General features: G+C 49.2%; 1 protein-coding gene and 1 long non-coding RNA gene across 9 annotated transcripts in view; both read left to right on the forward strand.

The window, feature by feature from the left end:
* The window catches only part of ZMAT4 (zinc finger matrin-type 4), a 74,511-nt gene extending 54,936 nt beyond the window's left edge, over window positions 1-19,575 (forward strand). For all 5 annotated transcript variants that reach the window (XM_085316910.1, XM_085316908.1, XM_085316906.1 and 2 more), the window contains 3 exons: window positions 1,653-1,880; window positions 9,853-9,949; window positions 19,130-19,575. In XM_085316910.1, the coding sequence (XP_085173036.1) occupies window positions 1,653-1,880; window positions 9,853-9,949; window positions 19,130-19,145 (341 nt within the window). In that variant the 3' untranslated portion in view covers window positions 19,146-19,575. The remainder of the gene's footprint in view (window positions 1-1,652; window positions 1,881-9,852; window positions 9,950-19,129) is intronic.
* A 12,213-nt stretch (window positions 19,576-31,788) lies between these two features.
* On the forward strand, window positions 31,789-58,484 carry LOC146589065 (uncharacterized). 4 transcript variants are annotated; one of them, XR_014897293.1, is made up of 5 exons: window positions 31,789-31,967; window positions 35,154-35,274; window positions 47,436-47,526; window positions 50,234-50,414; window positions 58,173-58,484. It is a non-coding gene; the product is annotated as an uncharacterized LOC146589065 (long non-coding RNA). The 4 variants fall into 4 exon arrangements; XR_014897294.1 differs by lacking the exon at window positions 58,173-58,484 and adding an exon at window positions 56,625-56,662; XR_014897291.1 differs by lacking the exon at window positions 58,173-58,484 and adding an exon at window positions 51,924-52,586 and having other exon boundaries at window positions 31,793-31,967.
* The last annotated feature ends 6,378 nt before the right edge of the window (window positions 58,485-64,862 follow it).

Here is a 64,862-nt window from a genome sequence, read left to right on the forward strand (position 1 = left end):
CAAAGCGAGCAACCTTCAACTGGTGAAGGGAAGGAAAAAGTCTTATCTGTTGGCATTATACTTCATCTCCAGCCAGGCTAGTTATGTGGAGGCGAGGCAGGGACTCCTCCTGGGGAGGAAATAACCCCAAGGCGAACAACTGGATGGTTCATTAGGCAACAGAATGAGGAGAATAAGTATCTTCAGCAAAAATCAGTTCTGTAATCACTTTATTAACTAACATCCAGAAGAGCTCATTTTGTTAATGCTGCTGAGTGCAGGTCATGTCCACAGAAATGGGGAAACTGCTCAGAAAAGTCTTTTCCGGGCATTTGTCCACAGAAGGCTCAGGAAGGAAAGCGACGGTGTTTCAGAACCGGCAATAATTCAGACAATGAAAACCTGATACCTTGGCCGTTGTCATCAAAAACAATAGAAGCTTATAAAAGCCTGAAAATGGATAAGGTTGTAAGTAACATTATACGTAAGATACAATTTCCTCGAGGAAAGTTAATGGACGTCTGCTCCCGTGCGGGTCAACAGCAGATTTGCAACGATATTAGTTCCCTTGGGCCGCAGAGGCGGTTGTGGTGGGTCTGAGTCAGGACTGCGCACCCGAAGGGATCCCGAGCCTGCTCGCTGCCGCCGCCGGCGGGGCGGATGGCGARCTCGTCCCGTCGCTCAGGAGGGCCGAGGCGCTGGAAGAGCCGGGAGCCTCTTGATCAAACGAGGAGCGTTCAGGCTCCTTTCAGAACCGTGAAATTGGCCTATTCTTGTATCATGAGGTTTGTTAATTATTCAGGTAGCAGACATTTCATCTAAAAAAGGAAAGCCACATAAAAAGGAATATTTGAATGAGCTGTGGTAATTAAGTRCTAGTCAGTGTATTTTCTATATACCAATGTTATCTAAACTTTGTTTTATTTTAAACTATTTTTCTGTGGCTTTGTCATTTATATTGCACAAAATAGAAAAACTGTGGCAAACAAGATGCTGCTGCATTGTGTAAGGACTAATCACCCATTTTCTTCTGAAATTATTTAGATCAGGCTTGTGTTCTCAGAGAACCACGTAACAAATCTGGTGGGAAATGGAGCTAAAAGAAGGTCGTGTGTTGCTAGCACCTGTCATTTCATAATGTGAAGACATTTAAATGAAGAGACTGGCTACTGAGTATCTTTGGCATCTGTGACAATTTAAAATTATTGCAGCTTTCTCTATTCTTTCCRAGATCAAATAAATGGAAAAAGAAGAGTCCTCAGATGATTATAAATCTGTCTCCCTATCTCAAGAAGTAGATGGCTTTGCATTTTTTGTTTATTCTTCACTGGCAATTTTTTATGGAAGTAACAACTTAAGCAACAGAGCCTTTGCAGGTTTAGTCATAATAATGATAAGCCAGGTAACTGCAGAGAAATGCAAATAGCTGAGGAACAGCTTTGCGCTATCTTTTCATACTGCTTTTTATTGGAAATGGTAGATTTCCAGGCGGCACCATCCAGAAGACCCAGTGGGGCACTGTAACTGCACTGCAAACTGGACGTTTTATATTGCACTGTAACTGCTGCTAATTACTGCTTGTGTCGAACATGGTCTCTGCCTCAGGGGCTGGTGCTATTTGGATGGTGGWGTCAGCCTGGAAAAAGATAATTTCTGCCTGCTTCCTTTTGCAGAAACCGCTCTGAGCTCGCTCAAGCAGCCCCCCGCGGCCGGCTCCCCSGTGATGCCCTCGCCCCATCCCAGGAGGGACTCGGACCGGTACTGCCAGCTCTGCGCTGCCTGGTTCAATAACCCCATGATGGCTCAGCAGCACTATGACGGCAAAAAGCACAAGAAGAACGCGGCCCGGGCGGAGCTGCTGGAGCAGCTGGGCAAGACCCTGGACCTGGGCGAGCTGCGAGGTGAGAGCCGGCCGCCGGCCTCCAGCGGTACCCGGGGCCGTGGCACCGTYCCTCTTGCCCCTCGCTGTCGTCGCCCCTCTGCCCGGCTGCTGGATGGAAGCACGCGGGGCGGTTATTGCTTTGGGACACTCGTGCTGCCATAAGAAAACAGCTCTCCCTCCACGATGGCACTTTGCTGTTCTGGCAGCATCAGTTAGAAGCTGTTTTCTAGGTATTTCTTTTGCCTCTTTCTAAACTCGTCCCTTCCATTAGCACGTACTTTTGYCCTCGAGCAAACACGGGACTATCCCTGCAAGAGGAAAACGTGCTGGAGCGGTTAGCCCAGCAGGGAGGTCGGGCTGGGGGTGCCTGGTTGCTGCAGGCAGAGCTCTTGCTGCGTCTGCGCCGGTGCGGAGGGGCACCCACGTCCTTCATGGTTTAATCGGTGCTTGTAAAACGCTGCCACGGCCCCAGGTCAGCAGCACAAAAGCTGAGGATGGGCTGTGGGTGTGCTAAACAGCGGTTCCCCCCACTCTTCCCAGAGTGGATCCCTGCTGTGCTGAGGGGTGCAGAGCAGGGGCCCAGGTGTCCGGGCTCCCCACACCCGGGAGCACCCAAGGAGCTGTATTTCCATTAGCAAAAGGGGGCCCTGGAAGTGTCCCGCCTTGGAGACCGGGATGCCGCTTGTGTAGAAGCGAGACCCTAATTTGGGCCTCTGGGCTTTTCCCGRGACCTCGCTCATGGCGTGTGCTTTAGAGACGTGCTCAGCTCTGCCTGTTCCTGCAGGTTTGGAAATCTCCGATCCCTCTTTCACTGTCCTGCATGTAAGAACCACTTTGTGCTCAGAGAAGACTGGCTCCGATCCATTGCTGGCATAAAATTCCCTGTGTTTATAGAGATGTACTCATTATACCACCTGAGGATGTGGCTTAGTACTAAATTCTAAAAAGCCCTCCTTTTTAACATTGAGCTGCAATTACAGGAGAAGAGATAGTGCTCTCCTTTTGAGAGAGTTTTCTCTGTGGTCCCTGATAATAAACCTGTATGCACACAGTGTATTTAACTGAAATGGGCTGAGGAAAAAGCACAGGTTTGATTGTCAAAGCCACGCGGGAAAGGACGTCTGGTTTGCCAGCGAGACATCCCATTAACGTTTTAAGGGTTTTTTCATGCTAAATGCAATAATTTTCCTTAAAATACTAATGACTATGCAGTAGGTTGTGCATTTCTTGATCTCAGATAAACCTTGTAATGGTTATCCAGATCCTTCATGTGCTACCTAGGATGAGTCACAAGGCCATAAATGATTCATGTGGCTGAGTCACTATCTTCTGTTGAAAATATGCAGGGAAAAATAACCTGGGACAACAACATGGAAGTGCTTGGCACTCTGAACTATGCCAAGCTAAGAGTGGCTGAGGATGTCACTGACTGTCAATAAATCAGTTATGGAGTGTTTTATTCATTTAGTCTGTGCCTAGGAAAGTTGCAACTGGAGGACTTTATGTACTTATCCATCCATATTTGTTTTTAAATTTACTGTGGTCTTCAGCTGCCATCCACAGTTCGGATTTGCAGGTAGATCTTGCGTGGTTCTGCTGTGCGTTAAAGAGTGGTGGTCACTGGAGGCAGGGGCCCGCAGGACTGTGCCATGCCTCGGGCGCAGGAACAGCGAGCTCTAGCCCTCCAGCTGGGCACCTCCAAGCTGAGCTCCTGGAGGGGCAGCGTGCCTCGACCCCCGTCCGCGGCGCCGGAGGAGGGGGGCGGCTGGGTTCGGCGATCCGAGGAGCCGTCCTTGAGCAGGGCAGCCCGCTGGTGGGGCTCTGCCGCATGTGCCTCCGCCGTCAGGGCAGGTTTTAGGCTAGAAAACTGACTTTTCACAGGCCTTATTAAACAGCAGCTGTGCTATACCTTCCTGCATGCCTGTAGCAGTGAGGCCAAAGCAGGTGTCTAGGGGTGTAGAAAGCAGATCTCTAACAACTGACGTGGAATGAGATCTCCCTTATGTCTAAGGAAGTAGCTTTACCTTGGTGGATGGAAGGGTGTATATTACTTCAAGAAAAATAGTAACGGTGGTGGAAGAGGGATAGCYAGTGTTAGTCTGTCACGTTTTGGTCAGTGAAATCTTGTGTTTGASCATTGCTTTCGATGCCCCGCAGTTGTGGTGCTTGTGGGGATCCGGTTGGGATTGCAGCCGTGTGATCTCCGTGTTCTGCGCTTGTTTTGCTTCCTCGGTTTTCACAGGAATGCAAACTCATTCCCTTTCACGCTATTCCAGGTGGCTTATCCCATCACGAGTTAAATATTAATTCTGTTTTGACTGCTGCAGGAGCCTAAAATTTGATGCATTGTGTAAGCCTGGAATGAGCAGTGTCAGGTGAAGTACAACATTTCAGCAGCCTTTGATGTTCTGATAATGGCTATAATAAAATATTTATTGATAAATATGAATGTGTATTTGCAGAAATAAGAATAGGGTGTATTTTTGGACAACTGATATTGGTAGGAAACAAAAAGCATTGATTCTTCTTACCAAGTGCTCATCCTGCAACTTTGAAGTCTTATTTTCTTTTCAGAAATGAGAAAAGAAAAAAAGAGAGAAACGAAACAAAGCAGCAGCCCTTGGCTGGTCTGTATTAAGCTAAAACTGAGACAGCAGTGAGCGCGTGGTCGCACAGTCCAAAGGCTTGGGCTGAGCAGCGGGTTCTTCGGGTGCTGCTGTCTCTAGACAYCAGGTCTCCCGCTGCTCTTCTCCCACATCTATGCCATTACATCTAGTGGTTTTTGCCTGTCTTGCAGCTATTACGTAGGTTAAGTCAGGAAAAGAAACAGGCCTCAGCAAGACTCCTAGGGAACACAACTGGAAAAAGGAAGAAATTAAAAGTGTTTTTGTCCTGCAGTGCTGCCTCTTCTGGCTGCCACTGCACCCCAGGCAGCCCCTGAGCGGAGTCCTGAAAAGAGAAAAATTGGTGAATGCTGTAGCAAGCCATTAAGTTTGGCGGTGGAGACGCCGCCAGCAAACGCGCCGCCRCGGGCCGGAGCGGAACCGCGGAAGCCTCCGGCTCTCGCCTTTCCGCTGGCTCTCGGGCGCCCGCCGTCAGTCCCGGGTTTCACGGAGCGACGGGGGCAGACTTARGGACAGCTCGCGCGCCTGATGCGGGTCGGCTCGGTTCCTACGGTCCGCAGGCACGTGAGCTTTCTCCCCAGRGCGTTTTGGTTCCTGGGGAGCAAGGCAGGCACAGGGGGACAAGGTCCGAGGGGATTACGCTGTGAATCCCTAGGGAAAAAGAAAACCAGCCTCAGCAGTAAACCCACAGCAGACCGGCTGCACAGGGGTGTTGTCACCTGAAGCCTTGGTGTTCTCCATGGCAAGGCAAATTGTCATCGCTGCAGACACTGTCTTGAAAAGTCTGGCAAGAGCGGGGTTTAATGCCTTCTCTGCTCGCAATTTCCCTGTATGGCATRTAAATATTTTTTCATTCTGTGCTGTCACTTTTGCGTAGTAAAAAACAGTTTAACAAGTATTCCCCTGGAATGTTTTGTAACGCATTTTATGCAGAATGACATTAATGACTTTATTCTTCAATATTTTATTTAATGAATATAGGAGTGCATTCAGTTTTACATGAATGCGCGTYGTCATTCGGGGGGAGCACTCACGTGTCGTGAGGATGCGTCAGCGTAGGCAGAACACGCCGTTTCCCRACATAAACGCTGTGGGTTGAGCCCACCTTGGCGCTGCCGACCGCTTCCACGCGAATGCTCGATCTCGACTCGGGTTGCTGGGGCTTTGGCTGGGAGCGTTTGATGAAAKCAGGGTTTTGATGGAGGCGGGAGTCTTTGCACGCTTGGGCCAGATCAAGCGCTGTTAGCTGCGGCAGTTTCCGTGGCTCCCGCGGAGGGGAGGGCGAGCCGGGGGCACGGCCGCCGAGAGCCGCCGCGCTCGGGACCCCGGCGCGCGATGTCCCAGCCGCCCGCTTTCTGCCCTGGCGGAGACGGAGCCGCTCGCGCTTCCCTGAGTCCGGACGTGCCTGCGCGCGTTCCCGGCAGCTGCGGGGATGGGYCGGCCCGGCCGGCTGGAGCCTCCTTATTCACCCTTCTGAGCCGCTTYGACGCGCTGCCGGAAAAAAACCCGTGTCCCCGGTTAGGCACTATAATCGCTGGCAGTGTTTCCACCTACACAAGTAATTAAGATTCAATAAGGCTGTGCTTAATGTATGCTGTTAAATTAGCTGCTGAGCATTAGAACCTTATTACCTTAATTTAAAGCATTGCCAGCTTCCTACCGCCGCGGTCCTGCTCCCTGCCGGAGCCCCGGCTCGCTCCGCGCGCCCCGCACGACAGCTCCTTCCTTGGCTGGGCTGCACCTCCTCCGCGGCAGCGCTCCCGCGCCGGCGGCTGTCCCGGCCAGCCGACACAGCGGGCGGAGATTTAGCAACCTGCAGAAGCAAGCGGAAAATCACGATGGGAATTAAATGAACTCAAAATCCCCGCATTTTTCAAAATAAGTGATTTTATGAGAGTCTCTGGATATAGCTGGGAAGTGATAATTGTAGAGCCTATTCAGTTAATTATAGTAAGCATAAACTGGTCAAGTCTGAGAAAGCCATACATTACACATTCCAAATGAATTATTTAAACAATTTCTATGAAGAAATAATCCTGCGGAAAGTCAAAGAGACTATTACGTGGCACATTAAAACTGTTCTTAAAAGGCGCAACAATCCACGATAAGAATTCCACAGCACTGGTAATTTTAAATTGAGCCCTTCGATTAAGCTTGAAATGCTCTGTTCAGATCCTCATGGAAGGGAATCAGTGCAAAACAGAAACCCGACCACAGAGGCTCTCTAAAATTTGCATTTTTTTTGTTTTGAGAGTAGGACAAAAATTACCGTAGCAGCAATGATTTACTGTGGTGCCAGTGTGTTCGGTGTTGGAGACGATAATACAGCCTGTGATGCCAAGGGAATTATTAGGAGGTTAAAACACAAAAGAGAGGAAGAGAGAAGAAACCTCTGCGTTACATGCAGAGYATTAAGGGAGACAACAGGATCAGGGAATTGGAAACACTTAGACCTGCATTTATATGCTTAATCTATGTCAAGTTTTGCCCAGCATAATAGGAGTGAGGACCCTGAGACTGCCATTGCTATTTCAAGGATGTCCAAAAGGGAAACAGGTGTTTAATGTACGTTCAGCCCCACTCCGTTTTCGGTAAAAGCACGTTATCTGAGGCACAGCCATGTCTGTTGCTTTGAGAGCTCTGCTCTCATTTCCCAAGGTGAAAGTGTAATGGATCTAAACTGTGCGTACGCTGCAGCAAAGAAAGAGCCTCCGTGCTTTCCGGGGACGCTCGGCGCTTGCCGCGTTTGCCCATCTGTGCAAACCAGGAGCCGCTCCTGCCCCTCGTCCTGCAAAGCGCCGGGACCCTCCCCGCCAGGCTCGGCCTCGGTGAACGGCCCGGGACACAGACCGCTGCTGGCCCCGCGCCGGGGGCGATGCCACCTGGGCCTCCGGGCACACGAGCACCTCGCTCGGGGCAGGAATGGGTGGGATTTTTATTCCTTTATAGCGTATGGAAGTGAGCTAGTAGGTAAGCTGAAGGGGCTATTGTTATTGTTGACCTACTTCCTAAAAGAGACTTCTGAATTCTCCCCCAATAAAGCAAGTTTTGAACCAGCTAATGGCCTATCTCTTGGGCCAGGTCACTTAGTTATGGAAGGAGAAGGAAAGGAAAAAAAAAAAAAGAAACAAACTGAATCTGCTATGGCTAAAAGCTTTTGCAGCTCTGAGCGGACATCTCTWGCAGAATTACTTTCCTCTGTGACTGCAAAAGTCATGAAGAAATGAAGAAATGCTTTAGGTGAAAACCTGTCTAGAAAAGCAAAGTCAGAACATTATTAAGTAAATAATTACTTGATCTGTAATGTGCTAAGCAGGCTAATATCCTCTCCTGGGGAGCAACGAGTGCACCAGGACACCAAGRGTAAATACCTCAGATGAGGACCAAAAGTCACAGTTTTCCAGGAAATCTAAACTGACAGAAATCAGAAATAATATTGGCCATTTTGGCCAGCAGCTGGAGAGCAAACTGTCTTGGGAAAAAGCCTTTTCCCTTCTACCTCTGATTCTGATTGTCGCCTGTCTCCTAGGTTCCTATTTTTAGATTTTCAGCTTTTTGGAAAAGGCAAAGTCTTTATTTCCTTGTACTGCAAAGAACTGAGAATACTCTCAGCCTTAACTCATTAAATAATAATTCTGGGACACAAACTCTCAGATGAAGAAAAAAATAGTTTCATATTTATACAAAACTTTGAGAATAGTTTTTTTTGATATCTCTCTGGGCATCTTAGAGGAGTTTTTCTCCAGCTGCACTGTGCAGAGACTGAATTGCTCTGTTTCCTTAACTCTGAACTTCTCTGTTCCCTGAGATCCACTTAGGACAATTCACTTTATTCAAAGTTCTGAAATTCCATGGAGCAGAAAGGACGTTATCAGAAGAAAACCCATAAYAATTGTCCCATTCTGAATACCAGGCTCCAATACAAAACTGAATTTTCAGAGGCAACCAGAAGCTATTTCCGTTTCTAAATGAGCAATCTTTTTGTGCGTAACTTGGTCAGAAATGTCTCCAAAGAGTGTGACTCGTGTCTCGTTGCCATGCTCTCRTTTGCACTGTGACTGCCATCGTGATCCCACAGAGTCTCTGTTCTTCTTGCATGCACGCTCTCTAGGTGAGCAAAGATGTCTCRCTCTCGTCTGTAGCGGATGTCTCGGAGACTTTACATCCAAGCTGTAATTTGATCTTAGCTGAACAGATGAAGGACAGGCCAATTCTGTTCGATTTAGTTCTCCAGCTCAGAGGTTTTCCAGTGAACGTGTAGGGAGACTGTTTTTGTGACTTTGGTCAGAAATCGTTTTGAGATGTGCATAAATCTGCTTAATTGCTTTGGTTTTGCCCCACAATTTGTGCCCAGAGGCAGCTCTGTGAATTAGGAGAGAAATGCTGCTTAATCCAAGTACTTTTCTTGTACATAAGAAAATATGTTATGTGCAGAAAATCACGCGAGCACCTCTTGCAGGGGAGGTGAGYCTTCATGGGTCTGACGGCCCCTCCTGGGGATGCAGCTTTGCCTTTCGGTGGCCACGAGAGCAGGCCGGGCCGCAGTCACTGCTATTGTCATGCTGGGAGTTTTCACGAGGTTTGATTCAGTGCTTCTGACAGCGATCGTCTCCTTTTTGCTGCTGGTGGATGAAGTCTGCATGCATATGACCTGTGTACTTCGTAGCAACTGGCAAAGTCACCTGCACTGTCTGCCCCTGCATTTATTTATTGCTCAGCCAGCTGGACTGCTGCGCTTACAGATCATGTTCTCTGCCACTTGCATCACAACRGCATAAAATGTAGTATATTTACTTGGAAAATAATCTGTAGCTGTGGCAATCAAATAAACAATGGAAAGTAGCAGAGGCGGCAGAGAGATTTGCCGGAAGAAAAAAAAAAAAAGCCAACCCCTCAGTTCCTGATAACATTTTCACTGCAAGCCCACGGATATGTTATTTCTAGTTCAGTGGGACTYGGTGGGCCAGCAGCCAGAGCAACACCTTTATAAATAGCTGTTTGCTATTGTACCTGTGAAGGGCTGAAATTAGTAAAGCAGGCGCTGCTTTGCGGTCAGGAGCCGTGGACAGGTATCGTGGCCAACAGTAATCCGCAAGGCAAATTAGCTCCTGGCTTCCAGCTTGTGGCRCGCCAGCTGCTAACCTGCGCTGGGCTTCCAGCTTTCACCTTCGGACTCAGGCTGCCAAATAGCTGGGTTTTGGAGGAGGATAGCAGCTAATGTGTTCAGCAGATCTAGCCACTCATTCTGGGAGCTAAGTGAGAGTTGATCCCTTTAGAAGAAATGTTCCTAAGTGTTTTGGCTTCTAAATACAGTAACAAGGAATTGCTCTGATTTGTGTAATTAACAGCTCTGGGTTTTCTTTGCAGGCCTGAAGCGCAGTTACACTTGTAACATCTGCAACGTCACTCTGAACTCGATAGAGCAGTATCATGCTCATCTGAAGGGCTCCAAACATCAGACAAAGTGAGTACCTCTGCATTTTTCCTGATAGTCCTTGGTCTGTCTGTGTCTGTCTGAGTGAATATATATAATAACAACACTTTACACACCAATAAGCCTGTCATCCGAGGAGCTCCGAGTGTTTTATAAASATAGATATTGAAGGTACCTGCAGGGACAGAAATGCAGGGCTGAATCCAGATTGGTTTCTCCATGTCCCCAGAAGTGGAAAGTGCTGTTTGCTCTTTATTGCCTGTCAGTCATGGCATGCCCAAGTAGAAACCTGTTGTCAGCTCATCGTTGTGCCTTTCGGGAAGCCTACTGCATTTTGCTGTTGGTCATGCATGCTCCTGTCTCGGGTTTCTGCTCRCAGAAGCCAGGTTGTCCTGCAGGCTCCCCGAGGGCTGAGGAGTCGTGAACATGCAGATGTCCCAGGACAAGAGGTTCTTGTTTGGCTAGTTAAAATGAATAGATGTCCTGCTTTCCTGAACATCTTTCTTCTCTCCTGGAGACCTCTCCTCTAAGCACGCCTCCTCAGGATATCCTCATACCAGGATTTATATTTCTGAATGTCGTCTGGCTCTCTGCCCTTTCCTTATCTTCTCTTTCTTAGATTATAGGCTTTTGGGCAGGAGAGTTTCTTCCTTCTGCTCTCTGCAGTGCTGTATGCGTTTACAGCACAGCACCTCGTGACTTTGCACATCTCATGATCCAGCTGAGGACACTGCTGTTCCTCCCCCTGAAACACCCTTGCCTTGAGGCCTGTTGGAGGGTGATGAGGAACTTGCACATCTGCTCGTGCCCTCCTCACACTGAAAGGTGCATCCTGTTCTGGGACAGATAAAGAACAAACGGGCAATAGTGACCCAGCAAGCTGGCAAGCTAACATCCAGTCTTCATGCCACAAGCATTCATGCCTAATGATACTGACTTTGGAGTTTCTTTCATGCGTTAAACCTCAGGAGAGACACTTGGAGTATAATGGGATTAGAAGTTTCCAAGTGAAAATGTTTATGCTGTGATTTAAAGCAATTACCTGTTAGCCAACTTGCTGAGACTTGAAGGGAATCTGCTCTGTCAATTAGTACAAATTATTAAAAGGAAGTGATAAAGATACATGGTACCAAAGAGTAGATTAATAAACTAATCTCTATTAATACACTTAGATGTGAGCTTTGGGAACTGTTTCAGGCTAAAGCACTGAGGACTGCCCAGATTAGAAGGGTATAAAAGGTGTCATCAGTCACTGGAATACTTCAGGTAGTTTTAGGAGCAGTCTGGTAGATGAGGCAGGATGATCAAAACCAGCCATAAGCAGTAATGTCTAATTTTGCTTATGATACCAAAGAACAAGCCCAGTCTTTCCCCAGCTGATGTTAGACCTTCAAAGGTTCCCTGTATATATTAGCTCTAACCTATTTATCCACTGAGTGTTTGAGTGTCTCCCAGATATCATCCCCTCTGGACCTGAGCATGTCRTCACAGTTTGAATCTCAATTAAGAGAAGAAACTAATCTCTCATCAGGTTTCTTGAGGAGGTGGTGTTCTCCCTCCCCGCTTTTTGCCAAGGATGTGTGAAGACCTGTGGAAGGAAGGGCATTTGTTGAGTGACCGCTAACTGRTCTGGCACCATCTGCTCATCCTGGTGGTTTGTAGAGCAGAGGGCTGGGGTCAGGCAATAGGGATACTGTTTGGAGCTGTGCCACAGACTCTCGTATACCTTGAGTAAGTCACCCACCKCCTCTGAGCCTTTGTTCTCCTTTAGTGCATCCAAATGATAGCTCACCCCTGCTCCACCGGGTTCTGCATGGCCTGCGGGTACCACACTGGCAGGAGCAGTGTCGGTACAGAGCACAAATTCCCGCTGCTGGAGGACAGAGCTGACGGTTCTTCCTGTCGGAGACCTGAACAGGGAGCAGCTGCAATGTTCTGCCCGGACACAGAGCTGTAATTTATCCTTCCTGTGCCAGTCTTTCCGAGTTTGCATTATTATTACTGTTGCTGCTGCTGCTGTTATTGCAAAGGAAAGAGCAGTTCATTTCAAATCAGACCAGCCTCATGGATAGGAAAGAGRTATGTAGAAAAGATTCACTACTATTTTCAGTATCAGAAGGGGTGTCTGCCTTTGTGGCATGGTTAGACATGTTCCCTCACACTCTCTGTTTTATACCCCTACCTTCTACTTGTGTTTTTCAATCAACTGCAATTAGCGGTGTGTCTTCTCCTGCCCTTAGGCAATTCCTGCACAAAGATAATTCCTTCTGCCTCTGTTGCTTTCCCAAATGCTTTCTTCCAACTTTGACAAAAATTTCAAAGACTGAGGACCTTTCTGTTTCATCATTTTTCTTTAGCTGTTCCCTAACAGGGAGTGTATTCACTGCAGAGCTCTGTTTTTTTTCCCTTGGCTTGAGCTGAATATCTGGGTAAAAAATCAGCAAGCATTAAGATGATAATTCATGTTCCTCTATTGCTCTCCCCAGGAGGGAAGAAACTAAACTCTGCAGCTGAGAGCATTTGACAGGAGGTCAGACTGCAGCCCGGGGAGCTGGAGGACCCCCGCTCGGCGGCTGCAGCAATTGCTGTTATTTGACAGAAGTACCTCTCGTGGTCGGTGGAGCTCGTAAGAGCAGCTCTTCCAGGCCGGAAACACCAGGGATCCAGGCTATTGACTGGAAAGTCTCAGAATTCAAACATTGTACTGGAGATAAAAGGGCAGTGAGGAAAGAAACAGCACTCGGTACTGGGAGGACTGGGGCCAGTGTTTCCTCCTGTTACTTTAGTGGAGAAACCTGGCTAGGAGTTAGCAGTTTGGTTTATGGAGGCTCTGGCATCTCAACCGGTCTCATTCAGATGTCAGCAAGCCAAATGGCATTATGTTATTTTAGTGTCAAGGCTCAGTGGAATCCACAGATTTTTTCCAGACATTTCTGAGATGTGAAAAACACAAACTATTGAGAGGAAGGCTGATTTCTCTTTCATCTSAGTGAGGCCCAAGTCAGCCAGTTCAAGGAACAACAGAATGGCTCACAGGCCTGCGGGACTTCCGCATTTTTTTAAGGAACTTCTTCTTTTGCATATTAATATTCKTATCAGTCTTTCTAAATTTAGTTTCTTATCGTTTATTCATAATGATTTAAATCTGACCCCAAGAGATCTTCATGGGCATTCAGTACAAGAGGAAACAAAGTAATAAATTCTTAAGAAAGTATGTTACAAATGTAATAACGGAATGCCAATTAGAGACATTCGTCTGACCAATTTYTATGCGAAATTGCACTGATTATTCTATTTCCTCTATTCATTGTTCATTCTTGCACAATTTTCTTTGAGGCTAAGCATCTCGGTATATAAGCACAGATCTCTTCAGCTCCCATAGGAAAGTACAGCAGCATGAAGGACAATAGATTGGCAGCCTGGGCTTGTACAAAACAAAAGCTTTTCCCACCCAGTAATTAGTATGTAGCAGATTTTATTCTCCTAGTTTAAAAAAAAATTTGTGGCTTCATTGTCTTATGGAATGAGTTGCCCTCATCTCTTGTCCTGAATCAGCACAGACCCAGCTCCAGTTTAGGGGGTCTATAGTAGTCACCTGCACTATTAAATGTGGTTGGACCCAGAGATACAGCTTTGGGATAAGCCTGGAGTGTGTCTTCAAAGCATCTCTTAATTGTCACATACGCAGAGATGACCTTGTGCACGGTGTTTGTACAGAGCYGGGCTGCACAGGCGTATGCTTGTGATAATAGTAAGCCATAAAAGAATTCAGAAGGTAAAGCAGTACACACAACTCATGTTTCTGACTGTAGAAACCATTGCAGACTGAGAGGAAGAAATCGTCATTGCTACTGCTGTAGATGAATACCTTGTGAAAAGGTATTCTGAATGCTTTCTTGGACTGTGTGCCAGTGTCTAGGGATACATGCCTTCAGCTGACCCTTGCTTCCAGTAGGAGGAATACATGGAGAAGCAGAAACATGACAGACTATTTGACAGAGCTGCATCTAGGCTTTTGTAGCATGCTTTCTACAAATGATTTTCTCTTCTACACGTAGAAAGTTCATTTTGAAATCCAGAYGTGATGCTTCTGTGTGAGTTTCCACTGCCGTTTTGTTCCTAGGCCTGGAAGCATGAGGTTAGCAATGTTTAGTACTCAGAGCAAGGCTCGGTTTCCGCAGGAGCTTGGCTCTCCCAAGTGTGGGGTGAGGCAAATGTGCTCTGCATTAGTGTGCTAAGTGAGCAAACACGCCTCTTGCAGCCCTCCTGTATACCTTCACTGGTGTCTGGTCCATCACTTTGCAGCTCTCCTTTTTGCTGCTTAGTGTCAAGACTGTCCTCTTGCTAATAACTCAGTTTGAGGCTACTGGATTGCAGTTTCCAAGGCAACAAAACATTTTCGGTAGCTGTCATAGTTAATACAATAAAAAAAGAGATTTTTTTAAAGGAGAGGAATTTCCTTTTGGGACAGGTTAACGGGGAAAGGTGATCACAGGCTGGAAGCTGGTGGCACCCAGAAAATGCCTGGCAGATGCGTCTTCTGAAAAGCTACTTTAGCAGAGRAGAAATTATATGAGGAATGAGTCAAGTAGTAGATATTTATTATAGTTCTTGAGAGCTCTTCAGAGGGTAACGTACAGCCAAGCCGTGCCAGAGTGTACTTTAAATAACCCACTATCTAGCAGCCCTTGAGCTACTGCCTAGCAGACCACRTTATTTGGATCCTGCTTCACTTCTCAGCGGTGGTGCTGGTGGTGCTGGAGCTCTGTTAGCAAAGCTGGTGTTGACAGCTACAGCTGACCTTTTCTTCCTTCAGTAGTATCCGTAGGGGAGAACTTAGCTGTTTATTTACGGGAATTTCAAGGTCTTGTTTGAATGCTTCCTACTGAATTTGTTTGACCAAAAAGTGGGGAAAATGGGRAAAAAATAACTAGAAGTGCTTTGGCTGGTGCTTTGGTGTTGAATAAAAGATGTAGAGGGAGGTAGCTAGTATTGCACTAGTCTTTATCCCCCTGGACAATGAATATGCAAAGCAAGATAATATCTGCTAGCTCCCATTATTTTCTCCRGGGTGCAGATATTTTAAGCTGTATATTTGAAGATGAAGGGAAAAAATACATTTTTTATTATCTTTTAATAAACTCAGGAATTTGGGGTTAGAGTCAGATATGAATAATCCTTCTGATAAGGTATCACAAATCTGGCATCCAGCCTGTTTACATCAGGGTCAGGCAGCGTTCTGATGGCTCTCGTGGGAACCACGCATTCACACAGAGCAGCTAGGCAAGAGCTGCTTTTGAAATGTCTTACAAAAGTAGAGCTCCAGTCAGGCCAACAGGCGAGCCTGGCGAATGCCTGCGCACACGCATGCACAGAAGCAGGTTTGAAATGTGGCTGGACTCTGGTGCATCTGCAGTGGGGAGGAGCACAAAACCTTTAATTAGGGATTTATGAACTGTGTAGAGATGATTGAGTCATTGTTTGACTTGCTTTCCAGAAATAGATATGGGGTTTTTTTTAATTCCCCCCTCCCCTCCCCGCTCTCAAGCAGCAAACCAGCAGAACGAGTCAGGTGCAAGACAGGCGGCGTGAGTGCCCGCTGGAGCTGGACCGTGGTCAGCAGAGGCAGCCCGGTTTCTATGGGGACCAAAGGCAACCGAAAACAAGGCTTGTGAGGAGCAGCAGGAATGAGGTCACGTTATCTCTGAAATAGTGGAAGAAAATCACATGCCAGCCTTGCTCTTTGCTGCTTACAATAGGCTGAAAGAAACAAAACTCTTCCTGCTTTTCAGGTTTATGGAAAGATTACTAAATATCATTTTCAGTAAATAACAGAGAATTGAAGTCTTGGGTAGACATGAAAGAAGACAGAGAACATTCAGCTTCTGGGGTCAAAGAAATGCTAGTACAGAATATTAACTTAGGGCTTTCTAAAAAGCGCTTCCCTCTCTTTCGTTAGCATGCGCACACCGTGGGATTGGGGAAAGTGTGCTGTGTTCATCACTGCATCCAGGCAAAAATAGCTGTGTTTGGGGAAGAGGAATCGAAGGGCCCAGTTCCAGATTTGAAGTAGTTCCGCTGGGGGCTGCAGATGAAAGGACGGAAGATCCTGTTGGCGAGAATGTTAGAGCCCAGATCCACACTTGATGCAAGTGCCATCTCCGGGCAGGCTGCAAATATATCAAATGCTGTAATAATGTGCAGAGTACCGAGAGCTTTGAGTTATCCTCTCCCATTCTGGCTGTCAGTGATTGGAGGCTGAGATCCAGCCCTAGTAATTAAGAGTCTTATGATATGAGGATAATGATTCCAACTTCCATAAAGAAGAATTTTATCTTCTAGCCTTTATTTTGTCTCTTTGATCAGCCAGACCTCTCTGCCATATCTGGAGCTTGCAAATGCATTCTAGGGGTTTATAATCACTCAACTACACTTTCATAGATGCTAATACAGGCCCAGGTTTCCATTTCAAATTCATGTTTTCTGATTAATTTTAGGATTTTTGCCGAGACGGGACCTAATCCTGCAGCTATTGCTCTGGTAAAATCAATTCAGAGGGAATCTAAAGGTACCAAGGGAGTGCAGTGTGCAGTCTAAATGAATGCCTGGGTACTGCAAATAATCATTTTTACTTTGGAAGGTGTGTTTGGAAGATCCTTCTTTGTGGCCCTTCGTGTAGTCATTGGGTTGCATCCTGTTACATCCCAGATGATTAATGGCCTGCTGAGGAGCAAATGACAGCAGGCTTGGTGCCCGTGAGATTTTCTTTTTCTCCCCCTCCTGATTGAGAGCACAGATGTCTAGTTGGAAGAGGATATTTATTAACATAAGCTGCTTTGCTATTCAGAAATCAGAGCTAATCAAAATATTGTGAATTTTGTGCCTGGAGAAATGTCACTCTTAACCATGATTGCGTTTTTCATATTTTTTCCAATCTATTTAAGAAAGTGTAAACAAATATTTACAGCTTGTTGTGGCTGAAACATGGTCTTAGTTGTGGGATTTGTCATATCAAACGTGCACTTGGAAGAAGCTGAGAARTGAATGCAGCAATATCTCGCCATGTCTCTTGCTCCGGGTCGCCTGGRCTGTGCTTCGGAAGGTCCTTGGTGTTAAGCGCCCGGTCACCAAAGCAGAGGCTGGGTGCTCTGCTGGGCCTCCACAGGGGCCCGAAGGCTGGAACGTGGCCCAGGGTGCTCCTCGGAGGAGAATGAAACATTAGTGATCTCCCTGCCTTTACGTGCTCTTAATTGCAGCAGAAGCCGAGGCCTAAGCAGCCTTGCTTCTCCACCAGAGAAGAAAGCACGCTTTCTCGTGGCTTCCCTCGGACGAGCAAGTGGGTCGAGTGGCAGGCTGCCTCCRGGGATGCTTGGGAGAACACGCTGCCTCCGCTGCGCTTGTCTTCCCTTTTGGAAGAGCATCTAGAGATACTGAGTAGGAACCAGTCACGCTAGGTGCTGCACAGACAAGACCAAGCCATTCCTCCTCTGAGGGGTTTGCAGTTCTACTGCATGCCAAAAAAGCAAGAAATAGGATTTTTAAAAGGCCAGGGTGCCTGTCCTGATCTCCTTCACATTGAGTTTTTATGCAAAACAGTTGTTTCTCTTTGCCCTAGACTTAGCCCCCCTCCCGTGCTCCCTGGCAGCTGGGGCTCGGCMTCGGGCACCCTCGGCCGGGTTCCCACTGCACAGGTCGGACGTGGGCTCGGGGCCGGTTCCCTTTGCACGGGATTCATCCCATCTGCTCCCAAGCCYGAAGGGCGTCCACTGCCCTGGGTCCTACGTCGCCCACGCAAGCGTCTTGCCAGAGGGGGATTCGCCCAGTTTTCTGCACGTTATTTGCCAGAGAGCTGGTGGATTGCAGGTTGCTGCGGCTAGTCTGTGCAGTCCGGGGGCGTCCTCGGAAATGCTCCTGTTGCTGAATGCAGACACCAGGCTTCAGGTGCCTTCTGGTTCTCTCTATTCCATTTCTGAATATACTTCCTTGCCGTCACTGAATTGGAATTACATTCTGAGATGTATGATTTTTATTATCATATATTTGTTTTTATTTTGTTTTACAAATAAGTTCCAGTCCTACAAAATCCATACAATAAACCAAGTTTAYTTTCTGCAAATGGACACATTCTTYGATAAAAGCTTTCTGTTAAGTTTCTGGAAAGTATTTTAAATACTTCAGTCATAGTTTGTACCTGCCTCAAATTAAAATGATTTTTTTCTTATCTTGGTGACTGCAACTTTTATTTGTAGCAATGACATTTTCTGTTTGCTTTCTGTAAGATACTGACTGCTGCTGAAAGTATGAAGAAGCCTTTAGAGTGGTAATAACTCCAGAAGATGAATAGTTATAAAAGGTAGATGGGATTGAAAGGCATTTTAATTTGTCATTACTTCAGTGGTTCCGGAGAGCAGCTGAATAATTACACTGCCTATAAAGAGTGAGTGTGTAATACTTTCTCTCATTATAGGATTAAATTGTCTCCTTTTCCTTTTAACGTAAGTGAAAATAAAGATATCTCTGATATCTTCTGTTTTGATCATGATTTCAAAGCTGCCAAAAGGCTGGTGCATCTTTGGTCTGTGGTGTCTGGAATATGGATTAATTATTTTAATGTAAAGCATAAATATTAGTCCAGTTTCTCTAAGTATAAATCTGAGATCATCTATGCTTGCTGAATGAAAAAGTCCTCATTTGCCAATAATTGCATTTGGGTCATTTTTTTAAAAAAAGCAAGTTTTTAGGGTGTGTTAGGCTCTTATAATCAAATTTAAATTGAATATCTAAAAAAAATACTTTATTCCCCAAAGCATTGCAGCAATTTTCTAGCATAAAATTCAAAACTGTGCTTAAAATTGGGGTTATATTTYAGATATACATTTTATTTGCATATTTTCTTACAATGAGAGTATTCCCATTGTTCACATAAAAAAAGCCTTTTAATTGTTAAAGGAATTGCATGTTCTCCCCAGTGTCACTTTGCCTAGAATCAGCTTCTACCTGCCAGATCTTGTTGCAGCTCTGGCAGCTACAAAAGGGCTAGTGTGGGAAGTCCATACCGTCTGCTGAAAGCGAGATATTCCGGAGGCCACGAGGGTAAGGGGTGGAAACAAAGATGCACCAGAGGGAAACTCCAGGAGGTGCAAAGAAACCAAGCTCAAAACTGGAAATGGCAAGGAAGAAACTTACCGCTGCTTCTTTTCTGTGTTGCAGCCTGAAAAACCAGTAGTAATTCATCAGTCCAAACAAGGAAAACTACCAAGAATTCTGCGGAGAGGAACTGATTGGCAAGAAGGAAGGATACTTTCTTGGACAATGAGCGTTTCCTGTGTGGATTCGTTAGTTAACATGTAACTAACCTTCGCTTTGGACAAATACATGGATTTTTCTTTTTTTAATTTTGTGGTGAGCTAAGATATTTCAATGGATTTTTTTACCCTTTCAAGATAATATTTATTCAGCACAGAGTCTAAAGTATTATAACTATCCTGTAAAAACAGCATTTAACTGTCACGCAACCTCAGAGACAGTGGGAACAGAATATTTTACTTTTTCATATTTATTCTTAGGTTTCTTCCAAGAGTATAAAATTATTCTATTACATTATCCATGATAGTGATGTAATCAATCTCCAACCAGAAATAAACATGATTTCTTCACCTTCTCCAGCATGGTTTGTGACAACAGAAAAAAAAAAAAAAAAAAAAAAACGCGAGGAATGCCTGGTGGATGAATTGCTTCCTCGATGTCTTTGGAAAGGAAACGGCGGAAGGGAGAGACGGAAAGTACACCAGCCCGGCGGCGCGGGAGCCGCTCCGGGGCCCCGCGGAGCCGGCGCCGGGCGAGGCGGGGCGGGGGCGGGGGCAGCGCCGGGGCCCCCGCGGGCTGCGCGTCGGGGCCGTCGGGGCCGTCGGGGGAGCCGCCGCCGCCGCCTGCTTTGCGCTCCGGTGCGCAAAGGCGCTGCACTGGGAGGGAGGCCGAAATAAAACCCCGCGGGACGTGAAGAGGCAAATTTTGGCTGAGAAAAGAGCCGCGCGTTCGCAGGAGGCGCGCTGCCTGTGCAGAGCCCCGGCCAGGTCCCCGGTGGTGGTGGTTTGGTGCTCATCTGTGGGGATGGGGCTTGTTCCTCTGTGGCTTGGCGTGAAAGGAAAACAGCACGACCGGTACCCATCGGCAGTGAAGGGGCTTGCAGTGGCTTCACTTTTTCTGCTGCAATCAGCAGAACAAAAACAAGTTTCTTACCTAACCCACCCCCATTCCAAGAATGTAATAATTATGGTCAAGTTTTAAGTCGSTACCAAAGCAATGCAAAACAAACCTCTCTGGGCTTTGTGCTACACAGGCTTGATCAGTGCACTCTGCATGCGGAGAACCTGTCTTGGGGATGCTGATAGAGATTAAGTACCACTTTTTTTAAAGAGCAGCCTGGTTGCTTTATATGTGTGTAGTAGCACTGTTCTCCTGAGACTGCGACCATTTCCCTGCTTCTGCATSTCTGAAATAATAAGCTTTGACATTTCTTTTTTGTGCACACTGAACTAGAACCTGTYTTATCTTTGGAAATGAGCAGTGATGTTTATGGATCCATCAATTCATTTGCCAGAAGTCCCAGCAAGGTGCAAATCTACTTCTGTACCATCTGAAGGAAGAGCAGTGACCTGCAGCTGCTGGCTCTGCATCAGGGAAACTTTTAATTTAATCCAGAGCTCACCACAGTGGCCTGCAGGTTTGTGAATTTTCTGCCAAGTGAACAAATCATATATAGGCAATTAATCTGTGTCCTCCATCCGCTCCTCTGCACCTTAATAAGCCAAAGCAAAGAARTATATTGCTGTGCATTTTAGTGTTGAGCAGTGCTACATCTATCTCAGATAAGTTACATTTGGGCAGGTCACTCGGAAAATTGCAGTTATGATGCAAAAGTAGTTTTGAATGGTCATAGAATTGTTATTGTCCATTTGCAGTGTGATTGCCCACAAACTAGCAAGATCTGTAGCAGAGGATGCAATGGGTGCTGTGTGCAGTGGTCTTAATTTCCCTCTCACTTTGAGGGAAGCAGCACCCCAAAGGGTTTGTGCAGCAGTGCAGTCTTTGATGGCAGTGTGCAAGTGAGGCCTAGGCAGCTTCATGATAAACCAGTGGTTACTTTGGGCAAAGGCAGTGGGTAAAGCCCGCTCAGTTATTGAGGCAGTACGTAGTAAACAGTGATTGCCCTGAAACCATGTTGGTACCTGTGGGGCTCAGTCGCTAAAACCAGTTCAGTTTGTTAGTGAGTCCACGGGATGAAGTGAGAGCGGGTGCTTTGCAGAGGTGATCTTGTGATGCCAGAGCAAAAAATAYAGTCTTACCTCTTACCTGCTGCTGCTGAGCTTGTGTTTCTCTTACCTTTCCCTGCCATGGGAAGAAGGGTGCAGGGTGTTTCTGTTGCAGCTCAGTTGACACGCACAGAAGGCAGCCATGCTGCAAAAAGCCACTTTGGCTTTCCTTCTTAATGGTAATATTATATAACTAGGTTTTTATTATTGTTTTATCTGGGACTGGGAAATCGCTCCCTACCTTGCTACCAGAGTCACCCTTTTAATGAGAAAAACTATTTGTGTTGGTGAAAATGACTCTTTACCTTGCAAAGGCAATTAAAAGCCCAAACTCACCAGTTATTTTTAGAAGACTGYTACTCTAAACCTTCAGGAGAGAAGAGAGATAATTCTCCTAAATCAGGAGTAATATCAATAATAGATGTTTCTCTGTGGCATCCCATGTTATTTTGCCTGCCAGCAACGAAGACTAAATAGACCCCTTGTAGTCTAAGATGAAATGAGACTTATGTGATTATGCTTTTCACTAGCATATGAAAATTRGTGGCAAATATAACAGGCAGTCTTTCGTGCCTTTTATTTTCATTTGGCATTTAGTCAAAGGAACACGCTAAATCTTTATAGTAGCTGGGTTAATTGACTTACATAGATCAGAGCTATCATGTTGGTCATCTTCATATATTGAAGAAATAAATAGGAATATCATCATATTTGATGGCAGAGACTACAAACAATTTGGAGCGATGTGCTTAGATATGTTTTAGCTATGATAGGTAGGAGGTGTAGACAAAATTCACACTAAATATTAAAGTTTGTCTACATGTCTCTCTGCTTTGGAAAAATCTTTCCTGTTCTGTTTTGTTTATGTTTGCTTTAGTTAAGCTTAAGGGGCACAGTGCGAGGGGAAATTAAGTGCCAGTCATACTCCAAATTTGCATTTAGTGCTTTTGAACATTCTCCGTGCTCACACATGAAGTAAAGGGCAGCAGGCGGTGACTCAGAGGACACTTTTATAGTTACATAACCCATGGGAGCAGCAGGACAAATTCAGATTCCTCCTTGAAGGGGCATCAGACCTGGGATGAGAAGGTGCTTCAAACAAACTCAGAATTTGCAGTTCTGTACCTGAAGAATTTCTTCTGCTTACAAAATGGACAAGTGAAATAAATTGCAAATTCTTCTTGAGTCAGTCTTCCTGGAAGTGATTTTYCCCTTCATCTCTTTGGTTACAGTAGACAGGGAAATTTCTAGYGGAGGAAAATGATTTAACAGCAAATATTCTTTAGATGACCATGTCTAATGGGTTTCCACTTAGAGGAATAAGTGGGAAAGTTTCARTGTAGTAATGAAGTGCTCCATCCTAACAAGCTCAGCACCTTAACTGTAAAAGGTACTAGCCTCCCCTAAATTGCTGAGGGTAGAGAGTGAGAACGCATGGAGCTCATTGAAATAATTTTCATCCCTTCAGAGCTCTCACCTCTTGATAACGCTTGCTGATGTCATGTTACATGTTTAAAGAAAAATGTTTTCTGTATAATTGGGATAACTTATTTGCCTGTATTCACATATGTTCACATACAATACTTGCACTGATTTTATATGCATTATAGTATGCAGTAGTAGTATGCAGAGGCTCCAGCCTCAACTCTGAACAACTTTCTCCCGTTTGAAAGCTCATAGCCCAGAGGGGAGGTGCCTGCAAATGGAGTTATCCTCTGTGCTGTGCTTCAGATCCATACCTCGCGGTACACCAGCAGCATTTCATTTCCTCTTGCTAAGGAGAATCTAGACATAGGAAGAGGACCACGTAGCAAAGATGACCTTTGCTCTTCTACATCCTGGAGGCTGCCTGGAGCTCTGCTCACTTGGAGGTCTTGGCCCCAGATGGGCTGCGCAGTGTTTTTCTTGCCTTTAGTCTTGCAAAGGGAAGGGTCAGATGCCTGCGGAAGGTAATTGTTTACTCTCCAGGGACAGTAAAAGATACTAAGGAAACTCTATACGATTAATCTGTGCTCTTGCATCAATGCCTTTCATGTGTGGAGGAGAATGGGTTGTTTACAGATGAGTAAGCACGTCCTTATGCTTCATAGCTATGGGGCTCTTTCATTTATTGTGTTCTGGGCAATAACATAAGAAGCCAGTGTTTTTGAAGCTAAACTACTTCTTTACAGAGAGAATGATTTACAGAAATAGGGCATATCAGTCATGCATGCACAGATTGGCTTTTTTGAGCTCCCCCCCCCCCAATTCTTCCTTCCTGCAACATATGCTTCTTCCTCCAAGTCACACTCAGGGTGCTGCAGAGGTGATTTTGCTAGGAGAAGACAAAAAAGCCCTTCTCTAACTTGTGTGCTCAGGTAATCACTAGAAGCTAATTGCAACAAATTAATCACAGYGCAAACACAATTTCTTTGCCTAGGCAGGTGTGTAGACAGCTCTGGCTCTGCTGCAGTGAGCTGAGCTGAACTCAGCCCCTGTGGCTCAGTCCTGCCGTTGATGGCTTGCTTGGCCCAAGAGAACGGCCAGACAACTTGCCTCTACTTTAGCAAAGCAGCATTTTATGCTACTCTGGCAGCCTTAAAATAGACCTGCTTGTCCCATGACACTGCAGAGGTGGTGCAAAGATGTGGTGCGAGCAGGAGGATCAGTTCTCCAGGCAGATTGACATGTCCCACGCCTGCAGGCCCTGGCGAGCAAGCGGCATGTGAGGCAGGAGGGAGATGCCCTGTCATATCCCCAGCTCTGCCCGGTTTCAAAGCAAAGGAACTAGAGCACTGCAGTATTTGCTTTTGCTGCCGGGGCTGTCCTGGGCCAGTCAATCAGGCTTTGGTCCCTAAATCCTTCTAATCTTTTTGCTTTTCTTAAGTTCATTAGGCCTTCAAAGCAAGACACGGAAAGACAAATCTCCTAGTGGGAAGTCAGTGATCCCTGCAGAAATGTCTCCAAGACTGTATGTCCTTCTCTGATGTTGAGACTAGTACATCATACCTGGCTTAAGCACTGTGTGGGTGTATTAGAGCTCTTTGGAAAGGGATGTAGTAAAACCATTGCATCCCCAAGGTTACTTTAAATTGAGAGGTGGAAACATTTGTGTTTGTTTTATCCATAGAAAACACACACTACATTTTTCCATGCAGAACATCCATACATCACAAGTTAACTTTGTCTGTTACTATGGTCAAACATATTCCCAGCTTAAAATGCTGTGCAAGACATTCTATAAAGTACATTCAAAAATGGAGAATCTGGTTGTTTTTTGCCATGCACTAAGGAGCCAATGCTAACCGGAATACAGCTGGCACTGAGAGACAGCTGGAAGTGTGACTATAAACACTGAAACCTTAATCCTTCAGTCATGTTCCATAAGAGTCGTCTAGCACAAGCTAATAGAGTTCTTACGGCTCTGGTGCAAATACTGCAGGGTATGTTTCAGAAAACAAGACAGTAACTTTCTGCAATRTTTTATGCTCAGGCATAATATAGGACTAGTAATACATGTTTTTTAACTTACTTCTTTTGCTGAGGCAATAAAGCTCTATGGCAACAGTGTGTAAAGTGATTCTACCCAGAGACACTACTTAATACAAAGAAATTAATCACAGGAGAAGAATGCTCCTAGAACATAAGTGGTACTTTCTTTGTTAAGTTCCTATTGCATCAACTTAATTAGCAACTCCTGACCTTTAAAACCACCTTCCATAATCTTCAAATTAGGTGTGCAAAAGTCTGCATTCCTCCTTCTGGCTGCGCTAGCAGTTTTTTGCAGTTCTCTGGATTCATTCGAACTTAAGCGTGCTGGTTCCCGTGACCAGCTGCAAGACCTCTCCCACCAGTGCGAGGTTACTGGGAACATCCAGGTCAGCATGTTGCAGTCCAAGATAGGGAGGACTTAATTTGGTTGTTAAAATTCATTATCTTGAGCAAGAGAAAGCAAATATCCATTAACATTGCAACATGTTCCCCACTTACATTACTGCAGTGAGGGCAGTTCAAGGCTTTAGGATAAATTTTCTAGCCTAATTTCCATTTCAAGTGTCTGAATAAGGGTGATGGAGCTGTTCCTTTTGACCCAATAATGTTTATCTTTACTCAGTGTGTTCTTCCAGCTATAAAGACCCGGGTCAGGAGACAGCTGCAGAACTCTTCAGTGCAGGGCAATGTACTGCATTTTTATATCTCCTTCTCATATACTACTTGTGCCTTAAGTCACAGGAGATCTAAACCAAACTATAAAATTCCTCCTCTACATCATTTCCCCAGCACCTTTGTGCATGTTGTAATCCTGTCAGGACTACTAAATATCATCTCTGAGTGTGGCTGACTTTGCTCTCACCGGGCCTTAATTTCATGTCCCTTCGCAGAGAGGCTGCAGAAGGGCTCTGCCGGGGGCCTGCGACAGACCCTGAGCAGCTCCTGCTGCATCCTTGTCTTGGGCCTCTCTCCAAGAGGGTCTTGCTCGGCTTCTCCCCGTCGTGCCGAGGCTCGGCAGCGGAGAGCAAGACCCCCGTGCCGTGTCGCTCTCCCAAGAGCGTGGCGGTGTGCCCGGCGGCTTCGCCTGCGCGCGCTCCGCCGGCGCGGGGCGGGTCTGGCGTGCGGTCCCGGACGCGCGGGTGAACCAGCCTCCCCTCCGTGGCCCCTGCTCGCTAGCGGAGCCTGGCAGCCTGCTCACAGATCTCTGGCAACCGCCTTCGTCTAATATGTTTTTAATCAGTGTGTGCATTTCAATTTGCATATTAATAGCAAGGAGATGTTATTATACACTGATGTTGATGAGATGGTTGTCTTGCCTATCTTTCCAGTCTGAGCAAAGAAAGAAACCCTACTGTATAAATAGGAAATAGCAGGAGATGCATTGTTTAGGATCTGCCATTCTCTGCCTCTATCTGTATTTATTGCTGTCTTTATTTTTCTCTTAATAGCTCATATGAATGCATTCATTAATCTTTTTTTATGTTGTTATTGTTTGTCTTGGAACAAGTGCCATTTAACAGGAGAGTAAGACAGGCTTTTGGGGCTGTTGTCACACATCTAAACTAGCCTAAATGTCACATTTTTGCTGGGCGTTCTTAAGTCGTGAAATGGCTTGACCCAGTCTAGGAGTCCACTTACTGCAGCTGACTCCAGCAGGATAATTAAAACGCCAGAGGTGGACAGCGGCACTGCTCGTTCGCCTGGCCTCCAGCCTTTTATGGTTCCTCCACCGATGCCCGTGCGCCTGGGATGCAGCGCGGCGACGTCGCTCCCGGCTGCGCCGCCGCTGCASCGCATGGAGGTGTTTGCTGCGGTGGATGGAGCGTGGCAAGCGCAGAGCGTTGTGTGCATGGGCRTTTCTGTGCCGAGGCAGGCAACAGGTGAGGGCTCAGGGAAGGGCTCAGAACAAGCCCAAAATAGAGGTTCCTAGTGCTGACAGCGTTTTCCGAAGCTTCACTCCAGGGTACGCAGTGCTGTTGTCCCAGATTTGCAGAGTGAAACCAGGCTGAATGGTTCAAAATGTGACTAGGTGCCTTAGGAGCTGACCTCCSTCTGCTTGCACTTCGCGCCCCCACCTGCAGCCAGCATTTAACCCCAAACCAGACCTCTGGGCTTTTCTCCRAGCTGCAGCACGAGGCGGTTGTTCCACCTGGTTTCTGTCTGCTTTTCCTATCTCCTTCCTGGACTTTTTCCCCTGCTCTGCTGGCTTCACAGCCCTTGGGCACACCGGAGCCGCTGCCAGGGGCTCTCCRCCGCTCTCGGTCGGGGAGGTGATTTTACCTGCTCTGGTTCTGCTGTAGGGCACCATCTTCCTTCCCTCACAGCTCAGCAGGGAACGGCCTGAGGGCAAACACCTGACCAAAGAAGAGTGATGGAAAGAGAGGCTAAAGAAGCAGGAAACAGGAGAAAACAGCCCAGMGGAGCCAGCACACGGCTGCTGCGAGGGCGAGCGAGCCCTCCTGGCCGGTGAGGGCGAGGGAGGCGGCAGCTTTCAGCCCGGCTCGGGCTCCGGCGCAGAGTTACCGAGTTCTGGGGATGCTCCCTTAGCCCGGGGTCGAAGGGTGCAGTCCGCGGAGGACTTCTGGGGGAAGAGCAGCGCTGGGTCTTCTCCCCCTCTGGCGCGGCGCTGACGAGCAGAGCAGGCACCGCTCACGCAGACGCTGCCTAAATATTGAGTGACAATATTTTGAAAGCGGAGCCCGTCAGAGATCGGCGAGCGGGGAGGCAGCGCGGGGCTGGGAGTCTTCGATCGCACCGTTCCTGTAAAAAAGGCACCGCGGCTGAATCTGAATCRTAAATCACAGCCGCCCACTGGGACRGGACGGGACGAAAGGAGCGACATGAGATTAAAACAGCCCGGCGAGCCCAGGCAGAGGCATGGGGTGGGTGTTTCACTCCGAAACTGTGGTCTGGTTATATACTCGAAGCTGTTACCATAATAAATGCCAATAACTGAATGCATTCAGATTTGTTATTTGAGCACACTGACAGTCTATCAGCACACACTGAATTCTTGTAGAAAGACTGCATTTCATCAGACAATCTAACAGTATTTTAAACAGTTCTTTACACATTTAGTTAGGACCATATTTTGTGATTTTTCTCACTCCTAGAAATGAGGGATATAGACTCTAAAGCATAAAGCCTCTTACAAGTTCATGTTTTAAGAAATTACTGGAATCAAGAAATGTGGCAGTTTGGCAGCCTGCCYGTTACTGCATTGCTGTAGCCTGCAATAATAGCAATAATGTACGGGGAAAACATAAAAAAGCTGTTTTGGACCTTGTCAGCCCAAGACAACAGCTGTCCAGGATACCCTTAACTCATTTTCTAGAGGATGTGACAGCCCTCAACACTCATCRGTGTCCAGGGCAGGTGTGCAATCACCGCCGGAGCTCCGCGGGGTGCTGGAGCACCGTGGGGACTCGGTGGGCTGCGGTGCGTCAGGGCTGCTGCACCAGCTGAGGGCAATGCCCTGCGGTGGCACGGTGTCTCCAAAGCRTGGATGCCTGCTGAGCTGTGGCCGTGYAGAGCACCAAGCCGCTGTGCCAGCTGAGGGCAATGCCCTGCGGTGGCACGGTGTCTCCAAAGCRTGGATGCCTGCTGAGCTGTGGCCGTGCAGAGCACCAAGCCGCTGTGCCAGCTGAGGGCAATGCCCTGCGGTGGCACGGTGTCTCCAAAGCGTGGATGCCTGCTGAGCTGTGGCCGTGCAGAGCACCAAGCCGCTGTGCCAGCTGAGGGCAATGCCCTGCGGTGGCACGGTGTCTCCAAAGCGTGGATGCCTGCTGAGCTGTGGCCGTGCAGAGCACCAAGCCGCTGCGCTGACACCGCTGGGCATTTTGGTGCAGGCTGCCCGGAGGGCAGGGACCCCCGCCCCATATTGCCCCTGTGCCTGCCCTTAAAGCAGGCTGTGCCTCCGATTCGTTCTGCAGGCTTCAACAGCGCACACCTTCAGCGAGGTCTGGCTGGTGTCTGGGTGAGATCATGCGTCACGAAGAGCACTGTCACGGACGCCTTCCCCATGAGTCACTTCCAGATACAGATTTGCAGTTCATTACCGCAGCGGTGCACTGAAGAGATGCTCGGTGAAGCAGCAATGCCGGTCATGCAGCTCCTCCTCCAACCCCTCCAAAGTTTCTCCAGTCCCTGTTGCAGAGGGCAGCACCAACATCCTGCAGAACTGCGTCCGGATCGGAGTGGGGCTCGGCACGGCCCATGGGACCCGGGAGGCTCCTGCCAGCAGTGGTTYCCGCGCCGGCTCAGCGCGCAACTGGCCAGCGCCCGCATCGCTCCGGCGCGGGCGGCACAGCTGCAGGTGCCTGGGCCCAGGCAACTGAACAGCCGTACCGCTTTGCTTTAGCAGGGACTGAATTYGGTGCTGGTTTGCGGCCCGTTACTCTGGTGAGCCACGTAGGGGAAGACACRGTAAACCGGAGGGGAATTGCGCTTCCTCGGAGCCAGCAGAACTGCCCTGGGAACCGCATCGTGCGGCGCTGCTCGGTGGGCGGCGGAGCGCAGCCGATAGGCAGGGTGGTGCAAATCAGCAGAGCTTCTGATGCAGCCCAGCATGCACTGGGATGACCTGGAAAGCTCCTTAAGCCAACTTACTAAATCATTTGCACAAAAAAAGCAAAGTCCTGCTCTCCCAGCACGAACCAGCTCTTTGTAAAACTCATCTTTATTTCGAAGGTCGTCCTGAGCGTTACATTGATGGTCACTGGACAGTAAGTGCCTGCAAGCTCTGAACACGAGAAGGCAAAACCGCAGGGACTTCCTGCCCGTATCCCCGAAGGCCGGTTTGCTTCCTGCTGCAGGCGTCCCGGCTCCGGCAGGACCCGTCTGCGCCGGCGCGGGAGCTGCCTCTGCGGAGCCGCTCCCGCGCCTCCCCTGCGAAAGCCGCGCTCGGCTCGAACGCCCGCCGGCTTGCTGTGTTGGGCGGAGTGGGCTATAGTGTATAGTGTACCTATAGAATTTATATAATACACTTCACGTATTACTTGAAATTGGGGAGTTTTAAACAGTGTTATAATCCCTGCCTAATTTTGCAGCATTTGAAATAAATATACTGTTTTGCATTGGACAAAAATCTGTAACTGCCACCGGAGAGATGTGAGCAGCACAGGGCATGATTTGCGTTTAGGGTTTGTTTGTACAATACTCTGCGTTACCATGCAGCGTGTTGTGCGTTTCGTATGTGAGAAAGCCTAACCCAGTAATTTCTGCTTTGAGAACAGAGTATTTGTGTATGCACAATTTCTGAAGTAAGCACAAGCACAGAAATGTATTCCAAAAGGAATGGTAGAAATAAACAATTTGAACTCTATGTTGTATAGTTGGCATTTCTTTCCCAATGATTTATTTCAGTTGCATCATATTTCTGCCAGTTAAAAATTGCTCACCTTGGCCCTCTGCAACCAGTTGTATTTTAGGATTTTTTAATCCCCAGAGGAGGGAGTGGAGCTACGGGCACTTGGCACCTCAGAGGGTCGCAGCTGTTTGCACCCGCGGTTGCAGTGGCAGCTGGAGCTTCTTCACTGGGAAACGGGAGGACGGAGAGGGGAGATTTGCTGCCCCGCGGCGCGGCGGCACGTGCAAACCCGGCGGAGGAAGCCGCTGCTGCGCGCAGCTATCGCGTGCAGCCGGCTCGCGCGTCGCCGTCCAGCCAGTGCAAATCCCAGCGCACTGCCGGGCTCGGGGAATCACAGGCGGATTGCGGAAAGCCCCCGGCCGAGCAAACCTGGCCAGGCCACCCTTTACTTCCAGTAGCCTCAGTATGCTCATGGCGGGGAATAAAGCAGATTTTAAAGCGAAAAGGGATGTTTTGTCCTGCTTGTCTTTGCGCAGGAACACCGGGCTGTGATTGGGAAAGGTTTTGGGGACATTCAGCAGAGCTGTTTTCCCTGGGAAGTTTTCTATAGAGCAGCTCTGGAGCCATTCCCCAGTTGCTGAGCTTCAATATAAATTTCTAAGTAGTTAGCTGATGTGATTTTAATATAAAGCGAAAGTATTGGATTTAATTGAGCATGCAGCTGGAGACCCTACACAGCTTGTAGCACGCTGCTCCGTGGCTCTCCCGCTGCTCGGGGCTCCGCTCGCTGCTGCTTGTGCAAGGGGGCTGCGGAGAGCGGGGGGCCGCTGCGGAGCACGTGCTCCACCAGCAGCCACGTGCGCTGGCGTGCCGAACTCGGTGCTGGCAGGAGTTGGGGAGCAAGGGATTAGCGCAGGACCTGCCGTCCGCCTGGGGGCAGGCGGCGATAGCGGTGCTGTGCCACGGGGCACAGTCCCAGCAGCAGCCAGGTTAAAGCCCAGACGTGCTGGGTGCCTTGGCCCTGTGAGCCCTGCCGGGAGGATGCAGCCGACCAGCCCAGGGTGCAGGAGCATGCAGTGCCCTCCGTGGAGGGGGAGCAGGCTATGCACCACCAGGGAGGACAAGCAAGAGTGTGAGAGGGATCTTGTGGAGACCCTGCAGCCAGGAGAGCCCCAGGCGCAGGGAGGGAGGGGAGGATGATGCTCAGAGGAGCAGTGCATAGAGACCCCTGCAAGATGTGGCCTGGGGGTCCTCGGCTGCGCAGCKGCAGCTTTGGAAAGGTACCGTGCCCAGGTAGAGTGGGGACAACAAGCTGCTTCTCTGAGCAAGCTGGGCTGAGGGCATGTTGGCCCCTGGGGAAGCAGGGGTGATGGTTCCCAGGGGACACCCCCCCCCCCCCAGCAGGGGCCGATGAAAACGAAAGGCTTGGGGAGGAACGGGTCAGATCAGCCCATTTTCTTAAAAGCCCGTTTGTCACCGCTGCCTGCGTGCAGCGAGGCTGTGCAGCAGCACGGGTCCCTGCCAGCACCACATCTCCGGGGAAGGATGTGTCTACACGGGCAGAGGCCTTGGCTTCAGCCAGAGTGAGCTGGCTTTGCGGTTTCAGGGGTTTGTCACTAAGCCAGCAGCACGTAACTTCACTCTGAGACCTGCAACCGTTCTGCACCTGATGCAATTTGTGCTGTAACTAGTTTGTTGAGTGGGGACTCCCAGGTCTATGCGTTAAATCCTAGGTGCTGCTGCCAAAAGCTGTCAGGGCTGGAAGTGCTCAGTGATCTGGACCTGAGCAATTTGGGCTACGTGGTGYCGTGTTCAGCATGTTCCTGACCAGAATACACTGACAGAGCTGGAGATGGGATCCTCGGCCAAGCAGGAGAGCAAGAAGGGGCAAAAGCTGGGAGGCCCTGGGCCGATTCAGATGCAAGAGCTGTGACGACACTTGGGCAGATGAGGTCTGGTGAGTTATTGAAATTTCCTTTTTATTTCTTTTMCTGTTGCTGTTTCTTAGTGATCTAACGTCCACAAGCAATTTGTGTCTGAGCTGTTTTATTTACAATTCAGAATTTCTCAGCAATGTTTATTTCCTATTTAATCAGGGGCTCATTGCACAAAAGCTAAAATTATGGATGCTATGCTCACTTGTTATTGCTAGCAAAAGGATAGGACTCTTCTAATGCCCAAGTACACGTGAATTTTCTCTAATAGATGTCTTTTCAGGTGTTGCTTTGTGGTAAAACCATTYGAAGTAGAGCTATTTATGAGTTAACATGCACAATGGTGTCAYGTGCATGTGGGGTTGCCTGTTGCGGGACAATGTTTTTAGTAGCATCAGGCTGCTCTAATGCACGTTCAGAAAAAGGCAGCCCTGAGTGTTTGGCTGAGCACAAACTGCGGGTGCAGCGCAGCTCTTGTCTGGTGGTGAGGGAAGTGCTAAGGAACAAAACTGCCCCAAGGCAGAGGGGGAAGAACTGGGACACCCAACAGGGGAGAAGCAAAGGYAAGCTTGTGCTATACGTAAGAGCAGTTGTAGCTTGCCGTGTTTACGCTCTCTGCTTTGGCTTGCTGCCTGCAAAGGTGCCAGCAGCCTCCCCTGGCTGCTCAGGGCATCCTTCGGTCCGCGGGCGCCTTCCGTTGCTCCGGAGGAGCTCCACCTGATCGGTGTGCTAACCGGCCACAACTCGACGCAATGTGCCTGCCCTTTAGGTAGCTGCTGTATGTTGCCCAAGACAGGGCSGGTTTCACTGCAGGGAGCAAAGCACACAAACATGTGCTTTCCAAGCTGCGGACTGGCTCAGAAGCTTTTGCTTTACAACTGTGAAAATTGTCTTGCATGTTCAACAGTGCTGTAATGGGTGCAACAGCATTTGCAATCCCAATCAGCCAAAAATCTCTGCAATAATTGCTGTAAGTGRCAGTTGTATTAAGTCAGTTTTTGTTTGCATTACGCAGGAGGGAAGTGCAGGGTTCAGCAGGGATTCCTGCAGCGGTCATATCTGTGAGGAGGAATGCTCATTAGCCTGTTTATCTCCCCCGTGTGTGCAGAACAGATTGTCTGCGAGGCACTTGTCAGCATCAAGTTGGCACAGGCACTTCTGCTGGGCTTGTGGCTGTATTTTCTAGAAAGACACAGAATAAGCTCTTTGGAAACTCCGATAACGGACAGTTTATTAATTTGTCTGTCTTCACCATCAGTGAATGCACTGCAAAGCCCCAGACAGGCCTCACAGTTCAGTCAGGGGTGCAGTTGATGGTGCTGTGAGTTAATTAAGGATGAATTGCAGAATGGCTAGGGAAATCCTATCGCAAGGAGTGGTGAATGCCTGATTGCTTCTTGCCTCTTCCAGCTCCCCCAGGCTAGTCTGCTCCTCTGCTAGGTGATGCCTGTGTTATCCCGCGGGGTGAGCTGGGCATGCTTCCGCAYTTGTGCTTTTAGTCTGAGCGATGCTTGCAGTCGCTTGTGCAGACAAACTGCAGTAACGTGGCTGGAGCCCTCCCAGGCTGCGCCCAGGCAGCGAGCCGAGAAAACGGGCTCCTTTCTCTGCCTCCGGCTTGGTGGGTGCAGGTGACCCAGGAAACAGCATGAGGATGACTGCAGGTGTTTGAGGGGAAGCGGGGGACAGTGCAGGTGGCTGAGCTGAAATTGCAGTATCCTSTTAGAGAGGAAACAGTGATGACTTGGGGCTGGCAGCAGAATGATGGGACAGGCAGAAATCCCAGTGCAGCTCGGCACACAGAGGTGGAGACACTCGCCTGGGAGTGGGGGAGAAATGGCACAGAGCTGGGCAGCCTCACTGCTCGGCCCCAGCAGCTCATCCCTCTCTGCTGTAACGACTGGGAGTAGTACCTGCACAGCGCAAGAGCATTTATATACCGGGATTCTGGTCCACAGTATGAAGCAGCCTCTTTGCAACAGCTTTTTTAGCCCTGGGGCCAAATAAAATCAAGTATCTCTTTGAATTGCAAGATACAGGGCTGGTCAGCTGGAATGAGTCATTCTGCCRGCCAGGTTCCCTAGTGCTAATTGCAGGAGGCAATGCATTGAACTGATGGTGTTTGTGTAATTATTCAGGTGAGAGCAATCCTTAAGGTATGCTTGTCTGAAATGCATTTAAAAATATCCAATGATAGAAACTCCACATCTTCTCCAAAGAAACTGTTCCASGGCTTTTCTTTCTGGTAAAATGCTATTTTTTCCAGGCCTAACCTGTGCTGGCTTTGCTGCAATTTGACACTGTCTGAGATGAACATGGAGGGTAGATTGTTTTTTGCTTCATCCTTTTGCGTATTTGAGGATTTGGCACATCTCCTCTGCCTTCCCTTCTCCAGACTAAACATCCCCATTCAATAGGGCACAATCAATGCAATCAGATGGGTACAGATTGAAGGTGACTGTTAGTTTAATGTATTACTCTGCTCCCTGGGGTGACACATGGGTGACATGATGAGCTGAAAAGGTCCTCTGCTACATCTCTCTAATGTGTCTGCAGATGCAGCATGTATTTCACAGGAATTTATGCGTCTTAAATGGCAAACCTGCACTTGTTTAAAATTCCCTATTTGCAGTAAGTTTTTCCATGTCTGTTTCTCCTTCTGGCCTCTCCTCTGCAATTAGAAATGCTTTGCTGAGATGTCTTTAATGTTTGCTAAATTATCTCATTTGCTTTCCTTTTGAAATGGATCTAGTTTGCTAACACATGCTGCTTGCTGCTCTACAGTAGCAAGGGCTTTTGCTTTCGGCACAGAGTTCTTTAAGTGATGTTTGTTTTCTTTACGCAAATGGATTTCTAGCAATATATCTTGCATAYGCAAAGTCTCCCCAATGCTATGGGAAACCAGAATATGTATTAGATTAGATGCATGAACTGAAAATTTTTGGTTGCTTTTTCATTTGAGCTGAGCTGGGGTACACGGTAGCTACATTAACACTTAGTGGTTTCCAGCTATCAAAGTTTGAAAAGCTACTGCCTAAAACTTGTCCACACAGCAAAATGGGTTTCTGCAGCCTGGTCTCGTCTTTGCCCCTGCAATCCATTAAAGCTAATGCTCCCTCTCCCCCCTTTAACTCCCAAATGAGTTTTCCCTGCTGAGCAGAAAGCTGCTGCCTTTTGTTCTGCTCTTACCAAGGCTGGTGCCTCCTTTACAGATAAGTGGTCTGAAACGAATGCCATCTGGGTGCTGGCAGTGCAGCTGCCCGTGGAGCCGGGGGTCGGGAGCGAGGAAATGTGTGCGCTTAACAAATGCTCCATGTCACAAGCAGAAACCCGGCGAGTTTGTCTGGTGAAGCTCCCTGTGGCTTAAGTGCATATTAATGACAGCTGAAAAATCCCTAAGATAGCTCTGTTACGGSAGTGCAAATCCCAGGGATTCTGCTGGGGGAAGGGGAATGGAAGCGCGCTCCGGCCCGTCTGCGTTACGGCCCCCTCCGCGCTGGGGAAGCRTCCTGAGCGGGCGCCCGCGGCCCCAGCGCCGCCGGGGACGGCGGGACACGAGGAGCCGCGGAGGGTGGGCGGAAGAGCCGAGCGATGCCGCGGAGGCGTGCGGGGCGCCGCAGCCCCGCGGAGGGGCGCGCGGCCGTCACCGTGGCCTCACGCTGGCGGTGGACCCCAAGCCGCCCGTCTGCATCCCGGTGGTGAGGGGGCTCCAGGTGATGCTCTGGGCACCACGAGCTCCTGATCCCCCCCGAGATGCACAAGTTAAAGCTTTGGGTCGGTTGTAGGAAGAGCTACATCAAAACTTAATGCAAGTAAAACCTTTCCTATTTTTTAATCGGATAACTCTGGAGAGGAAAGCAGCGTCCCACGCCCAGGGCAGATCCCCGCCGGCCAGGAGATGGCCAGCACGGCGCCAGGCCCCGAGCCGGGCTGCGGAGCCGCCGGTGCGACGCTGGCTGCGGGCAGGCTCGGGAAATCTGGGTCAGATGGAGCACAATTGGCTACAGAAAAGGTTGTTTACCTCAGCGGTGCCTGCAGCAGCCGTAATAATATATGTATATATGTATTATATGCAATATGTATTATATGTAATATATGCAATATATGTAAGGAKCAACCCCCTGATCAGAAGTCAACCTCTCGCCAAGCAAGGTGATAGGAAGTGACTCGAGGCAATGTGGGGTAAGAAGTATTTGTCATTTTACACTCAATTATCTGCAGGTTGGTTTTTTCTGCTGTAGAAATTCAAGGCCAAAAGCATGAGCCTGCGATCGCTGGTGAAGCAGCAGKAGATTATTTCTTCGTGGTTGGTGTTTACCCGCCGCCTGCCGTGGAGGCGTTGCTTTCCGCAGCCGGGGAAGCCGCTGCTTTCCCCGACGGCTGCCGAAGGGCGCGGGGTGCCTGCCGCTCCGCTCGGCCGGCGCAGGGCCCTGCACCGCTGCCGCCTCGCAGGGCGCCGCGGGGGCTGCCGAAGCGGTGCCGGAGCGGCTCCGCTTGGCGGGGCGGCTGGCGGAGCGCTGCCCCGCGCTCCTGGCGGGGATCAGGGAGATTCCTGATGGCTTCGCCACTGAGTGATGAAGCGAAGTAGGATTTCAGGAGTAGTACCCTAAAATCATCGACCTGAATTCTTCCCAGCTCAGTGTTTTTGCCATTGCATCTGAGAACTTCGGGTAAAACCATACAGATCCAGAAACACTGCAATGATCTGCAGTTTCCCTTTCTGCCTCTGGTTATGGAATGACCTCATTTCGAAGGGTCTGAATAACTCGCTTTTGGCCCCTGGATACAACAGTGACTGAATGATACTTCTTCCCTCCTTATTTATGTTCCCAGCAATAATTATTCTTGTCCAATCACAGCATTTTTGTCTTTATGAGAATTTGGTCTTGTGCTCATTTCCATTCTGAAAGTGCTGTTTTCTGTTTTATTTTTAATTGAAAGGCTGGAGGGCATATGCAATGAAACTGTGGTGTGTGAACTGTAACTTGTAGTATTAAAAAAAAAAAAACACCTTGCTTTTCACGAATTACTTGTTTTCTAATCCAACTATAATTCCAAATTGCAGTTATCATGATCCAAACAAATGAGACCAAATCAGAGGATGGGGGGGGAGGGGGGGGAATAGATGGGATATGTTTGTGTTTCTTTAGATAAGGGAAGCAATGTTCTGTTATGCAGAGATACAGCTCTGATCTGCAGTGCTTTGGAGGTAATGCAGCGCTCCCGGCTTAGCCTCGTGCGGAAATATGCATGCTGCGTACCGTTAGCACCACGCATCCCTTTCGGGGTGAGAGCCTGACCTTGGCCGGCTGYGCCCCGGGAGCGGTGTCCAGCGATGCGCAGTTACGCTGTGACTTGCAGCCCTGCAGAGCCGGGGGCACGGTTCCCACGCGCCCCCACGTCTGTCTGCAGCCCGCCCGTGCCCAGCTCGTGCGGCCACGCTCGGCGCGGCTGCCGGGGCAGCGGTGCGCTCGCTGCGCCCGGGCCAAGGGCAGCGAGGGGTCCCGGGGCCCAGCAAGCCCCCGGGAGCGCCGTCAGCGCTCGAGCAGAGGGGGGCTGTCGGCGTGTGCAGCTTATTAAACCCGTGAGCAGAAATAGCYTGTAGGGCTGCTCTGCCCGCGCACGATTCCCACCCTGGCACGGATGGCGTTTGCTTTCCTCCCAGCTGAGCTTTGCTGGTGTTCCCCGTCTCCTCCCGAGGAGCAGACCTGCCTGCTGCAGTCTCGGTCTTTCCTCTTTCCAAGAGCAGGTTTTGAATTCCAGGTTGYTGAGAGCCAACATGTATTCCCAAGGCAGCACTAATCTTCGCCCCTTGTTTTAACAGGGATTGGGCACAGCAGAGCCCAAACACGGAGCTGCTCCCTCCCTGCGTCTGGCATCGGGGTCTGTAAACATAAATGTGCTGTAGCTGCTGGCACTAAGGACTCATTCTTTGTGCTTATGGCTAAATGTATTGACAAGTGTTTTTAGAAGCTACTCTTTAAGTAGATTTGGTTGCATTGCTTTTAGAATAGGGTAAGAGACTTGGGTTAAAGCTGTGACACCTTGGAAATCCTGCCCTCCCTCCCAGCCAGCTCTCTGACTGCATTCATGTTAGTTGTCAATTCATTATAATTACAGATTTGGAGACTATTTAAGAGCTGGGGAACTGGTGAGCAGAGGCCTCGGACCCTCTCCTGACACATCCCGCTGCCGCAGGGGAAATGACTCCTGACCAGCAGAGGTCTTTGGCATGATGCTCCACAAGGAGGAGAGCTGGAAACTCTGCTTGGAGTCAGTCTAGTCAGTGCTTTTTCCTCCTTGCAGCACAGGAAAGCTGCAGTCCTGTTGCCGTTTTGAGGGACTTGCATGCCACCCTTAATTTCCATGTTAGCTGCAACTGAGCATTTCAAACCTCTTCCAAGTCTACCTGTCCTTGCCGTGCAAACCTCTTGCTCTTGCAGTGGAGGATGGAGGGCTGCTGGGGAGGATAGAGCGACCTGCCATTATTGCTAATAGAAAGGATCAATAATATGAAACATATCATCCTTCTTCATTTTCTCATCATGTTGAAATCAATATGCTGTCTTGCCTAGAGGCCTCTTCTGAAGGCTGAACTCATTCATTATTGCACACTGTCCCCTGGATTTACACCAAATGTTCCATTTCTCCCATAAAAAATGGGCCACATGTCAGTGTTGCTGATGCCATACTGGGCTCTAACCTCAGCCACAACACCAAAACTATTCCATGAGAGTGTCTGCATTAATGATTTATCCAACAGATCATGCACAGTGTTATGAGTCAGACTGGCTGCTTGTCACTGCAAAAAGTGAGGAAAGTCTGGCTGCTTGGAACTTTAAAAAAAACATGCATTTCTAAGAAAAAAGTCAAAGGGCAAGACATTCAAATAACAGTTATTAAGGAATAAAAGCTTAGTAAATTCTGAAAGTTTGTGTCGGTTTAAGTTATTGCATCAAGCTCTTCCTCTGGAGCTGGTAGAGGATTCAAGGATAGATCTGCAAGCCCCAAACATGCAGCAACATCTGGACAGACAGAATAGAGAATAAATCATCAGCGTTGCACCCTTTCCCTAGGTCCTGTCTTGCCTTGYGTGACAAGCACTCTTGCCTTCCTTACTACTGCCTCAACGCCCCTTTATCACTCTGTTCAACAGTATTTAGCCTCTTTAGGTTTTTAGGGGGGAAAGTATATCGGTTAAAGGCAATGCGTGTGATGTACATGGTTGCCTGGGAGTGGGAAGTGGGGGACACACTTGTCCATCCCCCTGTCTYTTGGTGCATGCTGTGTGAGAGAGGAGGCCAGGACATGCCTTTCCAAGGGGCTCCCCCGGGAATGCTGGAGAGTTGGCAGCTGATAGTTTCCGGACCTGTGTGCGTGCTGTAGGTGCAGCTGTCGCTGCTTAGGCAAAGTTAATTGCAAATTCTATAACCTTGTCCATCATGTGAAAGGTTTAAGAACTGTACTCATTTGATAAGAAGTCACTTGCAATATCTCTTATTACTTGTTCCAGGCTCTAGTTATGCTTATCGGCCCATTTTGATGATTAGTGTTGTGCGCAAGGCTAGGGCTAGTGCCRTGTCCAGGGCGAAGGTGGAGATCTATCACTGCTAGCATCAGAGGCACCTAATGCAAGGAGCAGCATCGTGACAACTGGCGACAGCAGTTATGTGCTGGTGGTGCTTTCCAGGCCACCCTCAGCAGGGTCTTGGACTTCTTTTTGGGATGGCTTGAGCTGCGTTTCCAGTAGTGCGAAATGTCCTCCGGGTCAGCAGTGACCATCCGACGCTCTGTAGGGACAGAGGATGGGACTGGCGCCAGGATCAGGATACGGTGGCAAAATCTCCTGCCCGGCAGCACCGTTCGTGGGAGCTCCAGGCTCCCTGGCGAAACCCCTGGCCGAGACCTGGCCTTGTAGACTGTGCAGAAGGAGCAGCGTTCGAGCAGCTCGTTGCTGCTCCAAGCCAAACATCAGCCCCTTGTGTTAACCACCACCTCTTTTCTAATTCCACTGAGTTATGAAAAGGTTTAATGAGTGCAATTTTCAAGAAGTTTTATAGCCTTAAGGTCTTGAGACAGTTCAAACCATCATATAGTATAACTGCTACTGGGGGCATGTACGGAGGGGTCGTCTGACCCCTTTTGCCTGAGGAAGCACTCAGGAAGATCTGTGTCCCMGCAGACCTGCTGATTTGCTGCAGTCTGCACAGCTATGGTGCAGGTGAAAAGCAAAATTACAGGAAGCTAATAAACTGTACCATTTACTAACCTATTAAACACATTTTTAAAGCCTAATTTGGCTACCCAACCAGCAGAAAACAAGGTACAGAGAAACACTGCCTGAAACAACTGCCGTAATGTCATTATGTGTGCTTGTATGAAAAAGCTGAGGTGCTATTAATTTCCAGTGCATAGTTTTATCTTCCTAGTATATTTTTTGAAAGTTTTAAAATGTTTATTATTAGATACACTTTTTGCTTAACAAAATTCACAACATTTAAAAAATACATTTGTAAGTAGATTAAAAGTAATATGTTTCTAAAATGCCTCCTTCAGGCTGTGGGAAGGATTTCAAAGTTTATAGGAAAATTTGCTTGTCCATACTGCTGATGTCAGACTCTCCTGATGGTGTAGCACATGTCATTGCATTTTTTTTAATAACTTATTGAAATTCAAATATTGTGTTCACATGTGCTGTCACTGTCAGTTAAGTGCATCATCTTTCACTATTTTTCTATTCCTCTATGGGGCAAGCATAGAAATAAATTCCAAATAATAGAGCATATAGCAGCTATATGCTGAAATTCTCTCAAGAAAATGGTTTGGAACTAAAAACTTTAAAATGTAATATTGGAAAAYCAAAGAGTAGCTTCCCAGGACAGTTAACATTTTAATGCAGTAAACAAAGGGATCATCTCAAAAGACGCTTTCAAAGTTGGAAGAACACTTTCTTCCATGGTACTTCTTCTTTTGAAGATCTCAAATAAAACCCTAAAGGTCTAAATGGAGACCTAGAGCTCAGCCCGCAAGGCAGAGGTGTAGAAGGTACCGACTCGTTTGAGAGGCCGCACGGTCCCTCCKGTCGGTCTAGGACCAGGCTTGTCGCTGCGAGCTCCTGGTCTTCTGCGGTTCACCATCAGGAAAATGTGTATATATTTATAGTGCCTTATTGTGATGTCTTTCAAAACATAGAAAAGGAGTTGTTAAAAATAAATGCTTCCAGCATGATGTGCTCTTACAACATCATTACGTTACCTGGGGAAGCGAGTGATTGTACCAGTGGGGTTTATATCTGTGTCCTAAGCAGGAAAGACTCACGCGCACATGCACGAAAAACACTTTAAAAGGCCAGACTGTGGCAGAAGAAAATCTTTTGAGTATTATCCTATTATGCCTAATACTTGAAAGATCAAAATTTCCCAGCTAAGGGGAGTACAGTGACCTGTTGTAACTGACGTTTTCTCTTGCAAGTGAAATTTCAATTCTCTGTGGCAGCAACAAAAAAAAGCTGCCTGCTACCTGCTACTATTAGCTCTTTTTGTAGAAGGCAATCGCCTCTAATATATAAAGAGACAAGGAAGATGAGTGCCTGGAATCACAGATTCTATGATTCTATGTTTGCAAGGCTTAGGTGCTCATAAAGCTTTACAAACAAAGGCAATCCTGCACAAGCGGATGCGTCCTGGGGTTCTGCGTGTGTTAGAGGCATGCCTAGCATCATTTAAGGATCAGTGTCTCACTGCAGGGCACGGTGCAGGCACGCCTTGGGGACGGCTCCTGCGGACCTGCGCGTCTTCCCACACAYGGAAAGTAGCACAGTCTTAGATGTTCCTGCGAAAAATCACAGCAACCTCCCTCCCCCGCGAGAGCACAAGCTTGCGCGACTGCAGCCTGCCGCTCGCTGGGGTGTCCCTGCCCTGACACTGGCTTGGGCGGAATTTTGGGTCCAGAAAGCCCGTGACTGACAAATCTGGAATGCTATGCTACAGAAAATTAGGGGTTTTGCAAAAGGAGGGAAGATGCGGGTGGGCTGCACACGGGGAGGGGAGGAGAGGAGGGGGTTGAGTTATTCCAGGGTGCACGCGCGTCCCCCGAGGTCCCCTCGCCCTGCGGGACTCCCCGCGAACGGCACGCTTGGGGGGCCCCGTCGGGGGAGCACCGCCTGTGCTCGGGGCAGGACCGGGTGCTCGCGCTGGGCTTGCTGGAGGCCAGGCCTTGGGCACAGATTTTGGCAGGAGATAAACAGAGACCATCCCAAACAACGCTTTGTATGTGGCAGACATGTCCCAGCATGTTCTAGTTGTGTACAGGTATCCCTACTACTTCAATATTTATATGCAGTTGATGACTTTTAATGTTGCAAAATTACTCCAAGTATACTAGCACCTGTGCTTTGTTTGCTGTAAAATACTGCTTTGCGTTCCTGGATGGCACCCACCTAATCAAGTTTGTATTCGATAAATGCCTGACATATACGTGAAGGGAAACAAAACATTAATAACATTCTCTGTTTTGTCCTTTCAGAAATGAATTATGTGAATACTTATTATTAACAAACTACAGGAAAATGATAGCCATGTGAGCCATACAGAGGCAAATTATACAGGCAGAACTAAATTTGCTTGCACTCATTAAATATCTCCAGCATTATTGTCACAGGGCTTGACCAGAATATAAATTGACGAATGAGCTGCTGCTCTGAATTTGGTTTTAAACCACACAGTGTATCATGCCTTTCTAATTGCTTGCGAATGCATGGGTGCCTGCCCCAGCTGGGACACGAGCCTCAGGCTCCCTGCAGACGCGGTGCTGCTGCCTCTGAGCGCGCCGGGTGGCTGCGGAGCCCGCGCACCCCTGCCTTTGCATATCTGCTCAATTATTCATAGTGCAAACCTAAAAATAAATACTTGCTGTTGGCCAAAAGCATGAAGGCCRCTTCTAGGTCTCCAGAGTTTACGCAGAGGCTGGTAATGCCTGTCCCAGTTGCTTGGCAGAGCTGTGCTGCCCAGGCAGGTCCCCTGGGAGATCGTACCTGGCCAGCAGCAGCTGGTCCTCCTGAATATCAAGTTAGCGCTAGCTAAGCACGAACAGCGTGAGTACCGCGGTATGCATCACAGGAGAAATGGCAGCAGCCCTCGAGATGGCCCATCCATCCCGCTGCTGCTAATTTGTGTCACTTAATCTCTGTGAATGCTAATGTACCCACATCAGCAGGGCTCCTGCTCCTGTCACAGCAGTCAAGTTCAGCAAAGAGGCGAAGATAAAGTGCTGGTCCGCAAGCCGCATCTCAAGAGAACTGTTGTAGTAAATTCGGTTATATGTTCTTGTCCAGATTAAATGCTAATAACCTTCTTCAGGCTACAGATCTTGCTTATGAACTTCTGTTGCAACTCCTTGTAACTGAGCTAATGTATATTATTGCCCCAAAATCTGGAATTTGTCACTTGCTTTTTCAAACCTCTTGCTGCTGTATTTACATAAGCAATGTCACCCTTACAGGCTAAGTACTAGATGTCAAAGATGACAAATTTTGATTATTACTATCAAAGATTTTAACATCCTCAGCTTATTATATATGTTGCTCTGCAACCAGAGATAAGAGAAGGAACCTGTTGAAATCCAAATGACTTTCAAATGCGCTAATGAGTTAAGTGCCCATTTGCTTCTGCCAGGACATGACATCTTGCTGTTGAGGTAAATAATAGTGGGAGTGCAAATGTCAGGTTTTTAGCTTCCTGGGGAAGCATGTGTTGCAAGCAGTTGTGTCTCCAGCCCTGGAGAGCCCCGCTACCCAGCTAGCGCTGTGCCCAGGGAGCAGGCTCGGCGCCCGGTGATGGGCACAGGGCAGCAGCTGGGGTGTGAGGAAACAGCTCAAATTGCACGGCTGTGCCTGCAGGGTTCGGTGCCGGCGTGCGCGGCGGGGTCGCTGGTGCTCGGCTGCAAGGGGCCCGCGTCCCACTGCCCCGCGGACCCGGCACGTTTGCTGCAGAGCCGTTCTTGCAAGCATCCCCAGCCAGTGCCTGGCGGGTGGCCCTGATCCTGTAGCTGCTGTTACGAGCTGAAATCGTCCGCGGCATTGCTAGGACAGGCCAGGCTAGGAGAGGACAAGCCTGACCTTATCCAGCCCATGCAGACTGCGATGCTGCTCTGCTCCTGTGTCCCGGGGAAACGCATGAACTGAGAGCGACCCGAAAGCCGTAGAAGCAGTAAGGGCGCTCCGTGCAGAGCTTTCCGCCGTGCCGAGGGCGGAGGGGCCGTCCCGGAGAGCCCCCGCTGCAGGTGCACGGATCCGCAGCGGGCGCAGCAGATGCTCTGGCTAGAGCATGGTCGTCGTCACGCTTGGYGTTTACCCGCAGGCTGKTGTACCGGCCTTCCCTGCGGTGGTRACGGCTTGCTGCTCGCCTCGCAGCACAAGGCTGGCTGCCCGGAGGAAGCGCTGCAGCAYGGACTCTTTTGCACGTTTTTCTGAAGTTATTGATGCCTTTTATTCTGTTTCTGGCAGTAGAGCTTTGTACCCCAAGGCTGTAAAGTGTCCTTCAACCTACAATTAACCTACTAGTAGTGTATTTCAAAAACGACCCTCCCAACTCCKCAGCCAAAATAAAAAGAGAAATCCTTCTAATTGAAAAGGTGGCAATTAAGCACACAGGGAAAGGCAGAAACAATAAAATCCAGGCTRTAAAGACTGGGTGATGCCTTATCACAGGGTTGCAGGCTGGAGTAGGAAATGGACTGAAATAAATATATGGAAGATGGAGGAGTCACAAAATGGGAGTGAGAGAGGAGCTGTGCTCAGCCTGGGCTCCTGCCAGGCCCAGGAAACAAATGGTGCCAGTTGCATGAGCTCAGCACCCACAGATGTGGCCAGGCTCTCAAAATTGCTCTGTTCCTATTTGCAGCCGGTTGTTCAGGAGAGCGGAGATCAAGCACGCTGAGTGCTTTCATAAATCTGGCCACTCAGCTGCAGAAAGCGGCGCTCACTCTCCCTGAGATGCCTTTGCGCTCAGAGCCACCGCAACCCCGCTGCAGCCCGCCCGGCGCGGCTCTCCTCCTCGGGTCCTTCGGCGGGGCCAGGCGATGCTCGCGGGGTGTCCGGGCCTCTAGCACCGGCTCCCGCCCCGCGCAGCCCCGCGCTCGGACGCGGCGGCGCCGGGGCCGCGGGCTTCCCGGAGCGCTGCGCTGCAGAGAAGCGCAGGCACCGTCGGACCCAGAGTCAAACGGAGGAAAACTGATAGCTTTTAAAAATTCATGGTTGTGTTAATGCACTCAGGCAAGTGTAATTAAATGTGCAGAGACTCAACAGTTTCTTATCAATACTTCGTAAAACCTGTCGCTCTTCCAGGAAAGGAGCACCCCCGCAGCCCSCTCCTGCYGCGCAAACCTGCAACCCCCGGGGAGCGGAGGCAAAGGCTGGGGAAGGCGCCTGCTCCTCCGCGATCCCGCCGCGGTGCCTGGGGCCTGCCCGCCCCTCCGGGCTGCCCGTCCGCGGGGTCTCTCCGGCTGAAGGCACAGGGAGGGCGGAGGGGAAGCGCGCAGCCCGGCTCCCGCCTTCCCGGCCGCCGCGTCGTGGCTGCAGAGCGGCGGCCCCGGCACCGCCGCGGCGACGGGGGCTCCGAGCAGACGCCGTGCGGCTGCTTCCCGGCGCTGCCGGGCACGGCAGGAGCTTGGCTTCCCGGCGCTGCCGGGGCTCAGACCTCGGTCGGCTGGAGGGGCTCCCCAGTCCGGCGTACCGTTGGTGCCGGTGGCCGAGGGAAACCTTTTCCTCGGGGTTGCTGCACCCGGATGCTTGCTGCCCAGCATTGGCTTTGGCACGGGGCGTTTCCAGGGTCTCTTCTGCGCTTGAGAAGGTGCTGGAGGTGCAGGGCCAAGAGAGCCGCCGGCCTCGCTTCGCTGTGCCCGGGTCGTTGTCTCGTGAGCCTTTGCCTATCAGAGCAGAGGCTCCCTAACTGGAAACGGCRAGTCTCAATTTTAAATTCTGCAAAAAACAAAACCCAGGGGAGAAAAACGCCCCGACTTGTAGGAAGCAACTCAAAGACTGAATAACTACAAGATGCGACATCTGTTTGCATTAAAGCAAGCACCTTGTCAAAGACAATAATRTGCATGGATGAGCTGAGAAGTAATCAGCAGAAGAATGGGCGTTAGGGGTGTTTCGGGGTCTCGGGGGCTGGAGAATGGAGAAGTTCAGCAAACAAAAAGCAGTAGCATCTGTTTGAGGCGGGTGCTGGGGTTTCTCGTAGTCCGGGCTGTGCCAGGATGAGGGATGGCCGTGGCACTACCCGAGGACGCGTTAGTCCCCTCCAGCAGGGAGAACCGATSCCTCCCGGGATGGTCCTGGGTCCCTATGGACCCGTCACCGTAGCTGCTGCTGGAGGCCCTGTGACACCTAGGAGCAGTGTTTGGACGCTGCCGGCGCCACGACCGAGCGTCGGATGACGGTGCYGGGCAGCGCAGCGCCCGGCGCGGCGGGACGAGCTCGGGCCGGCCCCGGCGTCGCGGGGAGCAGCCGGCTCGCGCGCGTGCCGAGGGGCCTCCGTCCCCGCGCCGTGGGCGCCAGCGCGCGCGCAGCACCCTCCGCTCTTGCCCGTTGGCTTCGACGCCTGCAGGCGTTTACTCGGCGGCTGCATTCCCGTGGGAAGACAGAGCCGGGACTAGGAGGACGAGCGCCGAGCTCCGGCCGCGCCAGGGCTTTCCGCGGGTTTCCTCTTGGGTCGCTGCGGCCGAGCTCCGCGCCGGGCGGCCGCAGCCCCGGCAGAGCGACCTGGGGCACAGCGGGAAAGGGAGCCTCCGCCGGCACTGGCGCAGGACAGCTCGCTTCTCCCATGTTTGGGAAATCACGGGAAATCCACTGTAAGTTTAATTTATTCCTTTGTGAAGTTAAAATAAACATGAGTGAAAGAAAAATAAATGCTGTTACTTGATATAAGACTAATGACATGTTCTCCAATTATCTTTAGTGATACAGCCATAATCAAATTTACAGAGAAGCTGCATTACTCAGTGCAGTTGACAAGGATGCACTGAATTAAAATTTATGCCTGCCTTTTATATTAATTTAAAAACAGTCAGCTGGCGCTGGCAGCGGATGTGCTTATCAGGCCTCAGCATGGGATTTGCTAACATGACAGCCAAGGTGTTCGTGTTGCCAGAGTCTCATCCTGCCCCTCACCGTGGAAAGAGCTGCTATAAAACCAGGAGAACTTAATCGCAGTCCCCCGTGCCGGTGCGTCTCGGYGCGGTCCCTGCACCTTGCAAGTAGGCAGGAAGCAGTGAAGAGCCTCCACGGGCCTTYCTTCTGCCTTGCTCTACTACCCCGTTGGGTGATCTCTATTCCACCTCGGTAAGAAGTCAGAGGACCCAGCACCCATTGCTGATAACTTCTGGAATTTAGTAAAGCACYTGTTTTTTGTGTTTGTTTGTTTTATTTTAGCAGAAATAGGAGTTGGGGTGGGGAGAAACGACAGTTATTTTAAGTGTCAGTTTTCCCAAAACAGCTCCCAACCCGCTTGTCCTGCATCCCAGCTGGAGCCAGGCTGCTGTGAGATASCACGGAGCAGAGGTGCTCAGCAGCACTGAAGGAACCAGGTATTAAAACATCTCTAGCACCTTACGTGATGCTATTCAGTTCTCACAGTCAATTCAACAGCAATATTCAAAATAATTTCAGTAGAGGAAAAATATGTGCCTTATCACAGAGAGCAATGCTTTGACAAGGAAAACATTTCAGAGCATATTTTTAGAACAGAAAAAATCAATCTGAATCTTATGGGTTGTTTTCATCACATGCCCTGAGAAGTGAAAGGGGGAAAAAGGATCAGCATTTTCGCTGTGCTCATCCATCACTAGCCACCTTCAGCAGGAAGTGGATAAACTCGGCGGACGACGAGGTTCAGCGCGTCCCCGGCTCGCGGGCTTGCTGGCAACGCCTTTGCTCTGCTTTTACGAGCTGGGCGATGCCCGAGGGGAGCAGCCGCGGCGCTGCCTCGCGAGGCCGCTTGGCCTCGACCGCGGTGCTCGCCGAGMCCGCGCGGTCCCCGTCGCGGAGAGGCGCCGGAGGAGGGGGCGAGCGCCGGGCTCCGGGCGCAGCCCTCGGACCCAGGGCCGGGGGCGGCCCCGGAGCAGCCCTCGGGCCCGGCCCCACCGGGTCTCGCGCCCCCGGCGAGGAGGGGTTAATACACACCCGCCCCTGCCCTCGCTCTGTGCATGCAGCGCAAATTAGGAGGCTTAATTGTTTCAACAGAGATTAATTACATGAGTCACTACAGCAAATCTCCAGTTCATGCCATGCTTTCTAGTTCATTTAATTCATTACCCCCTGTGAAATTCAGTGGATTTCTAAATAGAATTGCTCATTTAGATCGCATATGTCCCTTGCAACATCAATCCTCCACACCTACCCGTTCCCTGGATTTTTGGTTGCTGTTTTTGCTCACCCAGCTCTGCACGGCTGAACGCAACAAAGCAGTTTGATTGGGGCACGTGGGGCCTGGGCTGGAGGAGCAGCACGGAAAGCTCCTGGCTCCAAATTAAGACACTAGATCAAACGTCGGTTATCCAGCTTGCCAGCGAACTCCCTGCGTGGAAAGGGCGGGCTGTGGCCCCTCAGCCAGTATACCCCATAATGACACCACACAGCCTGTAATTCCGGATTTTCATAAATCGTCCCATTTCTTTGTTGCTTCCATGCTCCAAACCTGGGCTGGGGATGCTTGTCCTCTCCCGTCCAAGGAGTCTGGTGGCCATGCTGTGTCCGTCTGTGTTCCCAGGCCTGGTTTTTCCTCTTCCAGTTTCCCTGTGGGCACGAGAGTGGTCCACCGTATGAGACACTAGCCAGTTGTGCACCCCATGCAATGATTCCTAGAGAGCAGTTCTTCACACTTTAATCTAGTTCTGTAATAGAAATAAATGGGAGTCCTAAGACTTTTGGATGTGATCTAATTAGTTTTACTGTGTCTTCCATACTCAGCAGGCATATATCTTAAAAGCAGAAGGATTAATACAAAGGTATGCATTAATAGGAAATCCAGACTTAAAGTAATGCAAAATGACAAAGATCTGAGAACGAAGGCAGGTTTTTACAATTGCGAGGTGAAACTGCAGTGCAACAAGTGCACAACCCGCCCGTTAAAAGTGAATTATTCTCATCAGCCAGAGGCCTTACCTCTTGTTCAGATAATGCTGGATTGCACATTTAATCCTCTAGAGATGGACTAAAGACTCACTGACATTGGGAAGGGCAACAAAGGCAGAAAATGACCATGCAAAGCTTATTTGAGAGTTATTGTCAGGCTGGTGCACACTGTCACTTGTTCCAGCACATTTATTCTGTCCAGTGCTGCATCATGCACAGAGTTTACAACCTGATYGCTGTAGGAGTGCTTGCACTGGTGCAAATCAACACCCTGTGTCAACAGAGTGACTGTGCGCAGCCAAGTCTCACTGGTTTCCAGGTCAGATGTACATACTGGTCTGCACTGGGGCTAATGTACGAAGCGGGCAAGAAACCTGCCAGAGTGGACGGGGAGAAATCTGCCCCAGCAGGGCTTTATACCTGCTTTTCCTCAGGTGCAGGTACAAGTTATAATCAGGTGCACGAACGAAACATCAGACTCAAAAGGAGATTTTGGAAACAGTAATTATCCTCTCATTGAGCCCTGGTGGCCTCTTTCCATTTCAGTCTGATACCACTAAGCGGCTGGAAATGATTGTAAATTAATTCTGTCATTGTGAATTATTGATGGGACGGGTTCTTACGGAGTCAAGGAGCCCAAATGTCCAAATCATCTGCTGAAATGTTTAGGGGAGGAGGGGAGGCATTTTCTTCCTGTTCAGCTATTTTGCAACTTGAAGGTATGTTTCCTGTTTTAAGGGCTTGCAGTGGAATTCAGGTTTGGGTTCTTTTATATAGCCCCTCTACCTTTCTGAATTTTTTTTCTTCCATTGAAAGCTTCTTTTCTTTAACAGCTGATTCTCAACTTTTCCATACTTGCTTATAGCTATCTTCCCAGAGGAATGCAGCAGCAATTAAAGGAGTGAGCTGGGAAAGTCAAACACAAAGCAACAACCACAGGAAGTCTTTTCTTAGATGCAGATCTCTCTGACTTTGATTTAGTACACGGTGAAGATTTTCTTCAGCTTAATGATACTTCTTAGGGTGTGTGATAAAAACCCGCAGTAATGGACAGACACCGTTCTCAGTTATCGGTCTGATCATTAGCATTTTGCTATCATTAACCTTCACATGATAAATTGCCKGCTTATAAAAAAAAGATCTGTCTTTGTCGATCATTAGCAGGTCTTGCTCTGGACAAGGATGTGGAAGCAGGTCCAGGCGCTCTGCAAACCCGGGCTGGTGTTTGCTTTGGCTGGGAAGCAAACTCGTGCCCTGCCCGGTGGAAGGAGCCGGACGCGCAGCGAGGCTGCCCCACCGCCGAGACTGCGAGAGCGTGGGAGGCGGACCCGGCCGGCGACAGGTAAGGGTCTGGCCTCTTTCCTCTCGCCTACGTTTCAGCTATCCAGGACCTTGCAGAAGCTGTCTGTGCGCAGACCCGGCCACCCCGGTGCCGAGCTTCGCGAGCCGGGATTTGCCGGGCTGCTGGTCGCAGATGCCGTCCTGTGCTGGCAGCGCTGAAGAGCGCAGGAAACACTTCAGCTGCCAGGGAATTAGATACACGTTTATTTGGGAGTCTGTAGTACACAAAGCACTTTAATAACCATATTCATCTAAAGGCCACGTCAATAGAAATGGTACTGCCTGTTCCCTATTGAATGCCAGTTAGTGGGGAACGCTGTTACTAACATTTAACAGGAGCTCCAGGTCACCTTGATATAATCGAGCTAACACACATTTTAATGGCTGTTTAATTAGATTTACCATAGGGAAGATGCCATGTAAGAAAGTTACATTTCTAATTTCAGAGCCTGAGATGGTGACTGGATTAAATAAAAATGCAAATAAAATATTGCAAGTAATAGACAAAGGCTAATTCATTTTCCCTATTGAGTATCAGATTTCACTGTGGTTTGAACAGATGTCTCTGCTGTTACCTCTCTGCAACTGTGGGGCCCTCCCCAAAGTGCTGGGGGGTGTCGCTTTTAACCTGCAACAAAATCCAAGCATCCATCGATGGGTGATTTTGCTCATAGGTGACTTGGTCTTTGAGCACCATGCTATGAGGCTCTCATTAAATCACATATGGGGAGCTGACCCCTTGTGCTCTAATCGGGGCTGAAACAGAAGAAAATGAATATGCCTGGTTTCCAGAGCAGTTTCCTAATGCAGTGCAAGCCGGTGTCCCTGCATTAGCAAAAAAATAGCCCATATCCATCTCCTACCAATTCTGATACCTTCACGAGTCTGAGAGAGACTCCGAGGAGCATTTTGTGTAACTGCCAGTTGTTTCTTCTTAGAAAATAAAAGATTGAAACATATCACTATAAAAGATTTGACACTTCTCTCAATGGATTTATTAAAAAGACCCCTAGAGTAAAGAGTTATAAAATCTGATCAAGTCAGCGGTTCCAGCTGTGTAATTGATATCCATTATTTTCTATTGACTGCTGTGCAGGACTTCATTTTCTGTAGCATCAACAAAATTCCCTTTCAGCCTACTATGGAACTACCCTGGGGTTCATCAGAAAACACCGCTGCTCAGCAAACAGGGAGCATAAATCCCAGGAGAGTGCCCAGGCATTTCCCTCAGTTGCTTCCCATAAATACACACCTTTATCCTAATCTACACTGTTTTGCAAATTATTACATTTGTATAGGATAATTTTACATGCAGCTATGGCTGCACTGCAGAAGAGAGATGGGGTGACAGCCTCTTTTCCCCGATGATACGATTTCTTCTCATCTGCTTCATTTTTGTGGCAATTTTATATGCCTTACAGAAGCGGAATTATTACAGTAGCAACTCTAGTGGCACAAAGCAGGCAGAGGAAAGCTGTCACCACAAAACCCGAYGTATCCATCTGTTTAGGGTGGCTTCTCCGGCTAGCAGCTCTGTGCCGGTCCGGGAGAGCCGTCGCGCCTCGGGCAGAGCCCGCAGCCGCCTGCCCGCCGTCGGCACTGCCAGAGCAATCTCCACGAGGGCCACCGTGCAGCTCCCTGTCTGTCTGTCCTACGCGTTTGTCTGCCGTCCGCCAGGACCCTTCTTTCCCGATTCCTTGTGCTCCCGGGCGCGCGCCGTGTTGTGCAGCTGCAGCAGCCTCCCGCCCCGGCAGCGTTCCCGGGCGGACGACGCCTCTCCTCCGTGCTCRGCTGGGCTGGAGGCTGAGCGGCAGCTTTCCCTCCCGGAGCAGCAGGCTGCTGTTCAGCCCCCCGCTGAGAAACTCACTTAGAAACTGGAATTATTTTTGGTGGATATTGTAGTAATGGAGAATAACTGGGAGACTGATAGTAACTGTCCTAACGTTGTCAAACATTGTAATAAGTAGCTGTGTATTCCAGACCTAAAAGCGTATTTTTCTTCCTTACTCTGCTTAACAAATATTTGTTGCTGATAATCACTCATTTTGTGGAAGACAGTGAGATAAAACAGTATGAAAAAGAATGAAACAACATTGTGTGGTCTGGAGGCATTAAGAAACAGCGAGACTGGGGGAAGAGTTATCAGTGCACCATATGCAGCTGGAAACAAGATTTTCCGGAGGGCCGAGTCTCCGCTGGGGCTCCGGGTGGGCGCCGATGGGCAACTGGAGGGTTCGTCGCCCTAGCAAAGACCCTGTGCGAGGTTTCCTCCCACTGCTGAAATGAKTCCTTTTGCAGCAGGGAGGTTATGCGTGGATTTTTTGCAACTGATATGCACAGTCCCATACTAAAAACCAGACTGTTCTGCTAGCTTTTTTTTTTTTAAATACTTTGTTTCTCAAGGACCAGCGTAGCCATTTGCTGCTCCATCAATTAATGTCAAACAGCAGCAGCCGTGAAGCGTGGGTCCTTTTGAATCGCGGCGTGCACATTTCTCACACGTTTTCTAGATACATTGCTGGAAAGGCAGGAAATCAGCAGCATCAGATGGAAAATCTGCCAGTGCGGAGCAGAGGGGGTTTGTGCCGTGCCCTGCAGCTCAGCGCCCTCGGACACGGTYCTCCTTTCACAGCGCTTTCCTGCCAGGCTGGCAGTGCATCTGTGCCAGCTTTCTCCTGGTATTAGGCAAACCAGTCATYTGTCCCTCTTCTTATTTGATGCTTTTCTATGCTGTCGACCTTCTGCCCCTCCCTCCTGCAAATCATTTGCTTTTCCAGATGCTTCGCTGTTAACTTGTACCATTTTGTTTCTTTTTTTGTTCCTTATCTCTCTTCAGGAAGGAGAGGGATTACCTCATTCGTACCACCTCAGAAGTAAATCCTCATTATGGATTTGTACCTGGGGAGGAAGAAACTGATTTTTTCACTCCCAGCCAGTTCTGAACAGATATTTGAACRTAATTGCTCAGTCCAGGGGCATTTCACTTGTCTGATAACCATAAAAAGTGCTTTTATTAGCTATCTATTTGAGGWTGGGACTATTTAGAAGATATTTATGGTGAAGATATCATTGTAGAAAACTAGAACATGGGCATCAGATTTATGTTTTTATTTCAAGGTGGAGCAAAGGGAAATGTCCTTAAATCTATTAAATGTTTGATTGGTGGTGTCAGGCTCATCCCCGGTTCAAGGCTACACATGGACGAGGTAAGGGAGCACTGCACTGCCCTCGCAGCGCGCGCGCTTTGGTGGCACTCTCTTCCTCTTCCCTTCCTCTCCTTTTCCTCACCCGAGGCATGCAATCTGCAATAAAAAGCCTGGAGGCAGGATAGCCCAGCTTTCTGCTACCTGTCATCTGGGACACAGACTCGAATCAGGATCAAAAGTARCTGCTGGTTCTGCAACGCACTCGGTGCAATGCAGTTCTATCGGGCTGTCAGGATGGTTTGATCCCCATACAAAATCCTTTTGCGTATACCCCCCAGCACACATGTTTCTCAGGATTGCCTCAAATCTATCACAAGTTGTCTCCTGAGGTGGCTAAAACCCAGCAGAGATGAGTAGCAGTTATTTCCTCTGATAGTCGTGAAGCTCTGATGTGCACTGGTGGACACTAATAGCATTTTTATTGAGGATCCAGAAGGTACCTCTAACTTCTGTCTAGCTAAACACACTGCTATTCATAAGGCTGAAATTACAATATGATGAGGCCCTTTCCTCTGGGCTAATTGCTGCAGAATGAAATAAGGGCCAGAATAAAATGTGGTCATCTGCTAAATTGCTCCTGTGCCCAGCCATCAGCCTGTTTACTGCGGCGGACGATATATTGATTGTCGCAGCTTTTGAATGCTCTAGCTCTGCTGAAAATCGGACAGTGACTCCTCTGAGATTTAATACTCCTGGTTCAAAGCTTGTTTTCCATAGCTGGTGATGGCTGACTATGTGAAAATAAATTCAGAATGACCAGTGAGAACTCTCTAGAAGTGGCARTTACGTAATCCAATTTTGCAAGTTACATCCAGATGTTTTCACATCTGCCGATAAGCAGAAATGCTTGACAGGTAAGTCAACAGTCATGRTGCTCCAAGACACCTGGACTCATGATCTTGTGACTTTTTTTGTGTGCTTGTGCCTTACGCTGTTTTTCTGCTAGCTTTGGAGATAGCAAGGAACCTTCACTCACACTCTTAGCATCCAGCTGCTGGTAAAATTTTTATGAAAGGGCCTTAATTATACATGATGAATGACAGCTCAGTTACACAACTCATCTCATGGGTGAAGAACAATTGTTTAATACTAGATGCTTCAGTGCAGAAAGCTCTTTTCACACTTGGCCTTTTAGTCTTTTTTTAACCTTTGAACTCACCAACAGAAGATGGGAGAATTGGCTTGAATAGGTTGTACCACAAAGTCCGGTGGAGTCGGGGGTCCCGTTTCAAATGTTATTCTAGATTCCCTTAGACTATATGYGGGGTGGATGATGGGCAGCTCTGAAAACCTGGCTGGCCATCCAAACCAAGCCAACCAAAGGGTTGCATTTGCTGGCCCGCTCTGCTCAGTTCAGGAGCTGACGCTCCACCCTGGGCACCATCCCTCTGTGCCCAAAGCCGTCGAACTCACACCAAAATGCAGCAGACGTGGTGCTGCAAACTCAGCAAGCTACATTTAGGAACCTCGTTTGTTATTCTTTGGGTGCAGATATTGCAGGCTGCATCCTATGACGCAAGTGGAACTAGGAGAATGTAAATGGGATTAAATTACCAAAACTGAGGCAGAGGGAAGGGCTCCTCCTGCAGGTAGTTAATATGCAAGCATCAGATTGCTCCCACGTTTTCCTTTTGCCCGGCGTATGGCTCAGGAGGGCCTGTGCTTGTTTTAATTTGAGAAGATGCTTGGCGTGTGGGTCCTGGGCCCCCAGCACCGCTGGGACTTGGGCCATGCGCTCCTCTCCGACGCCTCCCCCGTGCGCCCTGGACCCGCTCCGAGGAGCCGGGCAGCGCCTAAAACACCTTCTGCGCCTGCGGTCGCAGGAGCTCGGGCTGAGAGGCCGCCTCGGGGCTTGTGCCGAAGTCAGCCGCTTTGTCCTGCACGGGTGGATTTCCGGAGGGCCCGTCTTGTGCCGAGGGGCAGCCGGGCGGCGTTCCCGCGTGCCAAGGGGCAGCCGGGCGGCGTTCCTGCATGCCCAGCAGCTCTGCCCTGCACCATCATGCTGCTGCCGGCAGCTCGAGTATATCAAATGCGTTGTAGTGATGACCTTACAGACATGTCCTTGGGCTCTTAAAAGCCTATGCAATCACCCCAGGGCCTAGATACTTACAATTTTTTGTTGCCCCAAAGCTATATAATTTTCTAACTTTCTAATAGCCTATGCATAAAAAAGCACTAGAAAGCTGTAAATCATCCTGTTTTTTTAAGAGTGGACTGAATCTAATTCATAATTTCCTTCATCAACAGTTTCTGGTATAAAGAAGAAGATAGATTAAATTATGTTTGACTGACAGATTTAAATTGAGACTCCTTTCTGCAGCCTCCACATCCATGCTCTAAATAGGAGGCTTGGGATTAGGGCCATTAAATTACTTAGTTTATTGGAAAAATAAAATATCAGGAACAGATGATGATGAAAAGAGATAGGAACACAAACTGAAAGACTGTTAAAAAATGATTAAGCTAAGGTAGCAAACGAAATAGAATAGCACTAAAACTAGATGACACGTAAGAAATTCTCTCAAAGCGGCAGTGCTGCGGCTGTTAAAATACAGAGGTGTGAAGTCAAAGACAGATGAGCTTGATATTGCCAGGAGCCTGAAGCAGGCTTTTCTTTGCCACCAGCAGAGCTGAAGGTCACATCCTGGTGCAAAGTACATTTAAAAAAGGAGAGAAACAAAATGCTTTGGGGCATTATATGTGTCAAAAATTGCATAGCTTTTATAATTATGTAGTGCAAAGAAACAGGCTGGAAGGCAAGGCAGCCGGGCAAATCCAGGGGAAGCTCAATGGTGACCTTTCATGGGAGTGGACTGCAAAAACACCTGCATTGCTCATCTGTTTGGCCAATGTGAGCAGACTCTTTTGCTGCTGTTGAATGTGGAAACTAAAAAGATGTTTTGAAAATTATCTAAATTCCAGGGTAATTGTGCTAGAGGWCTGCTGCAAGACTAGGTGCATCCCCTTTGCTCTCACTGAACAGGGGTTTGCTCTCTTCTCTGCAGGATGCTCTAGAAATCACCTCCTCTAGCAAGAATTTCTCTCCTCAGGCTGCAGCCCAGCACAGCCCAGCACAGCATTGCACACTGCCTCGTGCGTGCACAGTCCTGCACACAGACTAGTGCATGCACAGTCTCTCACCCAGCCTGTGGCCAGCAGGAGACGGCGAAAGCGATAGAGGAAATTAAATGCAGGCCATGGAGGGAGTTGAACCCTCTGCTGCCCTTGTTGCAGGCTGAAGGCAGTAATGTGCTCCTGCTTTCCATCTCCGTTCACCTCTCCTGGAGAACAGCCCCCCCATAACTGGAGTTTTCAAGATTGCTGCTGTCAGCCCTGCTCCTGCCGCCCTGTTTATCACTTCCAGCATGCCTCCACCAAGCCCCATGTCCAGGCAGAAGTACATCTCAGTCTACGGGCTTTGAATAACTTCTTCTAACCACTTTGAGTCTTTGCGTCTGTATTGCCTCCCTCATTCTTTCCAGTAATTACATACTAGGCCATGGAAGGAGATCAAATTCTGCCATCTCCTTTGAATCCTGGAAATTGCCTCTTATGGTACTCTTGAGTCTCTTTAAAGGAAACAAATTAAAATGCTGCAGCCCGGATGATTGCAGGTAAAGCCGTACATCAGAGGRCCTTGCAGTCTCCAAACAGCCCTCTATATGGCCAGAGAAAGATTTCCAAGAGATTGATTTCATATAGGGTCTGGGGAAATTCCACAGCTCCACAGATAATCTATCACCTGCCCAGAGAAGAAAGATAAATTCTTTGTCTTATTCTCGGGCATTTGTTGTGGTTGCAGGAGGAGCAGCAGTGCAAACAGTTTTTCCTGCTCATGAAATAAAGCTAAACTTAGATTGAATGAGCATCTTTCAGACGGTCCTTCCCCTCCTGTCAGGGTTCATTTGAGTCCGGCTGCTCCCCCAGCAACGTGTTTCCGTTGTGCTCGTACAGCTGTGATGTCTGCCGTAAGTTATTGCCCGCTTTCTTTTCGYCCTTTGCTGTAGGTTAGTTATCGTGATGAGTTGTTGGTTCCCTGGAACCTTTCCCAGCGAGAGGCCCCCTCGGAAGGGCAGAAGCTCTGCAATGTCCCGTGTGGCACTTACGGGAGAAGGGCAGGTGGCCACTAGGTGACAGCATCGGTCTGCACGGGCGGCGCGGAGGGACGGGTGTCCACCACCCAGGAGGGGCAGGGCTCGGACCCGGCTTTCAGGGGCTTCAYTACATCTAAAACGAAAGCGAAGAGTTTGGATAAACGGCGTAAGAACACATTTTCTCCTACAGGAAATCCCCATTCAGGGTCCTGTTGCTGTTGGCAGCCTGATAAATATTTTGCATAGATACTAAAACAAAATGTAAATTAGGAAAACAAAATTGAAATCAAATCAAAACACCATATTGTGCTAAGATCATTTCTCTTGATACCAGGAAAGTTTGGAATGAACCATCTCGGTAATWTTTACCCTTTCTATATCTGAATAGAGAATTTCATTTTTGCATTTCTATAAAAATAGTGATTCTCATTAATACCATCTTTCTGATCTTGCATTCAGCAGTCAGTAGTGCCAGCCAGCACCGTGGCAGGACGCAAGCAGAGCTCTGCTCTGGGAGCACGGATGCCCTTCCCGGGCAGCAACGAGAAGAAGCTGCTGGCTGATGCACACAGAGGTGGGTTAGCGGTGCACCGAAACCGTCAGGAGCACGGAGCGCACCAGCCCATGGGGATTTACCCAGGTTCAGCTTGCTGGGACCYCCCCGCCACTGCTCCCATTGCACGGTGAAGCCACGAGGAAGCGACACGTGTCTTCAGGGTCTCGGCATCGCTAGGGACATGCGATGGGCATCTTGCCAGGAYGCAGGCGTCCTTCTGTGTCCAGCTTCGTCATCCGGCCTGCGGCCTCCAGCGGCAGTGAGTCAGGCCACAGCACCTGAGCGTGCTCTTGTTGTGCTGCACGGCTTCCCCCGAGGCCCCCACACCCCACACGGTCCCACGTGTCCTCACCCCCGGCCGTGCAGCTGCATGGCAGCTATGGCAATGCATTAACCATCAGTGCAGCAAGGCACCGGGAAGGAACAAGTGGATCTGGCAGGCGGCGTGGAACAGCCCGGCGCTGAGCAACCCTCACGGCGTCCCACTGAGAGGGGCTGTTTAATTTTCAAGGTTATTGATCCTTTTGCCAATTTTCAGAGTAGCTTTTCRTGGTCTCAATTAGTGCAGGTGTTTCAGTAATTATGGTGAACTGGCAAAGAAAAGAAACAATATTTTGTAATGCTTAAACTTGTTAAATTTGGAACCTTAAAACATTCAAGGAAATCACAGAAACCCCAGATAAATATTCTTCAACCTACTTTATTATTTCTCTGTAGAGAAAACAAGCTCAAGGAGGGATGAATCCAGTCCTTAATCACTTAACTATAAGAGGTAGCTGAAGAGAACATCCTGATTTACACTGCAAGAGAGAGCGCTGCGACCGTGTGCCCTCTGTGATTTGCTATAGCAATACATGCAAAGAGGACCTGAAGAGGAGGAGGTAGAGGGTTTACTGCTGCTTTGCCACTGCAAGTGCAGAACCTGCCTGCTTTAGGAGACTGCAGAGATGAGAGAATTATTTATACAGCAGGAGGGAAAGTGAATGGCATTTTGGACAGTCTGTTTCAGCTGCTATTATTAAATCTGCTCTAACTTCAAAGACTAATATTTGGGGTAAAGGAAGCCTTGGTTACCATTCAGCACCTTCACACTTTCAATTATTGTCGCTGCTTCTAATGCATCAGGTTTAAGATTTCCCAGAAGACCTGTAGGAAAGCTAGAGAAGATCAGACATGACATTCTGGACTCCTAATATGAAAAGCAATTGGAAAATACAGAATAAAATAAAGCATGAGAGAGACTTCTGGTTATACTTCATACATTTAAAGCAGAATAAAGTGACACAAAATCATGTGCAGGTTGCTTTTAAATAAAACGTCAGATAGAGGTGGGAGCTGCTGCTCGTTGAGGTGGCCAGCACAGGGGAGCATCGGCTGGATGCTCAGTCCCCAGCGCAGTCACCCAGAGCCCAAGGAAGGAACGGGGACACTGGCGAGTGGGGACTGTGCTCCTGCGTGAGTGAGAAATCCTTACGGTACCACGGGAAAAGGTCTGTCCTTTCAGGGCAATAGTACCTATAGGGTGACCTGCCCTCAACTTTCCAAAAAGCACTGTGCTTTGTAGTAAATATTGAGTCCCCACAGTCAGCAACCATAACTGTGCAGATCCAAAGGAAACTTGTCGCAAGAGGTGGCTGTTTTGTATTTCAACGTAAGACGAACTTTTGAGCTCTCACTATTGAGACTCGACCAGCTGGACCGAAACTATTCAGTGTCACCGTGGATTAGCATTACTTCCATCTTTCTTCTATGTCAGAGCCTGTTCTCTCAACCAAGAGCATCCTAGCAGATGCTGAGACAGTCCCTCTTTCTTGCTGGCAAATTTATGCCACTTCACTCTGAAATGTTTGGCTCTCCAGATTTGGAGTGAATTTTTTTGTGCCAAGATACCAGCTTGGGAGTGGGGTTCATGACCACACTCATTGAGTGAAGAGTATCAGAGGACTAATTTTCACTCTCACAGATGACAAAACAAATCTTATAATATTCGGCTTTTCTAATTTTCCTACCAGTCCTATACTATGGTCTAATACTCATCTTTAGGTGGCATTTCCTCTCTTTCTGTGGTGAGGGGAGAGTTCAGATTTAATGCACAGGAAGGGTGTTAGTGCAGTGACTCTTTCCTTTACACCYTCTTTTTTTATTACCACTTCTTGCTAGGGCGTAGATCACAGGCACTTCAGCCTGAAAGTCACTATAAACCCAAATTCTTCCAGTAGTCCAGCTCCACCTGGGGGTGGATTTTCAGAAAAGCTTCAGTATCCATCAGCTTTCACCTGCACGTTGATCTTTAGAATATACTGAGATTTCTTTGGGGCTAAAAAAAGAGGAACTCGCCTGRGCTTGGCCCTGGGGGCAGCGGCGTGCTTCGCGCTGAGCTCTGCTGGGAGCAGTCCSGAGCCGCTCCGGGGCGGCGGGCGGGAGGGAGCCCTGGGCAGGCGGCGGGACGCGGCGAGCCGAGCGCGCGGCGAGCCGAGCCCGCGCCGGCAGCACCCGCCGCGGAGCCGGCGCCGGAGCGCGGGGCGGAACCGCGGCGGGCAGAAGCCGGAGCAGCAGCCCCGCGGGGAGCGGACGGTTCCTCGGCTACAGGCCGCCTCCCGCGGCCACCCTCCTAACAGATAACGGTTGAGGCAAATCATAAAATYTAAAGAAATTGTTTGAGAACACRATTAACAGCCGTGCCTCTGAGCTGGAACCGCTTTGCCCTGAATTGAACATGTCTAAACCCAGCCATGCTTGAGCAGAGCTATTCCGCTCAGCGTTGGATTAACTCGTCAGCAGAGAGCCCRGAATCTGATTTAATTTGAAAGCCTACAAAATTATATTTCTCTGCTGATTTTCCAAGTGGCAGGATTAGATGTGGCGCTTTTAGTTTTCCACTACTGCTTTTTAACTTAATTTGACAGAAACGGCTTTCAGTACAAGACAGCGTTTGGAGGGCACTGCGTCGGGACCACGAGAACGGCAGACGCGTGGCGAAGCGGGATGGGGGCAGCGCTGTGCTTCCAGGCGGAAACGCGCTCCGCTTGGAGTTCGGCTGAAGAGCGTAAGCCAAGGAAAGGCACGTATATAAATGCAAATAAATAAATAAATATGTAAATGTCACTCAGAGCCCGGGGCAGGCGAACAGCTTGCTCCYCGCTGGCTCAGCGCTTCCCTGGCTGCAGTCGCAGCTCCCCGAGCTCCGGACGGCCCCGCGGCGGCGACGTCCGCGGGGCAGCAGCGCTCGGGCAGCGCCCTGCCCGTCTCTGTCCGGCTGGAAGCCGCAGGAGACCACGCACAGGAGTTTGGCGTGGCAGCAGTTGACAGAGCATTTGAAGAAATGGGCTGTGTTTGTAAATCACATTTGCTTTTGCACGTGTTTCTCGGTGGTGGTTTAAATGTTTACTGAGGGGAACTGTAATGCAACAGCAAGTTATGCACAGGTATGCACRGGAAACCTGGTCGGAGAATTGAAACATGAGACCTGTTTTGTCACCTCCAGAAGGCCTGCATTTCTAACACCACAAGCTTCTCAGGCACATTAGAATTTATTCAGAAAACTATTTATTAGGTAACAATTTAAAAAAAAAAGTACAAAAATCACCAGCTGCCACTGTGCAACCTGGAGGCAGAAGAAAAAAGGCAGTATTCATGGCATTTATTCTTTRTTAAGGACCAATTCTTCCACATTCATCTCACTTTGTGACCTTTCCCGAAGGCATGTGGAGCTCCCCTGGCGTCGCTTTTCCCGGTTTTCCTGGAAGGACATTTGCAAACATTCTGCAAGCCTGCAGCATCCTCTGCCACCCCACTTGCGCTGGCAGAGGCGAAGCAGCCTCTGACGTGCAGGTTATGGATGGATGCAACTTCAGAGAGAGGAGGGAGTGACAGAGGGCTGGGATGTGGCTGCTGTCTGAGCACCGATCTGTCCCCGCTCTGCACTTGCTGAGGGGAACAGGGCTTGACATGGCTGGTCCCTGTCCTCGATTCCCTCCAGCTGCTAGAGTGCTTGCTGGAGGAGTGACTGCAGTGGGACACAGGTGAGGAGGTGGAGCAGTGATTGCAATAGGAYGCAGATGGGAAGGGGCAGCCCGCTCCCACCTTAAAAAGGGGGAGGTGGAGGCAGGAGGGTTTGGCTGTCTTAGAAGATGTGTGAAGGTGAGAGTAGGTCTGGACTGGGGCTCTGCTCTTTTCTGTCCCTGGAGCACTGGGCTTGCTTTTGTCCCTGTGGTCAGAGGCTGTCTAGCCTAAGGCTCGCTTTAGGGAAAAGCTCTCTGAAAAGGCTTTAGGGGCTGGGGCTGGGTGTGTGGATATCCCAGAGTCTCCTGGGAGGAGACTCTCCCTGGAGGAGAAGGGGGTGTGATCTGGCCTCCAAACTGCAGGGATGGGGAGGGACACCAAGGGGGCTATGCAGTGCCAGGCARTGTAATGACCTGTGAGCCTCCTCCCTGGTCATGGGCTCCTTTGACTGCGAGAATGCCTGAACTCCTCCTTGGTCTGGGGGGGAGTTAACCTACCTGGTTCATACACCTCTGTAGCTCTGCTYTTGGTCTCTGCTGTCCGGCCAAGGCAGGAGGGTCTGGCTGGGAAAGGGTCTCTAAGCTACTAAGCAATGTGCTTATGAGAGGCAGGTTCCTAATGGTTCCCCAAACTGAGGTTTTTCTCCCTGTAAATGCAATTARGTCTCAGTGTCCCTGATTAGCTTCTAGTGATGAATTCCATCTGCCTGACTGGGATCAACAAAGACCTGAAAACTCCAAGCACCAGACAAGCAGCCTACTGTTTTCACACTGCGCTTTGTTCATTATAGGAAACTGCTTACAAAACAGGAAGCTCTTCCTCGTTCCAACCAATTTCTTGGGCTTATTTGCCATGAAATGTCACCTTCTCAGATGAAAGAATAGGATTTATCACAATTAAGGGAAGCTTTGACATGTCTCTTTAAGTGAATCAAGTGTGCTTTGTACTCTGAATCTAGGCAGGGTTTTGTTGGTGCAACATGATTTTCATGCAATTTATAATGCTCATAAAACATGCACGTTCTTGAAGAGTGGTTGCATAATTTTTATTGCTTCCAGCAATGCTTGCTGCAGACAGAACCTGCTAGTCTTTAGTGTGTGGAAGCTAATGAAACATGTTTATGATGAGTAAATGTACGCACATTGACATAGCACCGAACACGAGTGGTTGCTGGGCGTTGGATATCAGCGTGGCATAATTGCTTGGAAAGCATGCAATAAACTGGGGTAATTACTCAATAAACAATCTGTGTGTGGCTGTTTCAAGTCACTGACAGGATAAGTGTCGAATGAGTTAATCTCTGCTGTAGAGAATAAAGTGTGCTGCGCTGTGCCTGGCTGCTGCTTTGTCCCTGCGTCCCTGCCGCGGTGGGAAACCCCGGAGGCCCCGGCGGGGGCGGCCTCGCTGCGCGGGCACTGTGCCCCGGCCGCCTCCGACCCGGCTCCTGGCCAGCGTCCGGAGGGATGCTCCCGAGGGATGGGCCCCTCGCTGCGGTTGCACCCTGGGCTGGTCCGAGCGCTGTCTGGGATGCTGGGCATGTGCCTGGGCCAGAGCCTGGGCCTCGGGGGGGTATTTGCCATGGGGAGAGGTTGGAGCGAGATGGGGGGCAGCTTTCACTGTTGTTTCCCCTCGTTCCCGGGGTGATCAGCTCCCTCGCGGGTGCCGGAGCACAAGCTGGGAGGCTGCGGGGTCGCGCAGGGGAAGCCTGGAGAGGGGGTGATGCAAAGCGAAGGTTTGCTCTGCGGGAATGACCGGCAGCGGAAAGCGGGCTGGGGAGGCGGATGTGGGCAGGGATGCGTGGTGCAGGGTGCTGCGTGGTGCTGAGCGCTGCGTGGTGCTGGGCCCCGCGTGGCGCAGGGCACCGCATAGCACCGGGCCCCGCATGGCTCCGTGCCCGTCCGCGGGGGAGCCGCGCCGGGGCCGGGAGCAGCGCGGCAGGAGCGCGTCCCGCCTGGGCCTCCCTGCGCGCAGCTGCCTCTCTCGTTCATCCACCCCGGCGTGGAAGAAACCCAGGAGTCACGGGAATGTTGATGCAGCCGGGTTTTTGCGTGTAGGGTTTTCCTTTTTTCCGGCATTCTCTGCTTAAGCTCAGCCAATAGCAGACACAAAATTTGTTCGGGYTGCACCCAAATCTTTATGGTAGCTATACCTGTATTCTGTGGGGAAGAAATGAGCTGTTTGCAGACACTAAAACAGGCTAAAACTTTCTCAGYCATGAAAAATTTGACTTTGGTTAAAATCAATTAGTTCTGAGGCAATTTTTCAATATAAGCTGTCGTTGGAAAAAGATCRTGTTTTAGTGAGAATTTCTGTTTATATTGCCTTGAAAAATAAGCGCTTTTTCTTGTATCTGCAGGTAAGGAGCAGCTGTGCATCCCTGGCGTGGCCGAAGGCGCCCGCGGTCCTCCGGTAAGTGCTGCGCGGCTCCGTTCGTCGCGTCGTTTCCCGGGAGCGTTATCGCGCCAGGGCGAAGGCAGGCGAAGGACGTGCGCGCCCGGGAGAGAGGGGTTTGCTGGCTGCACGTGGCCGGTGGCCGTTTCTGCCGGAGACGGAGCTGCGCAGCCGGGGCCGAGCGCAGGGTCCCTCCGGGC

The sequence above is a fragment of the Rhea americana genome, unplaced genomic scaffold, assembly GCF_003343005.1.
Source record: "Rhea americana isolate MKP2758 unplaced genomic scaffold, rheAme1 scaffold_480, whole genome shotgun sequence".
Taxonomy (NCBI): domain Eukaryota; kingdom Metazoa; phylum Chordata; class Aves; order Rheiformes; family Rheidae; genus Rhea; species Rhea americana.